We start from the raw sequence: 72,089 nt of genomic DNA on the forward strand, positions 1-72,089 counted from the left end.
TCCTGATTCTTAGTGCACGTTGTTATTCGATAACTTGTTATTACCCTTTGAACCTCGAAACTAACTTTTGGTTAGAACAAGGTAAGGTTTCCATTATCAATGACACGATTAGAATGGTTTTAATCCCATCTTAGTGGTGGTACTCTTAACCAAATCCCTTGACAAACCTTTTGTCAATGAATCTGCTAAATTATCAATTGACTTAACATAGGTAACAGTTATCACACCGTCTCTAATCAATTGTCTCACATACTTATGTCTCAAACTTATATGTCTAGACTTTCCATTATACACCTTATTTTATGCTCGATTCATGGTAGATTCACTATCACAATACACGAAAATGACGAACCTACGTTGTGGCCACAACTTTTTATCTAGCAATAGATCTCTTAGCCATTCCGCTTCCTTGTCAGTAGCTAAGGCTATAAATTTAACCTTCATAGTTGAATGTGATATGCAAGTTTGTTTCGTAGAGGCCCAACTAATGGCTCCACCTCTAATCATAAAAATCCATTATGATGTGCACTTATTGTCACTTAGACTTGTAATCCAACTTGCATCCGAGTAACATTCTAGTACTGCAAGACAATCACTATAGAATAATCTCAAATTTCCTATAAATTCCTTTCCAATGATCAGTACTGGGACAATTTGTATATCTCGTCAATTTGCACACAACAAATGCGATATCGGGTTTAGTGCAATGCATTGCATACATTAGACTTCCAATTGCGCTGGCGTACTTAAGTTGCGCTATAACCATGCCATTATTCTCACTTAACTTAAATTTCGAATCATATAGAGTGTTTGAATCCTTAATATTCAAGTTTTTGAACTTTTCCAATACTTTCTCGATGTAGTGAGATTGGCTTAGTGCAAAGCCCTTTTCATGCTTTTTCACCTTTATACCTAGAATTGTATCTACCTCGTTGAGATCCTTCATCTTAAAATCCGAGGCTAGATATTTTTTGGTCTCACGAACACCTTCCACGTTCGTACCAAAAATCAACAAATCGTCTACATAGAGACAAATAATTACACCATACCTATCGGTGAATTTAGTGTATATACATTTATCCACACCATTATGTAAAAAACCATATGACAAGATAACCGAGTCAAATTTCTCATGCCACTGTTTAGGCCCTTATTTTAAACCATATAATGACTTGATCAACTTACAAACATTATGTTCATTCCCAGGAAGCACAAAGCCTTCTCGTTGCTCCATGTAGACTTCTTCGTCGAGATTACCATTCAAAAAAGTTGTCTTAACATCCATTTGATGTACATGTAACTTATGAATAGATGCAAGTGCTATAAGAATTCAAATGGAGGTCATCTTATTCACTGGTGCATAAGTGTCAAAATAAACTAGGACTTCCTTTTGCCTAGATCTTTCAGCCACCAACCTAGCCTTAAAGGTTAGAGAACCCCCTGTTGGAGTATTATTCCTTTTAAACACTCATTTACACCTGATAGGCTTTGATCCTTGAGGAAGATAAACTAGAATCCAAGTATTGTTGGATAATATTAAGTCCATTTCATCATTGATCGCCTCTTTCTAAAATGTTGTATCCCTAGAAGTCATGGCTTCACCATAGGATTATAGATCACCATCGACATTAAACATTATAGGGATCTTCCTAATTATGGATTCTCTATTTCCCTCAACAAGGAATGCTAGAGATTGAAAGGAAATGAAATCAGGACCAAAGTCCTTTTTCTTTTCTCACTCTTTGACTTTTCCTCAGCTCCGTATCCTTATTGTCATAAAAACTTCTTTTGGTTTGATCACTTGAGATCATTGGTTGATATTCTTTTTCTAGATCTAATGAATCATTAAAAACCTTATTTTCAATGAATACAACATCTCTTGTTTCAATTATCGTATTTGACACTAAGTTAAGAACACGATAAGCCTTAGAGTGTTGGGCATATCCAACGAATGCACCCTTGACGGATCTTGGACCTAACTTTGTTCTCCATTTTTCGAGAACTCTATAGTAAGCCAAACACCCCCACACTTTCAAATAATCTAAGTTTGGCATCTGACCCTTCCATAACTCATATGGAGATACATTGAATTTTCTCGATAGTATTCTATTAAGAATACAACACACGGTCAATAATGCTTCACCCCATAGATTATATGGAAGTTTAGCTTTTAACAACATCAAGTTAACCATATCTACTAAAGTACAATTATTTCTTTCCACCAAACCATTTTGTTGCGAAAGATAAGGCATGAAACACTCGTGTACCACACCTTGTTCCTCACAAAATACATTAAATTCATTTGAAAAATATTCACCACCTCCATCACTACGAAGCACTTTGATTTTCTTACTAAACAAATTCTCAACCTCATTTTTAAAATGTTTAAACATATCAAATGCCTCGTCTTTACTTCTGATGAGATACACATAAGTTAATCCAGAGAAGTCTATAATGATAAAATATCATTTTCTACCCCTTGTTAAAGTTCCATTTAATTCACAAATATCTGAATGAATTAAATCTAAAACTTGCAAATTCCTTTCACACTTATTAGGAAACGACTTCTTGATAATTTTTGATTGAATACAAATTTCAAATTTATCCGTAATCTCGTTATTACTTAGACTTATATAACCATTCTTTTACATATATTGTAAAGTTTTAAAATTAAAATTGTGCTAAACGCGCATGCCACAAAGGATAAGATTTAACAATATAAGAAAAAGAATTAACTTTATTCATATCAATGCTCAACTTGAGCATAACCTCGTTAAAATATCCTTTTCCTACATATATATCATTCTTAAGCAAGACAAACTTATCGGATTCCAAGATAATCTTGAACCCCTTGTTACACAGAATACTCGCGGACACTAAATTCTTTCTCACAACGGGAACATGCAATACATTGGTCAAAGTCAATTTCTTCCCAAATGTGAAGTTCAGTTCCAATGTCCCTTGACCGAGCACCTTAACCAATTGGTAGTTGCCCATAAGCACTTCACGGTTTGCCACTAGTTCATAACTCTTGAATTGTTGTCGGTCATTACACACATGGAAAGTTCGAGCCACCTATTACAGGACTTATTAGCCATGGTAATGTTGAGTTCAATAATCATACCAATCTCCTAACTCTCGATCCTTTCCGTAACTATGGCCGCTAAGTCCATGTCCTCCACCATATTGTCTTTAGAAGTTGTAGCATATTGCTTCTGTTTGAGAAGTCTACAATCCTTAATATAGTGTTATTTCTTATTGCAATTGTAATAATTGCGAGATTTTTTCTTCTTGTCTTGCACGTTCTTCGTCTCAGATGTGGCCTTTCGCTTACCATTTTAAGAGTTCTTAGACTCGCCACATGGTTCACTTTAGAACTTTGGAGAAGATACACCGCATCACTCTTTTGAGTTTCCTCTTCTATAGGCAAATGCTTAAGTATTTTCTCCATAGTAAAGTCCTCTGCGATATGCATAAGTTTCTTTCGATAATTGTTCTAAAACGAGGCCAACTTCAAAATGATAGCCTCGACTTGTAACAATTATGGAATAACAAATTTCAAGTCATGAATCCTACTTAATAGGACTTGTAATTTATGGACATGATCTGTGATCAGGATATTATCGAGCATTTTGAATTTGAAATATTTCATCATTAAAAAATTATCAGTATATTGTCGCTCGGTGTTGTATTTCTCTTCAAGAGCTTTCCATATTTCCACCGGGGATTGCATCGACATGTAGAGATCGTACAATTGATCATACAAGGTGTTGAGAATGTGTCCTTGACATGTGAAATTGTCTTCTTCACTTTTCTTCTTGAGTTTAGCCACTTTCGTAGTTTCTTCGGGGTTTGCATTAAGGGCGGGATCCTCCATTGGTTGTAGGTTTGGATCCAAAACGTATTCCATATTTAAGATAGTAAGAAGGAACAATATCTTGTCCAACCATCAAATCAGTCAAGTTTCACAAACTATTGATTCAGTACTTTGAATGCAGTGGTAGCCTCCGTTGCCATTTCCAAGTTAGTTCTCTTTGATTGTTGGATAATTTGAATAGAGAAAATGGAACCAGAGACTTATATGAAAATAAACAATAGACTTTGAGGAACGGATGACGCTTTCCAAAGAGAACTATTTGCCCCCACACAAAGATGCTAGAAGGTTAAGACAAAGCTCTTCCCGGGATACAATGAATTTTTGAATTTCCTTTTATTAGCAAAATTAAAGAATTCCTTAACTCTTATTCTAATTTCTGAAATTAAATTGATTATAATTTAATTTGGGAGAACCATAGTCCCTCTACTTATTTGCACTCAATGAATACTATTTTGAAGAGCCACAACCCTTCATTTTGGACATACATCTTAGAAGAAACATGTCTAATGGAAATGTATCCATTGAATGATAAATCATCATTTTTAATTTGAATAGTGCTCGTGAATAATTAATTTCCAATCTATAAATTCCAACAAAAGGTACTGACAATATTATTGTTGATTATCGTAGTAGGCCTTATGGATAGAGGTAAGCAACCTTTAAAAAAGTTGGTGAACGGACTATAGTCAATAAAAAGTCCAATAAAGTAAACACCTTCAAATAAAAAAATCCTAATCAAAGATTTGTGACAATACCTTCTCAAGTACCATCTTATTCTAATCAAGGATATTATGATTCATATCCAATGGTAAGACAACTAGTTGGAATTTCAACTTAGTTATCATTTGCACCACAATTGGTAAGTCAACTACCTTTGTCACAAGATCCAAATTCAACGTACCAAGCTAATTATGATAAAATTATTCGAGAAGAAAAAAAATTTTGTGAGACAAAAAATTTGTTGAAACCACAACAAATTCAATAAATAAATGATTTTTATAATACAGGCTTACCATTAGAATTATACAATTTTATTAATGAAATATGGAAAAACCATATGAGTGAGCAAAGAGCAAATTTTAGAAGAGCTTTTACTATGCTTTCACAATTTTTAGTTGGAAAAATAACTAAAGAACAATAAAATTCATGATTTATTATTAAAATCTATTTTATATCGTGATTGGGAAGAACTAGAAATGAGTTTTTTAGATATTAAGGAGATAAACAATCTTCTTGATATTTCCAGTATTTTGTTAACATGGGAACAAGTAATCCTGTTATAAATAAAATATTTAGATTATGTTTATATATAATAAGGCTAGAATTATATTACCTATAGAAATATTTACTAAAATTGATGGAGCTATTTGCAACCAACAAGCTCAGTTTCAAAAAGCCTTTTCTGAATATTTTTTACAAGCTTATGTTTTTACAAATCATTTAGATGAAAAATTTCCTGCAATAAAATTTAGACTTGATCATGAACCATTTGATATAAGCTATATTGAATGGGGTTTTGTTAAAGAAATAACAGTTCAAACTTTTTCTTTTCATTTATTAAAAGATTTTTCAGCATTTATTAAATCTATGTTATTACGAATAGTATATGATGATGATTTATTTTACTACTTTCATCTTGAAATTAGTAGCCTTATTGATAAGGCTGAAAGAGAAATTTTTATCAACTATATCAAATTTGGACTATCTAAAAAATGCTCAAAGGAAGAAACCTATTTGCAACTACAAGAAAGAAAACTTGACAAAATATGTTGACAAGTGTTATAATAATCTTGGTTATTATCAAATCCAATCAGGAATAGATCTAATTGCCAAAGCCAAAAATCTACTTGAACAAAAAACTTATAGCTCTTAGACTGATGGGTGAAGAATACTGGAATTTGATGTTGGATATCACCAGGATGATATACAAAAAACTTATAGCTCTTAGACTGATGGTTGAAGAATACTAGAATTTGATGTTGGATATCACCATAATGATATAAATGAAGAATATGTTCAACTATTAAAAAAGATAGTTGAAATGAAGATTGAAGATTTTTCTTCCCATATAAATGAAGATATAAAAAATACATGGGAAAGTTGGAACTCACCAAGATTGTCAATGGATTCATCAAATTTAGATTAAATTGAAAAAATAAATCTGGATAATATCCAATAAGGATAGTGTAAAAGACAGAGGAAGCTGCGAGGAAAAAACCAATTAAGAAAAAGACAAAAAAAGAAGCAATGTGGAAGCAACCACAACTGAATCTAGACAACAAGGAAGCAACATGGAAGCAACCACAACTGGACAAAGATGTCATCAATCAAAGATGCGATATCGTCCTTATCAGAAAACTATGCGGGATTTAAATTCAATTAAATAGAGTTATGAATTTCTCCTATAAAAAGAGGTGGAAGAAGCCTAAAAAGGACATTCAAGTTTTGCATTGAATTTAGATTCAAGTTCTCCTTCAAGTTACTTCTCAAAGTTGTAAGTCATTTCTCTCTTTTGTAAATCTTTCATTTACTACTGGTTTCATTCTGTAACCTTAACCATCATTCGTCCTCCCTGTAAATGGTATCAGAGCTATAGTGTAACGATTTCTAGAGAAATAATATCGTAGTATTCATTGTATGTACTATCCTTTATTCTCACTTCTATTTATTTTATGGTTATTTATCTTAAAACACATATATCAATTATTTTCTTACTGTTGCTTGTTTTTGTCCTCGTTGAGACGATTGGCTTTTTAAGGTAAGAGAATTTAATAGATAATAAACAATCTTAGATACCTAAGATAAATTTCATGGAAGAAACTAATTGTCTATACAGGGATAAAATTTGCAATCATGCTATGCATATTGACTCTAAAAATGAAAATAACATTTCATCAATTAGTAAAGGTTTTAATACCTTATTATATATTACTTTTATATTTTTTCATAATTTAAATAGTAAAGTTAATAAAATAAAATAAATAATAAATAATTTAGGAGAAGTAACTGAATTAAATTTGAACAAGGAATCTAAAGATATTTTATCTGAAGTTAAATAATAAATTATAACAAGTTCTTATTAATAAAAATATAGAACAAGAAATAGATCATTTAGGTCTTTTATATTATGGTAGTAGTAATATAACATTAGCTTTGTCAAAAGAGGAAGGCACTTCATTTGAAGAATCATCTACTAAAAATAAAAGGCATAAAAAACCTAACAGAAAAGAAATTTTACTTATCAACAAAAATATAACTTCCAATCCTATAAACAGCTAGAACATTGGAAGAATAAATTTACTAAGACATCTGATAAAAATGAAAAAATAGAATATCTAAAACTTATAGAACAACTTGATGAAAAACATAAAGATCTCCTTGTATTATTTAATTATCATTATATGCTAAACTATGATTCTACTGATAGTAGTAGTTCTAATAATTATATAAACTTAGAAGATATAAAAGTTACAAGTTATAAATCTAATGAAGAAAATTCTTCAACAGATGAAGATGAAAATATAGATATACCTGAAGCAATGGAAACTAATCAAACAGATCAAGATCTTAATGGAAAAAGAAAATTAGATTCGGATCTTTTAAAACATGATTATTTAAGATCCTTTAATAAAAAAATATGAACAAATTGAAAATACAACTAGAATTTTTGGTAATCAAACCGAAAATATTGCTACTGGTGAAATAAAATCTAAAAAAATAGAAGAGTCGTCTACCCAACCTATTCCACATAGGATAGACGATCTAAAAAAAAGAAAATGTTGTTTATGGAGGAATATATTTAGATCTATTCCTGCTTGGATTTGATAATAACCAAGATATCATAACAATTGTCAACATATTTTGTCAAGTGTTCTTTCTCTTCTGTAGCTGCAGATAGGTACCTGAAATAGAATGAGGCTAGGTGAATGAGAAGTGTGTAGGACTTCATGTACTACACCTCTGATTGTTGCAAATGTTACAAACGTCAAATTTTGCCCATCCCTTACTTCCCGAAATGATTAACTCCACCCCAATCTGATTTTATCACTAAAACTGATTTTATCACTAAAAGAATTAGTAAATGTGATTCAACCCGATTTTATTATAAATAATTTAAATTCAAAACACTTTGAATTAGAATTATTTAATAAGTAATTTAGAATGATTCAATCTTAAAGTGAATAAAATTCATCATCACCCAACATAAAAAACTTAAGCCTTAAATTTAAATAACTTGAAATTAAAAACAAATTCAAACTTGAAAAAAATTTAAATCAATTCTGGAGTCATAAGAGATATTGCAAACCTGCATGGTGCCATACCTCCATAGAATTCCCAAACATAAGGCAAATGAGTTGTGTTTTCATGAAGTGCCTCATGAACTTGGGGCTTGTTAAGGTATCCTTGTCACACCCTAGTTTGGTGAACCGGTTCAATTTTGGAGACTATGCCAGAGGAGACCACTTAAGTTTTGAGACTTAGACTTGATAAGGTTGTTAACTTCATCGCGAAGCGCTACGAAGAACTTTGCCAACACTGTAAAGTTCCAGTTTGAGCGATAGCGAGATTATAGTTAAGGCGAGGACCTTATTAGGTGGACTTTCTCGCTAATAAGATCGTCATTTGTGTTTTATTATCATTACTTAAGTAAGTACGATGTCTTGTAGGATACTTTTAAGCCATCTAGCATCCTAGTGAAGGCAACATGTCAATAATTAGGACACTTGTAGAGCCTCATAGGATGTGATTAATTAGTGGAAACATGAGAGAACAAGTAATGATTAGAGATAATCTTGAATGTGATTTGGATGTAGGTTATCTTTAAATAGGATAGTGTGATAGTGGAAAGAAGATTTCTTATTTAGTGTAATAGTAGAGAGAAGATTTCTTATTCAGCTTCTCCACCAGACTTTGTTATTATCGAAAAAACCAGGAGAGTTCTTCTTTGCTAACAAGGGTGCTAACTGTAAAAGTTTAGGAGAACTTCTGTGCTAGTTGTCTGCTGGTAAATTCTTAAACTTTCCTTTAAGTTTTACCAAATAGGTAGAAACTAACTTAAGAACGGATTGGTAGGATTTCTTTAAATACGAGGTAGGAATGGATTCTTGTTGTTTAATTAGTCTTTGGTTATTTTCAATGATTAAAAAAGTTGTTTTATTGTTTACCTAAAGAAATGGGAGAATGTCCCAATACTAAAGGAAAAGAATCAGTAGAGTAGATAAAGCTCTGAGTAAAGTATCTTGGTAAGTTTTTCTATACTTTTTTTATGGTATGTATGTTAGTTTGCTTACCTCTAAACTCGCTATAGCCAGGTAAGTGGCTCAGTTATTTGTTTCTAAAGTTCATGCCTGATGAGTCCCATTCAAAGAGTCGGTATATGCATGTTTAAACTTGGCTAAACAAGCTCAAAAAACCTGGTATACATATACAGTATGAGTAATCCTTCATTGGTACACAAGCTTCGTTGGGTGTGAGGAGGTACATGAGGGTTGTTGTACAGAAGATAATGTGTTTTGCCTCCAGTATGACATTTAGATGCAAACCATGTAATGGCCTGAATTTTCAGTGGTGTCGGAATGGTGATTCCAGATCACTAAATCTAACAAATGAGTAGAAAAAATTATTAATTTAGTGAGTATAAGTTAAATGTGAAGTTAGAAAATTTTTGAAATAGTGAATAGTGTACTAGGAATAAATATTAAAATAATCAGAATCGAAAATGAGGTATCGAAACCTCAAACTCATAAATCGAGCCATAAATATTTTTATAAATATTTATAGAGTGTCATTGAGTTGTCATTAAAGTTTCGTTAGAAAATTCTAACGTTTGGGTGGTCAATTAATTAAAAAGGACTAAACTGAAAATAATGTAAAATTTGTTAAAAGTGATTAAATAGCTTAAGTGGTAAATAAGGAGGGGATTAAGGCATAAATATGCCAATATGGAATAGTTGAGATGGCATAAGAGAAGAAAAATCTGAAAAAGTGATGTAATAAGGGCAAAATTAGAAATTTTGTAAAAATTAAGAAATAAAAATCTTAATTAAAAGAGTTTCTAGGAAATTCTTCATATTTCTCAGCAAAAAACAACATTAAGTTTGGAATCGTGTAAGTTTAATTCTTGATTATTCCTTCTAATTTTTGTGATTTTGATACTTTTACAATTAGGTCCAACTAATTATTTCATTAGCTTTTAATTTCATGGTTGATTTTGAGAGTTACCATTGATGAGTGCTGAATTTTTATGATGATGAACATGGAATTAAAGCTTTAATTTTATTATATGATGATTTTATTAAGTAATTTTGATAGAAATTGATTTTAGGGACCTAATTGTGAAAAAGTTTGGAATTAGGGTTTGATGTTGCGGTTTTGAATATAAAAGGCTATATAGTAGTCTAAAATAGTTGTACAAGGTGTTAATTGAGAAAAATTAGATCAATTGAGAAGTTAATTGAGTAAGGACCAAATTGTAAAAAATGTAAAGTTTGGGGTAATAGTGTAATTTTGAAAATTAAAGGGTATAAATTGTGAAATGAATTAGAATTGAATTATATGCTGATGAATGAATAAATTTGTATTTTAGATCAAGAACCTGAAGATAAACGAGGAAAGGAGAAAACCGATTAGTTACTAAACTTCCGCAACTTTTCCAAAGTAGTCAAGTAAGTTCATATGGATGAAATTTAATGATTAAATTTTAATTTCATGAATTATATAGTGTATGATGATATATATTTGTTGATGGATTGAAAATAAAATAACAATGCGAAAACCAAATAAATGATCAAATTGAGCGGAATGTCGGATTTGAGTATTTCTAATCAGTGACAAGAGATAAGTGGTAGCTTTAGCTGCACTTATCTGATCAGTGACAAGTGATAAGTGGTAGCTTTAGCTACACTTATCTGATCAGTGACAAGTGACAAGCGATAAGTGATAAGTGGTAGCTTAGCTACACTTATCTGATCAGTGACAAGTGATAAGTGATAAGTGATAAGTGATAAGTGATAAATGATAAGTGATTCCATGTAAGACCATAGCTGGGCTATGGCATCAATATGTGTTATGTGATTATGTGTAAGACCATAGTTGGACTATGGCATCGCGGAAATGAAGTACTCAATTCCGTAAGAGGTTCACTAATTTGATAAGGTCGGTAAGTGTTACATAGACTCATATTCAAGTGGTAGATTTATCATAGTTGTTGAAATTGAGCTCAATTAAATGATTTCATCAATTGGATATTGTGTATGGTAGGAAGTGTAGTGAATAATAAGATGTGAATTATTATGATTAGTTCGGTAAGATTTATCTTAAATGCCTATGAACTTACTAAGCTTTCTATAAGATTACTTGTGTGTGTTTATTGTTTATTGTAGATTGACATATAAATACATTCAGAGGATCGGATCTACATCAAGAATCACACTATCCAGATTTACTCCGGTAGATTTTGTTAAACAACTTTTTCATTTATATGGCATGTATAGGGAATTGAAGTAAAAAGTAATAGTATGAATGATTAAGAATGCAAAGTAAATCTGAATGTGATGGTTGTGTTAGACAATGAAATATACATGTTTTTAGCTTGGAATGGTTGATTGGTTGAACTTTATTAGTATTTAAATGAATTAGTTGAATACTGAAATTGGTTGTAATTTGAAATTTGCAGGCGATGTTAAATAATTATAAAGGGGTTATATTGAATTTTTTTAAAAATAATAATAAAAAAATTTCAACGGAACAATTTTTGGACAGCAGCATTGTCGTAACGTTGAAAAATCACCAAAAATGGTGGAATTTGAATTAGAAGCTGAGTGAGATTTAAAGCTGAGCGAGTCTAATTTCACATGAAAGAAATAGAGTAAGCAGAAGAGTTATATATTTTTAGATATTTGAATGTTAGTGAGATAGGGTAAGAATGTTTTTTGAAGTCCCCTGTTCTGACTTTAGAAATTCATTAAAAATTGTACAGAAGTAATTATGAGTTGTAATTTATATTTTTAGATTCCTTAATGAGTCTATTTTAGGTATAAATAATTGGGAGCACCATATGAATTCTGTACAATGAGATAATTGAATTTTAGTGACGAGAGGTCAGGATAGTCGATCACTGAAACAGGGGAGACTTTAACTAATAAACTGTACTAATTGGCCAAACAAAAAATTCTGAAAAATTTATGGTAAAAAGATATATGAGTCTAGTTTCAGGGAAAATTTACGGATCTAAATTTCAAGTTTTTTATCTGTATTTATAATTAATTTAGTGACTGTTGCGTAGGTGGACAGCCTTATTATGAAAAGTGAAATAACTTTTAAAAGTAAATTTTTATTCCCTGAACTTTTAAGTTAAGTCAAGTAACGCCTCATGCTCGACTCCAGCAATGGTCTTGGGTAAGGGGTGTTACAAAACATGATTGCTGAAAACTCGACCTTGTGCGAGAACACTTATGTGTTCATACAAGGAGGGAGTTAGGAGGATACAGAGGTAATGTTGCTATATAGCTCAGATGAGCGGATTTGAAGATACAGGAAAAGTTGGGTTCTTCGGGAACTAGGATCAGAAGTTAGCACAAGAAAGGGAGTGCGCAGAAAAAAATGGTGCATGTGGTATTGCACGTTGCATGAAAGCATGAGCAATAAGCCTATCTGTCATAAATGTTAGTCCATACAAGTGGCGTATTCGTGGAGCAGATATATGCTCGTTGTAATACCCAATTATTGTCCGGGCCCAAAAATCCTAAAGCCCAATGACCCAATACACCTAGACCTAACCCTAATAGCCCAAACTCATAACAGTCAAAGAAACCCTAGGCAGATTGAAGCAAAATCAGTAGTCGCAGCAACTTCACCCACGCCTCAACATTGCCCCACGTTCAGCACTCCGCGCACATCCTCCATGACCTTCATACCTACGAAAAAACTGATCCAAACGACAATAGATGTAGAAAATAACAGAATAGATAGTTTTGATTTATTGATTTTTATTATTATTTGAGGGGGGTCGGATATAAAAGGGCGACTTCAATCTGTAAAGGGGGGAGACAAATTTTGTATTGAAAAAAAGAGAATACAAAAGAAAAATCAAAAACAATTTTGAAGGTAATTGGTTTGTTTCCGTTTTTCTTTTCTTTTTGGCAATTTTGTTCTTTTTACTTTCTTTCTTGTTTTTAAAACGAATAAACGAAGCAAAGAAGAAGGAGAGGGGTTCTTACCGGTGGTAGCACGCCGTCGAGGCGCCGTCATCGTTGTGGCCGATTGGGAACGGAATTGGAGCGGAAGAGAAAAAGGGATAACGACGCAACTTCAAATGGCAGAAGGAAAATGATTTTAGGGTTTTAAAATGGGATTTTATAGGGTTCAAAATGGGCCATTTACGCGATTGGTCCTTTGAGTTTTTGGGGGTGTTCAAATCAAAATTTTTTTTTATTTTCTAAATTGGGTCACATATTTTAATTCTATTTTAGTTCAATCCATGTTGCTGCGCAAAGCTTGGGCCACTTGGATAAATTTCTCTTCCGGTCCTCCTCCTGTTGCGCGTATTTTAATTTGCTCCAATTTTGTTTATTGTAATTGCGGATTTGCCCCAAATCACTGTTTTAAGTTTTAAATTGGCCCTTTTGTCATTATTATATTATATTATATTATTATTATATCTATATATATACACGCATATGTATGTTAATAGATATATGTACATATTTTAAATGGTTTTACAATATATATACATGTCTTATATATTTTATTATCACTTTATTTTTCTTAGTTTTATATACATATATATACGTACATATACTTATATTTTATAATTTTCATACACTTTTTCATATTTTTTAATCCAAATATATATATTTTAATATATGTATATACATACACTGTTCAAAATTGTTAAATATATTTTCCGCATTTTTTTGCATATACATATATATACGCATTTCTCATAATTTATTAATATATTTTACTTATATTTTTTATACCTATATATATTTTATACTTTATTTTCATAACTTTTATATACATGTTTCATATATGCATATGCATATTTTTAAAATTTACTTATATATCATATTTTATTTTGTAAATACATATACATTTAGAATTTAAATTAAAGTAATGGTTTCATGTTATGCATTAATATTTTATCATACTTTTAAAAATATATATTTTGGTTTTATCAAGTATTTAAATCATCATATTTTATAAATTTTTAAAATATTTGGCATTCATGATTCTCGAGAAAGATCGTGTCCTAACTTACTGGATTGTGATTATTTTTCGATGAATTTAGAAAACCAACTATTTATTTTGCAATAAGTTCACACAAATTTTCAAATAAAAGCTTATTCTTGGGAATCCAAAAATGTCGGGTCCTAACTTACTGGTCGTGACATTTTGTCATCTCGAAATAAGAATTTCTAAAACAAAAGGAAATATTCTGAATTTGGGAAATTCGAGTGATCGTGCCCTAACTTACTAGGTTTCGATTTTTCTCCATTAACCCAGATAATCGAATATCCTCTTAAAATTTAAATACACGAGTTTTAAAAATCAAAAGACAAACTTAATTTTGAAGATTTAAAAATATTGTGCCCTAACTCACTAGGTGTGATGTTTTATTTCTTTGGAATAAGAACGTTTTGTTATTTTGATTCATTCACGAGTTAAAGGTTTTCCTTTAAAATCTTTTTAAATTTTCCACATCAAGACATTAAATAATCAACTTGGTACCGATTTTGGGCGTTACGAGGGTGCTAATCCTTCCTTGTGCGTAACTGACTCCCGAACCTGTTTTCTCAAATTTCGCAGACTAAAATTATTTTTAAGGTGAGCCGATCACACCTCAATCAAGGATCGGTGGCGACTCTAATTTTTGTTTTTTTTTAAAGTCGACAATCAATTTTTGTTTTCAAAAAAAAAATGGTTTCGACAGCTTGGCGACTCCACTGGGGAACTTAGAGAGTCGAGCCATAAATTGATTATTTTGTGTCTTTTTATCGAAAATTAAAGTTGTTTTGAATCATGATTTCCCCCTTTGCATTCATTGGTTTTATCATATGCTTGCTTGATTGATCTAAGTCTGTTAGTTTATTTGCATTTTGCATTTCATGGTCAATTTTACCCCTTAAGTGGGAGTGAAAAGCTAGTCCTTCGTGAGGTTTTCACCTCCGTGCAGGGTAGTGGATCGCTTTCGGGATACATCCGTACCTATGTCTTCGTGAGATTTTCATCTCCGTGCAGCCATAGGGAAATGTATTCCCCTGAACCGAACACGGTCCATATGAGCCTATCATAGGTGAGGATGGAGGAATCTGCTGGTTCGGGTACCTTTGCCCTAGAAGCCAAAACCTCATATAGTGAACTTTAGGAACTTGCCCTAGGTAGAAATATACCCATAGTAGTCACCCGAGTAGGTATTTTATTGCTTTCGGTTTGTTCTTATATCTGATATTGACTTTTTGTGTTTTATTCTGATTGTATGGCATTACAATTACATGGCATTTCATTACAAAAGGCGTTGGTTCATTTTCGGTTGCTAGATAGAAAGTTTTATCATGGGAGATGGGTTTCTTGATAGAGTGGAGGATAATGCGGCTGTCCAAACTTGGGCTGAGATAAGGCAGCACAAAAAAGGTGATAGTTTGGTTGAGGGACACGTATCAGAGTTATGGAACTTCACCCGTGTTAGCGTAGCCTAGAACAACTTGCAAGAGTTGAAGGAGATTTGGGATCAGTGGAATAATAAGGTTAGACAGTTGTTCTATTCAAATTATGGGGATTTGCCTTATTTACTCGATATGAAGGTAGATAAGCGTCTGTTTCGAGCTCTTGCCTAGTTTTGGAATTCGGCCTACAGTTGCTTCACGTTCGGAAAGGTTGATTTGGTGCCTACAATAGAGGAGTACACGGCTTTACTTCGGTGTTCGAGGGTTCAAGTAGACAGAATCTATTCGAAAGCAGTAAATGTACCGACCTTCTTGAGGAAGTTGATGAATATAACGGGAATGAGTGAGCAGTGGGTTACGGCTCGGATCAAGCAAAAGGGGGATAGAAGGTGCATTCCTTGGAAAGATTTGAAGGACCCCATTTTAGCGCACCCAGATGTGGGGAAGAGGGTAGATGTCCTTACTTTAAGTATATATGGTTTGGTTGTGTTCCTTAAGACTTTGGGGCATGTTGACGAGGCGGTTACTGACTTATTCGATCGGCTTGATAAGAGAGTTTCACCAGTCCCGGTAATTTTGGCAAAAGCTTTCAGGTCACTGAATGCATGCCGGAAGGCAGGAAAGGGTAAATTCATTGGATGCACGCAGCTCCTACTTACATGGTTCCACAGTCACTTTTGGAAGGTTGATAAAGTTTCATATCGGGTTTTCTCTAAAAGTTATTCACCAATAAAAGAGATAGTGGCTACACCAAGGAGGGATAACATCTCGGAGGGGAAATGGATGGCAATTTTTCAGAATTTGCAAGAGGAGGATATCAAGAGGAGAGCTCCGTGGTTGCTTTCAGATGAAGTCCTATATCGGTGTGGCGATTTTGATTGGGTTCCTTTGCTTGGAATTTGGGGAGCTGTTGGTTATGCCCCATTGCTAGAGTTAAGGCAATACAGGTTAAGACAATTTGTGCCTGCAACTCAGGGACTGGCCGAGTGTGAATTCTCGTATAAGGATGATGGCTGCAAAAAGAAGGTTCGTGAGATGGCTAATACATGGAATCAGACTCGCCGAATGAAGAGATTAGTTGTGGGTCCAATGACAATTCCCGAGTATAGTGAATGGAGGGTTAAGAGGATCAACGATAACATTCCTGAGCCGAGTTTAGAAAATAGTCAGTCAATAGAAGAACATTTGCGGGTTGTCCCTACTGAGTTGGAAATTATAAAGCAGGATTTTGAAAGAAAAAGTGCGGAATTAGAGAAGAAAATAGAGCAAATGGAGGAGGAAAAAGTGGGTTTGAGACTGGATGTAGATGTTCAAAAGCTCGAGGCTGATAAATTAAGGAAGGGAAAGAATAAGGCCGAGGAGGAGCTAGATAGCTTGAAGACAGATTACAAGAAGCTGCGTCTGTCAATAAGAACTGCTGGGCTTGGAAAAACTTCAGAGCAGTGGCGTGAAGAGGTTCGAGAAGAAAGAAACAAGTCAGACTGGTGAGAAAGAAAATTTCAAGAAATGCAAGCACGGAATGAAGCATTAGAAAGAAGCTTGTTGGAGAGCCAAAAGGAAAAAGAAGAACTAAAAGACAGAGTAGTTGAGTTAGAAGGGTCTCTCCGTCAACATCGAAGTCGAAATTCTGTAATAGAGCTGAAAGCAAGTCTGAGCAAGATCGAAGAAATGAAGGGTAAAATAGAAGAGTTAGAAGTAGCACTGCGAAGTTGTGAGGTTCGGATTGAGCATTTAGAGGTAAAAGAAGGTCGTCAGAATGAGTAACTTCATTATTTCCAGGATCAAGTCAGAAGTCAGGATCGCGTTATGGGAGAAGCTGTGATGCAGATTCGAGAAGTGGCAGATCACTTGCAAACTTTGGCAGTACAAGCCGGCACGTTGAGTGTGAAGTACGAGCTAGAGTCAGATCAGGGACAAGAGTTGGCCTCGTTGCTTAAAAAGATCAATGTCTTAAGTATTAGGGCAAAGCCATATTTGTAGCCAATTCTATGTAAAGAGATTTATTTTCTAATAAAGTTTTCTGAAAGTAATTGAAATTAGAATCAACGTCTCTTTATGCATTCATTTCATGCATTCGCATTACATGACATCATATGCATTAAAATCCATTGAAAGAGCCTAATTGAGTAAAATTATTTCAGTTAAATTGGAAAACCAACACCCTCACGGCACTCAAACAAAGACTAGAGAAATGGACCAAAGTTTGGAGAAATTAGAGCAAATGCAAGTGCAGATGCAGGAGCACTTGACCAAATTTCAGCAAGATATGAGGAATCAGTTGTTAGAATTCCAAAGAAATATAATGTGCCAGTTAACCCAGTTATTGGCTAGAGGGTTAGAAAGAGGAAAGACCCCAGCGGTCCACTTTGGGGATAATAATGAGGACTCTACATATCCTTCAGGCTTCACCCCAACAAATACCCAAGCACAACCAAATGCATATCCACAAAGGGTAATTGTTAACATCCGACCCTAATATCAGACCAGCACCTCGACACTGGTGAATTTCCAGATTGGCTCAGGTTCCAACTCGATAGGCAATTCAACTAATCCTGTTGTCATTGATGATCAAGCAGAAACAGAACAGGCGAGGGTGGAGTTCCTAAAACAGTTTGAAGATCGTTACAAACGGAAAGGGCGAGAGTGGAACTCTCAAATCAATACTTTAAAGGCCCCAAGGAAGAAGGGGAATAAGGGGGATAATATAGGTAGATATAAAACATGTAACTCAAAACCAATCATTGTGGGCTGACTAAAGACAGAAATCACTAGCCGTCAGAGCCCTTTAAAGCGAGAATCTTACACGAAAACAAATACAGAAGGACTTCAGTTCACGCCTATACCGATGTCTTATAGTGAGCTATATCAAAGCCTATTTAATGTACATATGGTGTCTCCCTTCTATTTGAAACCGATGTTGCCCCCATTTCCTAAATGGTATAATGCAAATGCTTAGTGTGAATACCACGCAGGAATTGCGGGGCATTCGATAGAAAATTGCACCGCTTTCAAGAAATTGGTTGAAAGGCTAACCAATATGGACATTGTCAGATTTAAGGATTCATCGAGTGAAGAAAATCCGCTACCCAATCATATTGATAATGGGGTGAATGCAATGTATGAAAAAGTGTAAGGGAATGTTCACATCAATGCCATACATGAAGACACAATTGAAAAGGGACCTTATTAGATATCCATCCTTATAAACTTGGGAGTGTCCTAAATAATTAGACTGCAAAAGAAATCTCTGTAGTATTTATGACTTATTTAGAGTAATGTTCAAAACACACTTGTTGCTTTTTAGCCTAGAGGCAATAAGAATTCCTTTGTGAAATAGGCTTATGTCTGAATGTCGTTATTTTAATGAAATGCATCCTTGTGACTATTTTTGAACCAATATTCTTTCGGTCTTTTTGAATAATTATTCTTTCATTCCTTTGGATTTTCTTCCACATCATTCATTCATTCATAATCATATGGTATAAATAGTTATTCGTAATTTATACATTATTTTGTATATTCTTTGGTATTTATTATGGGTCCCCAGATATCAATAACATGAGTGACGCTGCTACAGATTTAGAATCCTCTTTTGAGTAAAACATGTGTTTAGAAGGATTTCATGACTTTGGAAATGACATAGATTGTAGCCTATCTCCAGACTTGTTGAGGATGGTAGAATAAGAAGAGAACAAATTTACTTCATGAGGAGACAGTAGAGATCGTGACCTCGACGGAATATGCATAATTAGAGAAACGAAGCAAGACCTTATTAATTTACTTCAAGAGTTCAAAGATGTCTTCGTATGATTATACCAGGATATGCCCAGGTTAAGCACGGATATTGCAATCTGAGCAACAACATAACGTAAAAAATTTGCAGTATGTTCAAGATTAACATCATGAACAATGCAGTTAGAATTCTTTGCCGGGGGTAAACCTTCTTCTCTGGTTTATCCCGTTAAAGTCGAATTGTCATTTCTTCGTATTTTTGTTAGATTTCATCCTAATTGAAGAGGAAGATCCAAAGTTTTATCGTCATAGCTAAATTTCACCCCAAAAGGCTCTATGAGAGAAACCTGATACCAAAGAAGATCTTTCGTATGAAAGTGGAAGATCTTATGGGGAAGGCCTTATTTGGAATAACATTGATTTTGATCGAATGGGATGACCAGGACTTGTCTAATCCTATGAGTGTAGATTAAATCAAAAAAAAAACAAAAACAAAAAACAACAAAAAAACAAAAAAAGAAGAAAAAAAACCCCGCTAGGGCAATGCCTTTCTCTTTAGTTTATCACGGTTTTTCCATTAAAGTTGAAATTCTTTTTCTCTGGGTATTGGCTGAGCTAAAGTACGATAAAGATCCAATCTCGATACGATCAGTTAAACTTAATTGAAGGAAAAAGGTTAAAAGCTATTCGTCACGGTCAGATGTACCGAAAACGGATAGTGCGAGCTTACAACAAAAAGGTTCGTCCTAGAGAATTCCACGAGGGAGACCTGGTATTGAAAAAGATCTTTCCTCTACAAAAGGATTTTAGAGAAAAATGAGTGTCAAATTAGGAGTGTCCTTATGTTGTAAAGAAGACCTTTTTCAGAAGGAGCACTGATCTTGAGTGAGATGGATAGTAAAAAACTTGTCTAATCCTGTAAACTCAGATTCAGTCAAGAAATACTTCGCTTAAAGAATGAGAAGGCCTAGGTAAAAACCCGCAAAGGGCACTTTGAGTAACAAAAAAAAAGAGATGATGTGAAAAAATGAAAATGAAAAATAAAAAAATGGAAAAAATAAAAATGGAGAGGCTAAGGTGAAAACCCGCAAAAGGCGCCTTAGACCAAAGGGGTTTTGAGTTGAAGACCCAAAAAGGGCTGCTCAAATTTTGATCAGAATAGGGCAGGAAGTAATCAGAGTAGCTCAAAATGTTGATCAGAATGGGCATGTGTTGGTCTTGTTATACCTGAATCAGCAGGAAAGGGTATGCGACATCTCGGGGCATCGACAAAGTACTGTAGATCTCCTAAACACATGTCAAACTCAAAATGGTCTTCAGCAAGTTTGTACAGAAAAGTTCAAGCTGCGATATCTGGAGCACCTGTTTTTCATACTATTCATATTGAATTGCTTGTTCTTGGAATACTTCATTCTTTTTCAAGATGCAAGTCAATTCCTCTTTTATTCTCAATATTCTTGATAATTTATTCATTGCAAGTTATGCTTTCAAATTAATTTCATTTTATTTATAGTTTTGTTCTTTTTTGCAAGTGTGTTGCATTAGAATAATGATTAATGGACTAATAAAACTTTCACAAGAAAAGTTTTTCATATTACTCTAGAAGTTTCTAAATAATAGGATAACCTGAAATAGGACTATTGTTTAGAACGCACCAAGTTTAAAGGTTGGAAATCTGATAAGGAAAGGTCTAAATTAAGACTCTCTTTGGATTTTGTTGTCAAAAACATTGATTGAACAAAATGACAAGATGTCAGGTTGGTGACGTGGCTTAAATAAACAAGCAAGTAATGATCACCAAGCAATAAAAAGGGGTTTCTTTGGAGAAGAGAATCCTTCATCATGCATGGGCATTTGGTATGATACCTTGAGATTGGTATAAAAGACCAAAGAGCTTCACATTCTGCATCCTTGAATTGCGATGGATGAGGATTGAGAAAAGGCCAGATTTCTCTACCCTTAGGTTTTAACGGGAGAAAGATGGTATAAATGTTGCATCCCAATGGATTGAACTTTGAAATTCACAGTGGGGGGCAATCTGATCAAGCGTTTCTTTGGAGATGCTAGCCAAGCAAGAGGATGTTGTAATGCGTCAGTGATACGACTTTAATAAACTTTGAGTAATGACAACCTAAGCTTTAAAGAGTGATCATTCTCGAAAAATGACATTCGGCACTCATTCAAATGTCATTCATACATGTCTAGTTAGGAGAATTTGATTCATTCTGATTATGACATCCTAATCACTAGGCATAATTAGGTTCATAAATTGAATTATACAGGTCCTCTCCAGAGAACAAACCGGTGAAACTTTTAGCTTTGTCTCCTTGGGTAGTAGTGGAGTAGGTTGAAAATAGAAGATTTTGTCTTCCTATGCTAATAGCAAAGCAGATCGAAGACACCAGTCTTATCGCCTCAGCGGAGCGGATTGAAGCCACAACGGCAGATCTGGTTTCCCCGACAGCGCAATTAAAAAGATTGAAGCCACAACGGCAGATCTTACTTCCCTAGCGGTGCAGTTGAACAGATTTGAAGCTACGACGGCAGATCTGGTTTCCCCGACATTTCAATTAAGAAGATTGAAGCCACAACGGCGGATCTTACCTCCTTAGCGGTGTAGTGGAACAGATTGAAGCTACGACGGCAGATCTGGTTTCCCCGACATTGTAATTTTTAAGATTGAAGCCACAACGGCGGATCTTACCTCCCTGGCAGTACAGCGAAACAGATTGAAGCTACGACGGCGGATCTGGTTTCCCCGACATTTCGATTTTAAAGATTGAAGCCACAACGGTGGATCTTACTTCCCTGGCGGTGCAGTGGAACAGATTGAAGCTACGACGGTTGATCTGGTTTCCCCGACATTACAATTAAAAATATTGAAGCCACAACGGCGGATCTTACTTCCTTAGCGGTGTAGTGGAATATATTGAAGTCACGGCGATGAATCTTGTTCCCCGACATTGCAGTTAAACAAATTGAAGAAATCAATCCTATCTCCCTGAGGTTGCATTGGAGCGGATTAAAATCACAGATCTTATCTCTCTGAGGTTGCAGTAGAGCAGATCATGTCCAGTCTTATCTCCTTGAAGATGCAGCGGAGCAGACAGAAGAAATCAATCTTATCTCCCTAAAGTTGCAGTGGAGCGGATTAAAACCACAGATCTTATCTCTCTGAAGTTGCAGTAGAGCAGATCACATTAGACTTATCTCTAAAGTTGCAGCAGAATAAGTAGAAGTTACAAGTCTTCTCTCCCTGAAGTTGCAGTGGAGCAGACTAAAGATAGCAAATTTTGTTCTTTCGAGAAGCAAGTGGAGTGGATTGAAGCACCAATTCCTATACCTCTAAAGATGTAGTAGGATGGAATGAGGCTACTTGAAGAAGAGGAGCACCAAGGTCTAGCATGTCTGGGCAAAATTGGTTATTTTTAGAGTCTTTGCAATGTTCCTATTACATGACAACGAGCAAAGAGGGGTAGCTGTAATACCCAATTATTGCCCGGGCCCAAAAATCCTAAAGCCCAATGACCCAATACACCTAGACCTAACCCTAATAGCCCAAACTCATAACAGTCAAAGAAACCCTAGGCAGATTGAAGCAAAATCAGTAGTCGCGGCAACTTCACCCACGCCTCAACATTGCCCCACGTTCAGCACTCCGCGCACATCCTCCATAACCTTCATACCTGCGAAAAAACTGATCCAAACGACAGTAGATGTAGAAAATAACAGAATAGATAGTTTTGATTTATTGATTTTTATTATTATTTGAAGGGGGTCGGATATAAAAGGGCGACTTCAATCTGTAAAGGGGGGAGATAAATTTTGTATTGAAAAAAAAGAGAATACAAAAGAAAAATCAAAAACAATTTTGAAGGTAATTGGTTGGTTTCCGTTTTTCTTTTCTTTTTGGCAGTTTTGTTCTTTTCATTTTCTTTCTTGTTTTTAAAACGAATAAACGAAGCAAAGAAGAAGGAGAGGGGTTCTTACCGGTGGTAGCGCGCTGTCGAGGCGCTGTCGTCGTTGTGGCCGATTGGGAACGGATTTGGAGCGGAAGAGAAAGGGGGATAACGACGCAACTTCAAATGACAGAAGGGAAATGATTTTAGGGTTTTAAAATGGGATTTTATAGGGTTCAAAATGGGCCATTTGCGCGATTGGTCCTTTGAGTTTTTGGGGGTGTTCAAATCAAAATTTTTTATTTTATTTTATTTTTATTTTCTAAATTGGGTCACATATTTTAATTCTATTTTAGTTCAATCCATGTTGCTGCGCAAAGCTTGGGTGACTTGGATAAATTTCCCTTCCGGTCCTCCTCCTGTTGCGCGTATTTTAATTTGCTCCAATTTTGTTTATTGTAATTGCGGATTTGCCCCAAATCACTGTTTTAAGTTTTAAATTGGCCCTTTTTTCATTATTATATTATATTATGTTATTATATCTATATATATATATACGCATATGTATGTTAATAGATATATGTACATATTTTAAATGGTTTTACAATATATATACATGTCTTATATATTTTATTATCACTTTATTTTTCTTAGTTTTATATACATATATATACGTACATATACTTATATTTTATAATTTTCATACACTTTTTCATATTTTTTAATCCGAATATATATATTTTAATATATGTATATACATACACTATTCAAAATTGTTAAATATATTTTCCGCATTTTTTTGCATATACATATATATACGCATTTCTCATGATTTATTAATATATTTTACTTATATTTTTTATACCTATACATATTTTATACTTTATTTTCATAACTTTTATATACATGTTTCATATATGCATATGCATATTTTTAAAATTTACTTATATATCATATTTTATTTTGTAAATACATATACATGTAGAATTTAAATTAAAGTAATGATTTCATGTTATGCATTAATATTTTATCATACTTTTAAAAATATCTATTTTGGTTTTATCAAAGTATTTAAATCATCATATTTTATAAATTTTTAAAATATTTGGCATTCATGATTCTCGAGAAAGATCGTGTCCTAACTTACTGGATTGTGATTATTTTTCGATGAATTTAGAAAACCAACTATTTATTTTGCAATAAGTTCACACAAATTTTCAAATAAAAGCTTATTCTCGGGAATCCAAAAATGTCGGGTCCTAACTTACTGGTCGTGACATTTTGTCATCTCGAAATAAGAATTTCTAAAACAAAAGGCAATATTCTGAATTTGGGAAATTCGAGTGATCGTGCCCTAACTTACTGGGTTTCGATTTTTCTCCATTAACCCAGATAATCGAATATCCTCTTAAAATTTAAATACATGAGTTTTAAAAATCAAAAGACAAACTTAATTTTGAAGATTTAAAAATATTGTGCCCGAACTCACTAGGTGTGATGTTTTATTTCTTTGGAATAAGAACATTTTGTTATTTTGATTCATTCAGGAGTTAAAGGTTTTCTTTTAAAATCTTTTTAAATTTTCGACATCAAGACATTAAATAATCAACTTGGTACCGATTTTGGGCGTTACGAGGGTGCTAATTCTTCCTCGTGCGTAACTAACTCCCGAACCTGTTTTCTCAAATTTCGCAGACCAAAATTATTTTTAAGGTGAGTCGATCACACCTCAATCAATGATCGGTGGCGACTCCAATTTTTGTTTTTTTAAAAAGTCGACAATCAATTTTTGTTTTCAAAAAAAAAAGGTTTCGACACTCGTGATTGTCATATATGATTTTAAAAACTAGTGTTTTTCGCCAATAAGCTAAGTTGATTTTCGTGCATCCTTAATGTTGCGGGTTTTTATTTAAATTACACTTCCAAATAAAAATGATCTTAAACTAAGGGAATACCGCTCAGATAAAAGGGGTACCCACCATAAAGATAATTTCCACTTCTATAAAGAAAAGTAAATATGGATGTTTTTTAATCGGGTCAACCTGTGACTCCCCATACCCAGATCCGACGACTGGGTCGAGCATGGGGTGTTACAATCCTTGTATGCGATCTTTGAAAAATGGATCACCTAGGGTGATCGATCTCATTAGAAGACCTCATTATTTCCGACAACTGTCCAAGATTAACATTTGCAGCATATAATTTTACTGAGACACAATGCACAACTTACCTCTGTATGCAATGCCTCGAATTTTTGCAGGTAAAGAGACTGTCCAAACTGACTTGTCGGTGTGCAAGGCAAAATCAAATCACTTGAGTAAGTATACTCTCCTATTTCTTTAGCTTCTTTGTTCCTCGTGTCATTGCATTTTTTCAATAAGGTCTGGTGAATAAACTCTTTTTCGTACCTCCAACAATTGCATATCGTTTTTCGTAGCTCCAACAATTCATCTGAGATGACTCCGTGCGACCAAAAAACTTTTGGTGTTGTCGATACTAATTTCCCAATCCAAAAGAGGATGTCCCAACTGTATGAATTAGGGGAAAAAGCAAAAGAAATGTTGGACATTGTATGAATTAGGGGAAAAAGCAAAAGAAATGTTGGACATTGGCATAAAAGCTGAGGAACAATTTTTAAGTAACGAGAGACTAACTGTAAATTGGTCTGCCATTGGAATTAACTGCAAGAGCTTTGAGCCTAATTGGACTGCCATTGGAATGTTTATTGTAGTCCAGCACAAAAGCAGCAAGTTGTGGTACATAATGACCTGCAAATTAAAAGTTAATAAGCAAAACATAGATTTAAAAAAGATTTCAAGTAATGAATTTTTTTTTTCCTACATAGCTTTCCCTGATGAGAAACAAATTAGAGTTTTTGTATTATGGGAATTGCTTGAACCAGTTAACAAGGAAATTTAGATTATTCTCAGCTGAAGAAAAGGCTCTAAATCAGTGCTCTAAGTTCAACACTTAACCAATGTGGGGCTTATTCCATGGTAAATTATTTTTTACCTGTAAAAGTGTCATTGAAGCTTGTGTAATTCGAGCTAGTATTTGAGTACGAAAATGCAACTCCAATTGGACTCCCAACATACAAGATGTTTGATTCTGTTCGTTATGAAAATGAAAAAAAGTGCATTGATGGTAACTTAATTTAAGTATGGGTTAACTCCTCTAAACATCACTAAATTATGGTCCGTATTTTAAATTGATTCCTAAACTTAAAACATTTTAATTGAGTTAATTTAACCATTAGCTTAAGCGTTAAATGACTGCTCAAAACTGGCATGAAGCATATTTAAAACACGTGTGTACCTATTGTTTAAACAATTTGGATCCGTAAAATAGTTATACTCATGTTTATAATTTGATCCACGTGTTAAATTTGAGTTTGCATTTAATCTCTAAGCTAGCAGAAGGATTAGGGGTGAAGGTAAAAAAATAAAAATAAAAATAAAGGAGATCAATGGAATTTTAAATTTTAGAGGAGTCAAAATATAATTTTTGCCATTATACTAACTTATAATGGATAATTTTTAAAGGGACTTAAACACAATTTCACCTTTCTTTGGGGTAAGGGGCAAGGCCCTTGCTTGGTCCCTTGTATTTGCTCCTTAGAAAGAACTAATTGATTCGACACTAATACTTTAAAGACTCAATTATAATATTTTGATGTTAGAGACTAATTTAAAAATTATACCTTAGTTCGAGAACTTCTAGTGGAATTAACCCTTTTCGTTGCAAGATGCAACATTTATTATCCATCCTAGAAAAGTTTGATAAAACAGGATGCAATTTTCACCTTGTTTCACTGCTATTTCTTGCCTATTCTTTTTAATATCCAAGATTTCTGCAGATCTGATAACTAGACTGCCATCTCAACCTAACCATGTCTCGTTCAAGCAACACTCTGGTTACGTTGTTATAGATGCCAAGCATGGTCAAGCTTTGTTGTACTACTTTGTGGAAGTGGATGCTACTACACATCCACTGTTGCATCCCTTAACTTTATGGTTTCGTGGAAGTATAAGTAGGAGCGAATTCAGAAAATTTTTTAGTGGGACGAAATTAAATTATAATTTTTATGATATTAAAAATATAATTTTATCAGTTTAATAATTTATATCTTTATAATTTTAAAGGATTAAATTAAATTTTTATCATTTTTAAGAGGTAAAGTACAATTTTACATTTACTAGTTTAAATTTTAAAAAGTCTAAATAAAAAAATTTTCATTTTAAGAAAGATCATACCGCTGGATATATGATTAAAACATATTTGCAGGTTTTCTTAATATGTTTTCTTGAGGGGACTGTGAACTAAAATTCTTACGGGTCCTAGATGTTCATCACTTAATTTGGGGGCATTTCTGCATTGTTAATTAATACCATTAAATCATTAACCTAAAATCAATAATTTATATGAGAAGAAATTAGTAAAAACATACCAATTCAATCATTTATAGGAAAAAAAAATTAATAAAAGTAAACAATTCAAGTTTACAAATTACTATTTTTTTTTTCAAAAACTAACAACGAGATTAAATTAGTAAAATCAAATTCTCAATTCTTATAAGGTGTAGACTTGTAACTAAACCTAATATAAAAGTATATTTCAATATTTCAATAAAACAGAATTTTCGAATCAAACGGATAAAATCAAGTCAGGCATAAATAATTTTTTCCTTTTTACTATTTGAACTTGGCCAGACCCATTTTACTCCTTGAACCACTCTAATAAATAGTATGCAACTTATAATATCCACAAAATTGATGTTCATAAGGAATGTATTTAGGCTCCAATTTTTGTGGACGGTCTGATGACTTGGTCTTCCTTCAAGTATATATATACACATACATATACATATAAGAAGAACATAACTCTGAAACTTCTATTGAACAGATTTTGCCCATTTTTGGGTCTAAAGAAATTTCGAATAAACAATTATTTTGTGTCAAGTGAATTGATTTTTTCATTTATTTCTTTTTTATTCATTATCTAATTCGAAATACTTGAAATATATTACTAACACTAATAAAAAAAATCTACAAAAAAGTTAACCCGTAATGTTTAAATTTTTATATCTTGGATTTAAACTTTGGACAACGGATTGAAAGAACTCTTAAAATGAATATTTATTAAAGGAGGCTCGTGGATTTGATTTAGACTAAAAGCTCAGCCCAAAACAAGGCCCAACTCTGTCTTACTTAATCTCGACGACGCAGTTTTACTTCCTAATCAATCCTCATATATTCAAATATTCGGAACAAGACGAAACTTTATGTATGTATTATATACGCTGTCAGCTAAGCAATCGTGAACTTTAAACTCAATCCCCCAAAACTTTTCTCAGCTTCAGCCATAACCACAGCCAAATTCTTTTTGGCAAGCTATCGAAAACACTGTCATGGCTATGCAAACCGGAGTAGGTTTGTCGAAGATCTTGATCTTAGCCGGCGCCGGTACCGTCCCAACTGAATTTCTTACTTCAATTCTTCTTTTTTATTTTTCTTACTGTTTTAATTTTGACTTCAAGTTGTTAATTTCGTTTTCAGGTTATACGGGTACTGTCCTCCTGAAAAACGGTAAATTATCGGACATATTAGGCGAATTGCAGGTTAGTTTTGATCGTTTTGTTTGTTTTGATTTGCTAGTTTCTCCCTGCCGTATGATTCAAATATTTGTCCTTTGATTTTGTGTTGATTGACTAGGTTTCTACTTTTCATTCTTTTTCGTCTATTAATTTTAGCTTTTAACTCCTTTTTTCCTGATTTGGCAGTCGCTGGTGAAGGGACTCGAAAAATCGGGGGAGCAAGCTGATGATTCAGATGCACTTCTAGCTCAGGTATATGAGGAAATAGAGCTTAAAGTTTAAGTCTTTTGGTTGTAATATTTATCTTTTTCTATTAATTTGTAGGTGCGTCGTTTGTCAACGGAGATCAGGCAACTGGCATCAGCACGGCAGATAACTGTTCTGAATGGGGATTCTGGCGGTATTTTCTTAATTATATTTGCTTAAATAGTAGTTCTTTTAGGCGCATATATGTGAAACCAGTTTATAATTGCATTAACGGGATTAGATGAAGCATTTTCTAAGTGGATTTGCTTTGGTTGTTTGCTTTTTTCTTGATTTGGCAGGTAAGTTAACCTCTCTTGTAGTGCCAGCCGCAACATTGGGGGCATTGGGTTATGGTTACATGTGGTGGAAGGTATGTCATGATTTAATTGATTACTGATATGGTTTCTTTTTTACATAGTAGAATTAACTATCATTTTTATGCAAAATATATCCGCTGACGCCTGCCCTGTTTGTCAATGTTTCATTATTTATTGATATGGTTTCTTTTTCACTATTCTGTGGCTCAGTAGAATTAGTTATCTTGTCCTATACAAAATAAAATCCCCCAATGCTTGCCCTGTCACTTTTGATTATTTGCATCTGCATTATTGAACAAAATCGATAATTTTACATATTGATATTAACTTCTACAATTAGCTCTATTACTCTTCATTCATGCTGTCTGCTTTGTAATTTGACTAACATATTTTTTTTCTTTCCTTTTCTAATTACTAGGGTATTTCATTCTCTGATCTTTTCTGGGTCACCAAACGCAATATGGCGATGGCTGTGGAGAACTTAACAAAACATCTGGATTCTGTCTCAGATGCTCTCTCTGTAAGTTTATGCTCTCTTCGTTGCATTTTCTATCATGTTTTAGGGTTAAATGCTTCACTGAAGCATTTTTCTGTAAAAATGTATTATTTGCCACGGAATTTATTTATTTTACTAAAAGAGAATTTGGCCAGTCAAAGTAATGGTGATTCATGTTAATGGAAAATTGCCTTTTAATTAATTCCATATACAGTGAGATCGAGTAGAAACCAAAGAACTTTGGTTATAGTCTTTCCAAAAGCAAAAGATTCCTTTTGTACTTACTCCTCCAGTGCATCTTCCAATATGTGTTTTCCTAATTAGTTTTGAAATCAGCTTTTATATTAAAAGCATGCTATGAGATGTTCATAGAGCCTTTGATTAGTTCATAAATCCTACATTGGCAGGCTGCGAAGAAGCATTTGACTCAACGCATTCAGAACCTGGATGATAAAATGGAAACACAGAAGGAAATCTCGAAGAGCATTCAAACAAGTGTAAGTGCACATGTTTATCCATCTTTGAAGTCAGAATGAGGCCCACTTCCCCATCATCTATCTTCATTTCCTCTTCTTGCATTTTTATGTTTTTAGCTTTAAGTATGGAGTTAAAAGAGTGCAATTGGTTACAACTTACACATTATTGTTTCAAATGTTTTTAACTGCGGAGATAATCTGGCTATGATTTCAAAGATAATATGTAGGCCCAAAATTTTTTGAAACATTTGAACTTTGATGTTAGAATATCAAGGTTATGATGCTTTTTGTTGCACGTTGATTCTAAGCGTTGCAGTAATGAACTTGGTTTTGGGGTTGTAATGCACCAATATATCAAGTGAATTATTGTTTTACCATCACTAATGGTGCTCATATTTGTGGAGCAGGTAGAAGAGGCTCATATGAATCTGTCTAATATTGAATATGATTTGGATGCACTGCAGAGAATGATCTCTGGTTTGGTGAGAATTCTTTCTTTTTTTCCTTCTAATAATTGTTGCACTTGTTGAGAACTGGTTGTTAATTGGTGGTGCAGTTGTGATTCTCTTCTTTCCCTCTTTCAGTTTCTCCCCCACTTCTGTAGATGTTAAACTTGTTAATGAAGTCAACTGGTTCCTCTAGTAAGACTGAAGAGGAGAATCACTGATTCTTTCTTTTCATGTCTCTATTTCTCCTCTTCTTAGGAAGTTCAAATTAAAATCTCATACAGGAATTGCATATTGATAAGACTTGATGAAATTAGATATAAATACTCTAATGTATTGAGGAAAAACTCTCTCAAAAGTATGTATTTCTTAGAAATATGTACAACTATATATACATGAAGCATTGAATCAATTAAGGAAAGAAAATCTCTAATTAGTATATCTAAAAATCAGCTGTAATATCTAAAGATATGCTATTCAATGCAATCAAATAAAAAATTCTCAACAAGACTTGAAAGTCTATCTGTTCATATACTTTTAGTTGAATTGTTTTGCTTCTGTAATAATTGTTTTTTTTTTCAAATTTTCACCCTTGCAGGATGGCAAAATTGGTTCATTGGAATATAAGCAGGTAGTTAGTTTTTACCTTTTTTTGTACTTTGCAACACTGAAGTTAAATGTGTAATACCGGTAGGAAAATACACCAAGTGTAGTTGTAATTCTTAATACTATTTTTTAATATTGGGATCTTTTTTGTGGCAGGATCTTGCTAATGCTGGTGTGTGGTACCTTTGTAATATGGTTGGTGGAAAGAAAGCAAACATGCCTGAAGCTCTGCAGGTTTGTATCAGTGGAAAGAAAGAAAATATGATATTATTCATTCTGTCGTACTTGGTCATATTTAAAAGGGAAAAATGAAAAATAATGAGTGGGTTGGAATTTGTCATTATAATTTCCATTAGTCTATGTATTTTGGATCATTTCTTCTTTTAAACCTGTGGTAATCCCTACTAGTTTCTGAAAGATAATATGATACGTGTTTCTGCACTCAAGTATGACTTCAATAATTCCATCTGTAAATCATTTTACGACTATAATCTAATTGTCTGATTTGACATTTGCTTGTAGGAGCAACTTAAACTTTCTGGGAAATCTCGTGCTTTACTTGCATCAGGAACTCCAGCTCTGAAGGTATCTTTCTGAATGTGTAGAAAAAGTTCAAAAATCGAATTCTCTGTAGGAAAATACTCATGCACATTTGCTATTATACTTAAATTTGTTGTGCTCAAATGAAGTGTGCATTGACACAGGTATCGATATTAGTTGAATGTGGTAGCCCAAAGTTTCATGTATGTTACACAAGTTAATTGAATGAGCTGTAAATTTTCATTTGTTAAATTTGTAATGTTGGCTTGTTTATTTCAGGGTCTGAAAGATGTTGCAGATATTTCATCTGGAAATATGAATGATTCAGGAAGAGATGGTTTTGTGAAAGATGGCTTTGATAATTTGGATGAAGAGCCAAGAAGCCTGCAAAGGTTTGATTCTTTTTAAAACCCTAATGCTCTATCAGTTCACGTAAGTTAAACTTAGTGTGCCCAGTAGAAAAATTTTTTGGACGACAATGTTTTTATCAATATTGGGTTGTCATTGTGGCACTTCAAGGCTTCATTGATGTTATCTTTGGTAGAAAAGGTAGAAAAATTGAAAGAAATAATAATTTGTTTCATTGTTCAGTAGAGTTGATAAATGAAAAGAAAATAAAATTATTGAAAAATGCATAATTTTGAACAAACTTACATATCTCATTTTCTCTCGTATCATTTTAATTTGTTTTTATCTGTTAAGATAGAAAATGACGATGCCTCGTCTTTTTTTCTCACGTTTCTTTTCTACCATGTACTGAATTTATGTTCCTTTTTTGGGTATGAGGTACGAAAAGGAAAGTAATATTTTGCGGCTGTCAAGCAATGATGGAGATTATGATATTTTGCAGGAGCGTTTCAGCTAGGTGTTGATGGCATTGTGTTCAATTCATAGCTATCATTTTGCAGTGTGGCAGTTGATAGAAGTTACCTATGCCTATAAATAACAGAATCCACCTCATAGATTACGAGAATGAAAACTTGGCGGTACGCCGTGTACAAGAAATGGTGGAGGCCTTCAATGAGAGGCAAATATATACACATTTCAGTTTGCAGATACCCTTTTGTATTTTGATACCTATAGGTAGTTGATCACGTTACTCGTTATCATGTATTCATGGTTTTAAAACATGTAGTTTGCAGCATATATTTCTGTTTTTTATTTGCCTTCTGTTAAAAAAGAAAGAATAAGGGCCGTTCGATATATGACCATTACATCGGCTTAAACCATTCACTAGAGAGCCTGAGCCTACATGATCAATGAATACTCTTGTCTAAATTGGAAAACCTAATTGATACAGCTCACATCACAGTTTCCAATATTTACTCTCGAGTCCGGACAGATTATAATACCATATGATAGGATAGCCAAGAGAGCAATCTACATCGCTTCAAAACACAAGGCAGAGATAATTTTATCTAAGCTAAAATTCAGAATAATCTGGAAAGCATAACGAAAATTAGAAACCTCCTCATCCTATGACAAAATTTTGAACTACCTACTCCATTCGTAGTCTCCTCCATATCTAGGATTGGCATTATTTGCACGACTTGTATCGTCCGGTTTGGTTGAATTGGCAAAGGCGTGCCAACCTAAAAGATATGGCAAAATGAACTGCAGAGATAGGCAAACCAAAAATTCCAAGTCAATTAGGATATGGTTAATGATATGCTAACATCTATAGACCATACACAAAATATTCTCAAAGCATATAAGAAATTAACATTTTCAATCATCAACCCTATGTATGCTGTTGTGCTAGTAGTATTTGTTGAACAATCTGCAGAAGATAAAAGAAAAGACAATTCAATCCCCCACCCTCAACTATACGTCTTTAGTACTTGTTACGACAGCAATTTTTGGATACATCCTAAAACCATAGTCCATTGACAGGAAGTCCAAAATGAAAATCAAAACAAAAGGAGAGGATTATCATACGCTGAATGCAGATTTGAGGACAGTGAACTCTCCCCGTGTAATGGGGATATAAACATTTTCGTCCACGTTTAGAAGTTTGTTTTGAACACCTTCAACAAAAAGTCACTAGAAATGTTAGGTCTCAATCTGTCACACGTCGATTATGATCACATCACACATAGCTTGACAAGAAATAAGAGAAAAAATGGGGGTCGGAGGTGCATAAATATGTGCCCACCATTCCCATTCGAACTTTGATTAAAGGAGTTTTGGTTAGAAGATATCACATCAACGTGAGTTTGATCCACCGACAACGGCATCCTCTAACACATAATTAACATTATAGGACAATGAATCATCTCTATACCAAAAAAAAAAAAAAAATATGCACATTTTTCTAGGGCTACAGTGATAAATGCATCAAATCGAAAATGATTTACAAGTGATGTGTAAATGAACTTGAAAAATTATCATTAGACATGGAACTAGGAAAATTATTAATGGTGCTGCATTAAAATTAGATGTTATGGCATCACCAAAGCAAATAATATTCTTAGTTCCTGGAAAGGATTCAACAGAATTGAGCATTACCAAGATTAAAAAAGTGACCAGACCCATCCGGGAGTGGCTCTACCTTCAACACCTTCCTAACCTTTCCTTCATCACTGAAAAATACTACAATGTCATTAGAATTCATCTCAATTAAAAACAATAGTCACAACTTTGCCTTCTTTTTTTTCTTTTTTTCAACATTTACATATGACAGTCAACTGCAAAATATACTTCATTATAAAAATTTAAACTAATTGTACTGTCGAGAAGTACATGAAGTAAAAAGCTTTACAAGCATGACACTAGCAGTTATGAATAAATGTGTGGTTCTTGCTTCCTCCACCCAAATGTTAAGCATTTTCATGATTAACAGAAATAACAAGTTATAAGCATTTCTAGGCTTCTAGTCCATTCAGAAAGAAAATCTGATTTTACTCAAGGCGTTGCTTCATAAAACCAACATAACATCCTGCACATGGAACGATTCCTCCTCTATTGAAGAAAAATCTTCTTATCATAAATATATATATTTCTTGCCTTAATAAACATCTACTTTCGTATAGCATATGAATATATGAGAAGCCACAAAACTGAAATGGGATGGGAGATATGCGTATATATATATAGGGGTGAGTATTCGATCAAGTCGAGTCAAATTGAGTCAAAAAATTTCGAGTTAGTCGAGTTGACGAATCCTATTTTAGCAACTGAACTCAATTGGAATTTTTTTTGAATCGAGTCAAATCGAGTCAAAAAATTTCGAATCAAGTCAAGTCGAGTTAATAAATCTTATTATGTATACTTAATGTGCATTTACATGGACCGATTATTTAACTAGTAGACGAAGTACAAGCTTTTAGATTAATTTTGAGTAAAGCAAAAAGGGAAAGTGGGGCTATTCGGGAAGGAAAGTAAGATTACTAGGTAAACATTTACCAAAAACAACGTAATTTTGCCTTTTAACTTGATAGTTTTGACTTTTAACTTTAGATAAGGTAAACATTTATTAAAACGACGTAGTTGTCTTTTCTTATTTGAATTTTCGAATAACTCGAATTAAGTGTGAGCGTTCGGTCGAATCGAGTGAAATTATTCGAGTTAAATTAGAAAAATTAATAATATCAAATTAAAATCTTGTTACAATATAACTATTTCCATGTTAGAGCACATTAATTTAAAACCATATATATTTGAAAACTTTTTAAAAGCATAACAACAACAACAACAACAATAATAATAATAAGAAGAAGAAGATATTTTAGACTTATTTAGATTTCAAAATTATTATTTTATAAAATTTTTAAATTTCAACTTTTTTATATATTTTTTAGATTTTTTTTAAAAAATTATAATATTTTTAAAAATACAAGTTTTAGAATTTTTATAAATATTTTGAATTTTAAAAATTATTTTCAATTTTTGAAAATTATTTTATAATTTTTGTTAAGAGAGACCAATTTGCTCATTTTCAAAATTGATAGGGACCAAAAGGATATTTATACTAATCTATTATTTGAATTATTCGAGTTATTCAAATTGTAAAAATTCAACTCGACTCGAACTCGAAATCCGAAATTTCTTATTCGAGTTGACTCGAATAATTCGAATAACTCGAAATTTGAATTCTTTTTCGATTTTTTCGAATCGAATTTTGCTCACCCCTATATATATATACATGAAATTACAACTATATCAACAGATCCAATCATAATCAAACATTATAAGCACTGAACTGACTAACTAGGTAACCAATTAACCAAAATAAATCAGGAAGAGAACCCACACATTTACACAAGTTGGGACTCGAACCTATAATCTCAAAGTTTCTAAAGCGTCAATCTTGCCATTAAGCCAAGGCCTCATTGCAGGGATATAAAATATTTAAGCAGTTGCCAGCACAAACATAATGCAAGAGGAAGAGTTCAATTAGCAACTCTAGTATTCAATACACAGAGGGGTGTTTGAGGGTGAGTGGAAGAAAGGGAAGGATAGTACCTTTTTCCTTTAAAAGGATCATGGAAAAATTCACACGATTCCCTCAAGCCAAGGCTAATCAGAGTTCCAATTTCAGTAACTGACAATGAGAACACCTGGAGAGAAGCAAGCCAGTAATGGATGTATATCATGTCTCTAGAACGTATTCATCCTTCACAACAAAGATTTTACATTTGATCTACAGTAAACACAGAATGTGGAGACCAAAATTATGAATGTCCACATACATGCAAATCTGTGAAGTCTTTTTAACAAGATTTCGGAACAAAGATTCCTTTGTTCTATCTTAAAATTTGAACCATGCATTTCTCCAAATATTAGAAACACCATTATCTAAAATGTTAAATGCTTAGTTAGTTTCTTTTTTAAAACAGCATTAAATCAAAGCTTATTTAGCATAAGATAACCTGCTTCCTACTCCAATCATATTGTCTAACACCAGCTGCAGGTGCAAACTGTAGCAGCACAAAACCTTCCCTGGATATTTTAAATGCCCCAGACTGTAGATAAAACACATCCAAAGAAAATGAGCATACAAAACAAAGAAAGACCATCAAAATTTGCAAAATGAACTAAAAAAAGAAGAAGAGGAAACTATGAATGAAACGTACATCTAAAGGCACAAACTCAGGTGCCCTTGGCTCCACAGTCAGAGCAGCCTTCCCTTTGTAAATGGAATGACCTACATAAAACCTAGCCGGCAACCCTGCTGTCAAATAAAACACTTTCAACACTTGAAAAGAAAACACTGATAAAAAAGGGTACAAACACAAGGCTTTAGCTTTACCTAAGGATGATGGCGAAGTAGAAGAAGAAGAGTCATCAAACCTTTGTTTCTGATCGAAGTATTCAGATTGGCGGCATTTGAGAGAAAACTTGGAGGGTTTAGAGAGGGGATTAAATTTAAAGGAACGGGTTTGGGAGGAGTTGAGTGAAGAGAAAGATGGGAAAAGCTTGGGGTTGGAGATGGAGTTGAGGTTTAAGGTTTGGGGAGTGAGTGGAGGAGAAGATAAGAGTTGAAGTTGCAGCATTCTTTTCGGTTGGGTATTTTCTTTCCTTGGTTCTCTCTCTTCCCACCTATATTTGATTTAATATTTTCTTTTTAAGGTTGAAGATAAGAGTTGAAGTTTTCTTTTGAGTATTTTATCAAAAGAATCCTTTTCAAATGCTAAAAAATTTGATTTGTTTTGAGGTTTTAAATTTAAGTTTTGTGAGAATTTAGGTTTAAATCTTAAAAGATAAATATATGGGAAATTCTAAAACTTACTTGAAAATAACTTAATTGAGATGTCCTAGGATGGGAGGGTCTTACAAGTTCTTGCTTTAGAAAAAAAATTCTGTTTGGTTTTTTTTAAGGTAAATATACTATTAATCACTAAATTATGTTTAAATTTTTGTTTTGGTCACTTAATTAAAAATAGTTATAATTTAATCACTGAATTATTAAAAAATTTATTTAAGTCATTAGGGTGTTAAAATTGATCTTATATGACTTTTTCTATTTCATGAAATAGTTTTGAACATTATGAATTAACAAATCAAAATTTAAAGAACTTTTTTTTATTTTCGACCCTACCATTAAATTAACTTCTGAGATATATTTTTTTACTTGTTTATGAGTACTGATCAACAGTATTGATAGTTGAATCATCACTTAAAATTTACTGATATAATTTTTTTTAAAATTTAACAATTCAATAGCCTAAATTAAAATTATTAAATAATTTAGTGATTTAAATATTTTTAAATAATTTAATTATCAAATTATAATTTTTTTATATTGTTTTAAAACATACATATATAAAGTGTTGTGGGGTCGGGAGCTAGAGGCTTATCCTATGCCACACATCGTCTCATTTAGCCAACCACATGGTCTTCTTCAACATCACTTCTAAGTTGGGAAGCCCATTTTAACTTGATAGCTTTATTTCATCTTCTCTTTGGTATTCATACGCTCTCTCGAATCAACTTTTACATATGTAAATGTCTTCACTTTCTCCCTTCTTTCGACCTCTCCTTCCTCAATGGAGTTTCTTGGTTATTCTCAACTCCAACCCAAAGATTAGCCTCAAACCTTGTGTCTTTTCATCTTCATCTTCATCTTCATCTTCCTACAATAATGATTCAGTTCCTCTGCCTAAACAAATCCAAGTACTCTCTTCTTCTTTTTTCTACGGGGTTGCTCTTTTTGGTGCTTTTCCCTTCTTTTTTTTTTAATGTTATATTTTTCCTCTGTGGGTGGCAGACACAGTTGGGTTATGATCCTTCAGAGGAGCTATTTGGACTCTCGCCTGTTCCAAAACCAAGGTTTTTAGCACTCCTGCCTGCTCTAATGCTTTCAGTCTACATGCATTGCTTCTTTTGATTTGCTTTGAGAATCTTGATTTAGTATGTTGTCAATTGTAGCTTTTACATGCTTATTATTCTGCTTTACAATGGTGAGTAGGTTGAGTATGTTTTTTTGGAACTATTGCTCAAATGGCAGCTCCCTCCTGAATTCCCATTATATCTTGTTAAAAAAAAACTTTAACATTTTGCTGCTTTCACATTTCAGCTGACCTGTGAATGTTAGATTGAACTGACATCTTCAGTAACTTACTACTGAATTGATTTCACTTCAGCAGTGCCCTTCCAAAACCAAGATCCTGGTTCGGTCCCAATGGACAATACATCAGAGAGCTTCCTTGTCCAAGTTGCAGGGGGAGAGGTTATACTCCATGTTCCGAGTGCGGTATCGAAAGATCAAGATCAGATTGTTCCCAATGTAATGGAAAGGTACATGTTTGCATTCTTCAATGGACATAGGAACATGACATGTTATCATTATCATTATTATTATTAATATTATTATTATTAAGTACTTGATGGCACCCATCCTAGCCATTCACTTACTCATAATGGCAGGGTATAATGACTTGCCGTCAGTGCTTGGGAGATCGTGTGATATGGGAAGAGTCAATAGATGAGCAGCCATGGGAGAAAGCTCGTTCAATGTAATCTCCTTATTCTACTTTCTCTTTTATTCAACATTTAAGTCATTTTTCTCTACTTGATCCACATTTCTGCCTTTTCTCATGTGTATTCTCTTTGGTTTCCTTTTAGGGTGAATCTTATATAATGTCAAGTTGTTAAGTTAATTGCAGTATAGATGAAACTGTATGAGCCTTTTTGTATTAAAGATCATGGGAGTGCTTATCTAAAAATGTTCCTTTAATCTTGTCCAGTTCTCCACTCCGAGTAAAAGAGGATGATGAGGTAGACAATCTAGATTTGCAACTGGATGTGAAGAAAAAATCAAAGCGCGTTTACCAATCACCATCTCCTGAAGTTGGATTGAAGATCAGCCGATCACTAAAAGTTAGTTGGATGCTTGAATCTTGACTTCATCTTATTGTAATGATTTTAGGCCTTCGTTTTAGTCATTCATTTGTTTTAAAGGGATTTCCTCTTCAAGCTGCCATTATCTGTTGCCTTACGTATGAAGGCATTAGTGGGGCTTGATGGCAATGTAGGTGCCTTGGTGAACTTATCTGAAAGCTGCTTATTGCTTTCTTCTGAATATATATTTGAAGTTGGAGAAAGATGTACATTTTCATGAATTTAATCTTCTTTGTTTAGTTGGATGATTGCAGAGTCTAAATGCCAAAACAGGACTATTTAGTAAAAGAATGAAGATCATTCATCGTGATCCTATGCTTCAAGCTCAAAGGGTGGCTGCCATCAAGGTATATTTGAAAGTAGAAGAAGCATATACCAGTTTTTGAACTTGTGTTTTTCTTTTCTTAGAAGCAAAGTGATGCTTTTTGGTAGTAATATTATATGTAATGCAGAAAGCAAAAGGAACAGCTGCAGCAAGGAAGCGTGTTTCTGAAGCTTTGAAAGACTTTTTTAGTGATCCAGAGAACCGACGTAAGCGGAGCATTTCTATGAAAGGTTGCTTACATTTTCCATTAAAAGTTTGCTGTTTATATATATCATACTTGCATCAACTGGGGCAGTATAGGCAGCCCCTTTTAAGGTTGGCTTTCTTCTTGTGATGCAGGAGTCAAATTTTTCTGCAGAAATTGTGGCCGTGAAGGGCATAGAAGACACTACTGCCCCGAAATTAGAGATAGTTCAATAGACAAGCGGTTCAAGTGTCGAGTATGTGGAGAAAAAGGTCATAACAGAAGAACTTGTCCAAGGTCAAGGTTGAGCAATGAAGGAAGGTCAAGTAGAAGGCGTCACCGTTGCAAAGTTTGTCGCAGAAGTGGTCATAATCGTCGCACATGCCCTCAAGTGATAGGGGTGAGAGACATTTTGACCGCTGGAAGTAGAATATACACCTGCAGGTTATGCCGAAAAGAGGGGCACAATGCAAGGACATGCCCTAGTAACAGTTAATAACACAACAGTTTGATTTTGGGAGGTTATGTGAAGTTACAAACTCAGTGTTTATGTTGTATGATGGATGGATGGTAAATATTGAGAATGCAGAACAAGTTATATATTTATATATATATTACAATATTTCACTATAATAGTAAAGATTTTAGTAGAATCTAATTTTTAGGTTTTATTTTAATCTTCTATAAAATCTTTTCACTTAAGTAGTGTTTGGTGCTTTCTCAAGTTATGATTAAATACAGTGTGATTCTTTGGAATCCGATTGCCAGGAATGTAATTTAGAGTTGCTCATGGAAAGGCTCAACCAAAATTTTAGGCCCAACTTAGAAAATGGGTCAAAAATTTTGTCCAAGCCCAGCCTAGCCCAGCTTATATTAATTTTTATTATTATTATTTTATATAAAATTTTTATAAAAAATATAATACATAAAAATACAAGAAACATTAAAATAAATGTTTCACAACAAATTAGAAATAAATTTAAAAAAAGTAAGTATATTTAAATAACACCAAGATATGTGCTACTTAACAAGAAAAAACCTTTAAAATAGTAACAAAATTAACAACAAAACAATAGTTATACAATAACGACATAATAGTAGCAACATAATAGTGAAATGGTAGCAACATAGTGAAAAAAACAATAAGAAAATAGCAAAAAAAAAAGTAAAAAAAAGCAAAAAAAGACCATTTGGGTCGAGTCAGGCTGGGCCTGGACCAAAAAAGCCTTACCTGAGGCTTGGCCCGCTTTCAAAACAGGCCTTATTTTTTTGCCTAAGCCCATTTTTCGGGCCTATATTTTTACCCATATACTCCCACTTTTCGGGTAGGCCCGACCCATGAGCAGGTCTAATGTAATTGTTAATAAAGTCATTTTACAATGTTTAATATAGATGAGGAGGTATTGATTAAAATATATTAAAGTTAAATTATTACCTTTGATTCACTAAATACTTTCCTAGAAATCTAATGATAATTTATGAATCTACCCTTATTAAATAAAATATAATATTCATGTGTTTATTTTTTATAATAAATTTTATTCTTAACAAATACTTGGATTAAATGTTTAATATTAAATTTTAATTGATAATTTGTACTTTTTTTTCAAAGTCTCAATGTAACATAATTTACACATAATTTACTTGAATGTAATATATAACTACTTTGAAATTTGACACATTTGTTTTATCTGTTCTACTTCTAAATGGTTCATTTTTACTTCAATGTAATACATAGCTTCTTTGAAATTTGACACACTTGTCTTATCTATTCTACTTTTAAATGGGCTTCCAATCATTTTCTCATTATAAAAAATTATTCCTATAAAATTTTGAATCACATACAACAAACCGTAATTCAAAAGTAAACCAGGCAAAAAGGTTATGATCAAATCAATCTTAGAGCTAAACCTAAACCTTAATTTGTTTTTCCTTTTGCTCACAAAGAGTCATAAATACTATAATTGAATTTTTAATTAATATACCGAAAAGAAAAGAGAAAAAAAAAACTGTTGCTATTTTAAGTTTCTTGATTGCTTGCAATGGAGGTGCTAGCCACTATAACTTGGCACTACCAAAACTGTGCAAATAAATACTCAAAGAACACCAATGTTTGTTTACGCAGTTCAAGTTCCCTATGTATGCAAATCCTAGCTCAGTAAGTAATCTCACTACCTTTAATCCACAATACAACAAGTGATTCACACTCTATCATTCTCTCTAGAGATTAGAACACTCATCTCTAGATCCTTCCCCTTAGAACTTGGGCAATAACACTTAAACAATGTTTACAATAACAGTTTGCACTCTCTCACAAAACAATTTCTCAAATGTACATATTAGAATGCATTCAGTAAGCTCTCATTACATAACCTAGACAAGCCTAAATTCATATATCAATTTCGGCTTGCTAACATATAATATAAGTGGCTACAAAGTAACTCATTGAAAATAGTTATTATAATATCAATAATCAAAATACAATGGATCGAAGATATGCTCTCCAAAATTAACAATAGTATCTCGATGAATCTCCATATTCTAAGGACTTAATTGATTCACATGAATCTAATCCAATATTCAAATGTCAAGAATTGGTGTCCATAGACGGACCAAAGCATCTTCAAGAACACAACACATTAATAGGTCCAAAGATTTTCTTCATTAAATTGCCAAACCGAATTAGACAAGTATTTAACCACCTCAGTGGCAGCCTACAGTTGGCACTACCTAGTGCCATTCAACAAATCTCTACTCATTTTGCCTCAACAATCTCCCCATTTGGCAATTTATTGAACATAACCAAACAATGTAGGAAGCTGAACATCACAATCATTAATAGCTGCCCTTCAACACAAACCTCACTCTACTTAACTCAACTCAGTACATAATATAGTAGCTTTAACTACCATTGCTATGTTTAGAACTTACACCAATAATTAAAATACTAAATTATAACTAAGTAGACAATAGATAAGGTAAAATGTAACAAAGTAAACATACACTATAACGTAATATCATAGTTCCATATTAGTACCACAATGCCACAACATCATCAATATAAGAATAAGTATCACCATCTCAATTATGCAGACCAAATCGAGTAAAAATTCAAAAGAAAAAGATATCATCACCACATCAAGGTTTGATTCATCTTCAATATCAACATCTTCTGAAAATGTAAGCAGCTTCATCAAACAACAACAGGACATATACTTCTTATATAGCAAGCAAAACATACTCAACACCAGTAACTTCATTAATCTACTCCCCTTTTTTATTCAACAAACTTGCTAATTAGAACGCTAAAGATCCTTACTCTCTTGATTGGACCAAGGCAGAACGAATGTTGAAGAATATCAAGATTAAAACAATATAATCTAATCAAGAGTACAAGATCACTAGATTGAGCAAACAATTGTGTAATGATCACCTGCTCTACAGATCATTCTTTAGTACAACCTCCATGTTTCTAATCTACTATATGATCTTGACTCAGCATGCATCTTGGCACTCACAATTATGAGATCCAATATAGATTTTAGATGATCAATCATCATTTTTTGAATCCTTCATTATTGTATGAAGGGCCAATGTGAGTGGGCACTTTAGCTTCCCCTACAGTAGCTCTTGCTTCATGTTTTGCTTGTTTTATCTGCTCAACATCTTCTTCATCTGCCTGCTCTGCACTAACATGTTTACCCTTCAACCACTTAAGAGAGAACTTCAACTCGGGAACTATCCTCTTACATCTTTCAGTGATCTTCACACTCTTTAGATTTTGCAGTGTTAGTACTAGGAAAATCAAAGATGGAAATGGTAAGAGGTTTCTAGCGTAGCTACAAATTTTGTCACATCTCTTTTCAATCTAGATCACTAGTACATTTCCTTTACATGTCGATACATCTTATTTCCTCTGGGATGCATGGCATAAGGGCTAGCATGTGCTTCTTGAAATATGGTTTGTTTTAGACCTTTGTTGTTTGGCACACAATACCTCCATCGGAAGCACAAAATACCCTTGTCATTAAACCCAAAATCTTCAGTTTTATCGTCCTCCACCTACTTAATCCGTGGGAATAAGGATACATCTAGGGGTTGTTTGGCCTTGATCTCATTGGCTAAGGTGGGTTTCACTTGTGAATCGGCTAGAAAGCCTCCATCATCCACTAGACTTAACCTAAAAAATATTACTCTTAGATCGGTCATTTGTTTTTTTACTTAGAGCATCTGCCATGACCTTAGCTTTTCCGGAGTGATATTTAGTTACACAATCATAATCCTTTAGCAATTCTATCCACCTCTATTGCCTTAGGTTCAATTCTTTTTGGGTGAGAAGGTACTTGAGACTATTATGATCGGTATAGATGTAGCACTTTTCACAATAAAATTAGTGCTTTCGAATTTTGAGTGTAAAAACCATTCTTGCCAACTTTAGGTATTGAGTCGGATAGTTGCACTCATGTTGTTTCAACTGTCTTAACGTATAGGCAACAACTTATCCGCCTTACATCAACACACATCGAAGGCCAGTGTAAGACATATCACTGTACACCACATACTCTTTTCCCAATTCGGGTTGAATTAACATGGGAGCTTGGGTTAACACATTTTTTAACTTTTCAAAGCTCGCCTTTTAATGCTCCATCCATTTAAAAGGAACATTTTTCCTCAACAACTTAGTGGTGCGACTATCAAGGGGAACCCTTTGATGAATCTATGATAGTACTCGGCTAAACAAAGGAAACTTTGGATTACGAAAACATTTTTGGGTTGTCTCTATTCTAGAATGACCTCTATCATTTTTGAATCTACACGAATACCCTCTACGGATACCACATGTCCTAGAAACATAACCTCAAACTAGAATTGGCATTTGCTTAGTTTGGCGTACAATTTCTTTCCTCGGAGAATTTGTAGGACCTTTCTAAGGTGTTCATCATGTTCGATTTTAGTTCTTGAATAGAATAAGATGTCAACAACGAATACAATAAGAAATTGATCAAGGAAAGGTTGAAACACTTAGTTCATTAAGTCCATGAAGGTGGCAAGAGTGTTGGTTAAACTGAAAGGCATTACAAGGAATTCATAGTGGCCATATCTAGTTCTAAAAGTGGTTTTAGGCACATCTGCCTCCTTTACCTTTAGTTAATAGTACCCCCGACCTTAGATCTATCTTAGAAAACATCGTTGCATCTCAAAATTGATCGAACAAGTCATCAATTCTAAACAGAGGATAGTTATTCTTAACAGTCAATTTATTCAATTGTTAATTGTCTATGAAAAGCCTTAGGGAGCCATCTTTCTTTTTAAGAAACATGACCAGAGCTTACCATGGAGAAACACTGGGTCTAATAAACCCACGGTCTAAAAGTTCCTGAAGTTGGGTTTTCAATTCTTGTAACTTTTTATGTTCCATTCTGTAGAGAGTAATGGACACCGGAATGGTTCTTGGCAACAGTTTGATTCCAAATTCTACCTTACTATCTGAAGGTAACTCTGGAAACTCCTGGGAAACACATCTGTAAATTCCCTAACAGTTTGGATGCTATCTAAGAAAAAGTTATTGGTATTCTCATCCATTACATAAGCTAGATAAGCCTCGTACCCTTTCTAAATTAACTTCTCGACAACCATAATAGAGATTACATTGGATAAATAGTTCTGTCGCTCCCCAACCATAACAATCTCACTACCCTCAACCGTTTTTAAGGTTACTCTCTTAGAGGCGCAGTATAGGCTATCTTGGTGTTCCATTAACCAATCCATACCTAGAATCAAATCAAACTCCCCAAAAGGTAACTCTATAAGATATGCTAGAAACACAACCCCTTGAACCTATCCTATAGACCTTATTTACAGTAACCAATTGTCCTAAGGGGGTTACTACAGTAACATCAATTGTGGTTTCCTCTACCCCATCCAATTTATTAGACATATTACATGCAACATATGAATGGGTGAATCCTATATCAGTTAGGGTAAAGTTGTAACGACCCGAAAGTTAGTGGAGTCGGAAACGATAGTTTTGAAATACTGTTTTTGATGATAAGATCAGTGAATATTATTTATTAGTATTTACGAGGATATTACAGTATTATATTGAAGTTTGGTCTAATAACTTTGGTTATTTGGAAGTTAGATAAGGTACAAGTGTATCGGTCTTAAAGTTAGTGGTTTCAAAGATTAAGGAATCGAGACCTCATTTTCGTAAACCAGACTTGTATTAAATATTTACGAGAGTTATTTTAGAAATGAATTGAATTTTGGTTAGATAATTTCATTGGATTAGTGTGTAATTTGAGTACAGGGACTAAATCGCGTAAGGGTTAAAAGTTGGATTATAGATTGAAATAAATTAAAGGGGCTAAAATAGTAAATATGCATTTAATTAATAGTAGTGGATGACATTAATGATATGTGTTATATATATGATAACTTAATATATATATGTTATAATAAATAACATGAAATGTATATATATTATATAATAATAAATAAAATGAAACATAAATGAAAGAAATAAAAATAAAAGTGGAAAGTGAGAGAAGAATGCATGCAAATTAAAAAGGAAAGAAAAGAAAGAAAAGAAGAGAAGAGAAAGAACGTACAACTAAGGGACCTAAAGGTTCAAATCCAATTTGGTTAGTGCAATTTAGTCCGTTTTCTTGTAAATTTTACGTTTTTGAAATCCTGGTACTTAGAGCTACCTAGCCCATGTCATAATTTTTAGTATTTTTTAATAATTTAGATGTTTTTATTGTTGAGTAGTTTAAGTGTTAGGTGTTGATTTAATGATTTTAAAGTTAGAAGTGAAAAAGGACTAAATAGTGAAGTTAATTATTGATTTTGAGCAATAGGGACTAAATTGTGAAAATTTTGAAATTTAAGGGGTAGAATTAAAAATAGTGAGCTAAATTTAGCTTAGAGTGAAATTAGTATAAAATTTGAGGTTAAATATCAAGATAAACATTAGTCCCGATTTAAGGACTAAAATTGAGGATTAAGCAAAATATGGTGTAAAATTTGAAATTAAATGAAATTTTAGTTGTGTATTATTAATCTATTAAAATTATTATATCCCGTAGCAAACGTCGTCCGGAATCCTCGAGTAAGAAGGGGAAAGACAAGGTCGACGTCGAGTAGGTCGAGATATAAGATTTGTGTTTCTATAATTCTGAACTATTTAAAAATGTTGCTTTTATACATTGCATTATTTGGTAAGTATATATATAAGGTGAGTTATTCCTTTAAAACAATTTCGTGAGATGTGAATTTGAGTTGAATGATTATTAGTGACAAGGTATTAAATTGCATAGTTATAAAATAAAATATTGTATATTGTACATTGTATGAGATATTGGATTTGATATGAAAATGAGATAGTTGGAATCCACGTGTTTGAATCCGAGTCACGTTAGTAAAGGAAGTAAACAGTAAACTCGAGATAATGCCTTGAGGTGGTAATGATTTGAAAATGGTAGTGCTATTGAATAGCAAGTGTGATAGAATGAAGTGAAATATAGAATGAAATGTGAATTGGGAACTAAAGTGGTGAATGGATATGTATTTAAGGAATGATGTTTAATTACGTATGAAATTAATTGAACTATGATTGAGATAATATTGCATAACATCATTTTTTATAACTTGAGCATGTAATTATATTGTATTTTACTTTTATGTTCGGATTATAGAAATACCACTGAGTTATACTCAGCATGCGATTTTGTTTCCCGTGCGTAGGTTAGGAACTTTCAGCTTATTGTCAACACAGCATCCAATAACGAATCCCAAGCTCAAGTGTGGTGATGTTTAAATTGTAATGGCATGTACCTAGGAAGTTTTTGTTTAAGGTTGTTTATAATGTGATAATATTTTGGTTTTCTAGTGAAATGATGATTATGTGTATATATGGTAGTGATTGAGGCTATGTTGGTATAATAACTTATCTTTATGTTTTTGTATGTGTTACTTTAAAGTTTAGTAGCTTAAGTAGCTAAAAGTTAGTCCAATTATGGAAAAATTTTGTATGAACGAAAGCTTTGAATGGTTGATGCTTGGCTAGTATGTTTGATGATATAGAATGCGGTACCAATGAGGGTACATTGGTTAGGCATATTAGATGATTGGTTTGGCTTATTTTGAGCATGTTAATTGTGTTTTGAATAGGTCAAATGGTTGGTAATTGAGTTTCTTAGTGTCCAAGTAAGTATGAATTGGTAAACTTGAGTTTTAAGGTACATTTAGGTACACATGGCCTGGGACACGGTCTATCACATGCCTATGTGTCACACATGGGTGTGTGCCCTGGACGTGTTGTAAAACAATATAAGTGTAGTTCCCACACGAGCCAACACACGTGCTGGGACACGACCGTGTATCTTAAATCAGTGAGTTACACGGGTAGAGATAAGGCTGGGACACGGTCGTGTGTTCCAACTTCGAAAGTCACACAGTCTGGGGCATTTCACACGACCATATGACCACTGTTTTTTGGTATTTTTGAAATTTACCCTAAACTTCCAGAATTGTTTCAAATTAGCCCCTGTTTGTTTTTAAACTATTTTTATGGTCCTGCAAACTTGTATTAAAGACTATAAGAGTATTTTTACTCTGATTTGGAATGAAATAGTTAACCTAAATTAGGTGAAGTAGGTCATTCTACTAATATTACCTAAAGTAAATTGGCAGAGTATAGACCAATACTCTGATGCTAATAATTGGAATAGTTTTGTTATTTATCCAAGTTCTAGCTTTCAAGAAGGAATAAATAGTGGTAAGTGTAACACCCTTAACCCGAATCCATCGCTGAATTAGGGTTACGAGGCATTACCGAACAAACACAACCATTTTTAAAACCAAACTGATCACAAACATGGAAATTAAACCGTTTTCGCATGGCTATTTATATATATACAATCCAAATCTAACCAAAATCATACTCAAACCTATACATGCCATAAGATCGAGTTCAAACTGTTAACAAAATACCAAAAGAAGTCGATAGTGTGATAGACTATGCTAATGATCCCCGAGCTCGTAACGAGTCTCCAAAATCTATAAAACAAATAAACAAAAACAATCAAAGTAAGCTTCTATAGCTCAGTAAGTTTATAGCATATCCAAAATACATATAAACGATCATATGTATTATCATTATATACCTAAAAATCAAATTATATACATAATCATTAATTGCATATATAAATTCCAAATATACTTATCATTGTATTTCATTGAATGCATGTTTATGATCTTTCAAATACATATGTCAAAAGCAAATAATTATACTTATCAACCACATGTGCCGAATGCACACATATATATACTTTAGTTCACATATACCGAACGCATAGATATATATACTCACCAAACACAAAGATTCGAGCTTTTATATGCTCATAAAAAACATAGCAACAGATGTTCATATATTTATCCAAAACAATAACCAAATCATAAACATATATACCCAATGTATATAATCACTTAATTAAAACAGATTCAACGGCACTTAGCCTGCTAGGCTTATAGCCTGATTCAGATCACCGGCACGTAGCTTGCTAGGTTTATAACCTGATTCAGATCACCGGCAATTAGCCTGCTAGACTTAAAGTCTGAAAAATTCACCGACATTTAGCCTGCTAGGCGCTTAGCCTGAAAATTTCAATTTCACAGCCACAAGGATGATTTCTCGTATATTTCTCAATAGCAACACACGTTCATAACATTTATGTATAATTCACATCCTCAACTCTATCCCAAGAAAATTTATAATCCCTGCTCGAATCATACAAGCATTTACAATTTATACTTTTAATCCAATGCAAATCTTAAACATATATATATACATATACATTTGACCATATATATATATCAATATATAATTCCATACCTAATTTCAATACAAGAAATTATACCTGTATGTAAATATATATATGCATAACTATATATCCGAACCTCACACATATGCATATATATATAACACTCATACTTAAAATTCATTACAAGAACATATACATATATGTAAGCATGCTTATTCAAATATAGCATATACATATAAATTACAATTCACATATACATTTCTATTCGAAACTTCTCATACAATCATGGGTTACATAACTTTAAATAAATCCAAGAGTTTATACATGTATATACCTATATATATATTCGCACCATATATATATATTATGCATACCTTTGATTAAAATCAAGAATTTATACCTATGCAACATTCATACTTTAACCAATTTCAATAACTTTTATATATATGTATATATATTCTAGCATTATATACATATATATATACATACTCATACCTTTATCTAATTTCAAGATTTGTTCAGGTATTTACATATTTATATATATATTCGAATCTAACATATACATATATATCTTTCTTACCTAAATTCAATACAAGCGATTTACATATATATATATGCATGCTTATTCGAATATTAACTATACTTTTATACATTTCTTATCTTTATTTCAACCCATAAATCTATACAAGATTTTACTTGTATATTCGAACATGCTATATATATAAATATCATCCATACTTCAAAATTTATTCAATCAATATACTTTTAATTATAGCTCAACACATAATACAATTAGTATACATGTATAAATATTAATTTAATAACTTTTAATTGCTAATAGACTTACCTCGGACGATGGAAAATCGAAGTCGGATGATTATTCGACTAATTTGGCTTTTCCCCGATCTAACTCCAATTTCTTTGGTTCTCGATCTAAATATATTCAAAATAAGATAATTTATTTATTAACACATTCAATTTAGTCCAAAAACACATAATTTGGCAAATTACTATTTTGCCCCTAATATTTACACTTTTTGCAATTTACTCCTTATTGCATAAAACACAATTTACACAAAATTTGCCCATACCACACAAGGGCCGAATATTCATGGTTCTCATACAAGTCCACACATTGCATTTATTTCAAATTTTAGTCCCCAAAAATTTAATTTCACAATTTAGCCCTATTTACTCAATTTCACTAAAAATTCCAATACAAAACATATTAATCTATCACATATCTTTCATTTTTCATCATCAACTATCACAAAGTCCAAGCATTCATCAATGACACATTTCAAAATCATCAACAATTCACAAAATTAAAACATGGGTTTTGAAGAACACAAAGCAACGATCTCAAAAACATAAAAATTATCAAAAATCGAACAAACAACTAACCTTAAATCAAGCTCATAAATGGCCGAACCTAACTAAGTTTTCTTCTTTTTCTTTTGTTTACATTCGGCTAAGAAGAAGATGATAATGGCTTTATTTTTTTTTGTTTTATTTAACATATATTTTTAGTTTACTAATTTAACCTTATATAAATAATAAACAAAACATATATAATAAGGACATATTAGTCCTTTGCCGCCCACTATATATATATTGGTCTTATTGCATTATAAATCTTCCACTTTATAAAGACAACAACAATTAAGTGCTTTTGTAATTAACCCCTAAATTTTCATTTTACGCGATTAAGCCCTTTTATTAAATTAAACATTTAAACAATTAAATTTCCACACGAATTTTTCACACCTATAACTTAACATATAATAGACACTAAAAATAATATTAAAATATTTTTCTGATTCGGATTTGTGGTCCTGAAACCACTATTTCGATTAGGGTCAAAACCGGGTTGTTACAACTCTCCCCCCTTTAGGGATTTTCGTCCCCGAAAATTCTTACCGGTGAATAGGTTTGGATAACGCTCTTTCATCGTATCTTCTGACTCCCAAGTTGCTTCTTCAACTCCGTGTTTATGCCACAATACTTTAACTAACGGAATTTTCTTATTTCATAATTCTTTGATCTCACGAGCCAGAATGCTAATCGGTTCTTCTTCATATGACATATCAGAGTTAATTTCAATCTCCGTCGGACTAATCACATGTGAAGGATCAGATCGGTATCTACAGAGCATCGAAACATGGAATACATTATGAATCTTTTCTAACTCAGGCGGTAACATCAATCTATAAGCAACCGGTCCAACACGCTCTTTAATCTCATACGGTCCAATGAATCTCGGACTCAATTTGCCTTTACGACTGAATCTGAGTATTTTCTTCCACGGCGAGACTTTCAAAAACACTTTATCTCCGATCTGAAATTCTGTATCCTTTCTTTTCAAATCCGCATAAGATTTCTGACGATCCGGTGCTGATTTCAGACAATCCCGAATCACTTTCACTTTCTGTTCAGTCTCTTTAATCAAATCAACCCCGTGTATCTTATTTTCACTGAGCTCGGTTCAATACAATGGTGTACGACATTTACGACCGTATAAAGCCTCGTAAGGTGCCATTTTGATACTAGATTGAAAGCTATTATTATAAGAAAATTCAATCAAAGGTAAGTATCGTTCCCACGTACCTTCAAACTCGAGAATGCAACATCTCAACATATCCTCAAGTATCTGAATGATTCGTTCGGATTGACCATCTGTCTGCGGATGGAAAGCTGTGCTAAACTGTAGTTTCGTACCTAAAGCATCTTGTAGTTTCTTCCAAAATTGCGATGTGAATCTCGGATCTCTGTCTGAAACAATAGAAATAGGCACACCATGCAATCTCACAATTTGAGAAACATACAATTCAGTAAGTTTATCGAGTGGGAAATCCGTGCGAATCGGAATAAAGTGTGCGATTTTGTCAACCTATCAACAATAACCCAAATTGCATCTTTCTTGCTCGGTGTCAACGGTAAACCGGATACAAAATCCATCGTAACTCGATCCCATTTCCATTCAGGTATCATGATCGGCTGAAGCAATCCAGAAGGTACCTGATGCTCGGCTTTTACTTGCTGACATATTAAACATTTCGAAACAAAGTTAGAAATGTCTCGTTTCATACCACGCCACCAATAGTGTTGTTTCAGATCGTTATACATTTTCGTGCTACCCGGATGAACAGAAAATCGACTATTATGGGCTTCATTCAAAATCATCTGAATTAACTCTGAATTTTTCGAAACACATAATCGGTTTCTGAATCTCAAACAATTCTCAGCATCAACTAGAAACTCTGAATCAACATTTAAGTCACACCGAACTCGTTTTGCAATTAAATCATTATCGACTTTTTGAGCTTCACAAATCTGTTGAACAAATAACTGTTTTGCTTTCAACTCAGCTACTATCTCACCATCATCAGACATAGCCATATGCGCATTCATTGCACGCAAAGCAAACAGTGATTTTCGACTTAGGGCATCAGCAACAACATTAGCCTTTCCCGGATGATAGTCAATCACGAGCTCGTAATCTTTTAGCAATTCTAACCATCGGTGCTGTCTCAAATTCAGATCCTTCTGAGTCATCAAATACTTCAGGCTTTTGTGATCGGAATAAACATGACATTTTTCACCAAACAGATAGTGGCGCCATATTTTCAATGCAAATACAATAGCGGCCAATTCCAGATCGTGAGTCGGATAATTCTTTTCGTGCGAATTTAACTGTCTCGAGGCATAGGCTACAACTTTGCCTTCTTGCATCAAAACACAGCCCAAACCATTTAAGGATGAATCACTATAAATAACAAACTCTTTACCCGATTCTGGCTGAACTAAAACTGGAGCTTCGGTCAAAAGAACTTTCAACTGATCAAAACTTTTCTGACACTTTTTTGACCACTCGAACTTAACGTCTTTTTGTAGTAACTTTGTCATCGGGGTCGCAATCATAGAGAACCCTTTCACGAACCGTCTATAATAATCAGCGAGCCCTAGAAAGCTTCAAACTTCTAAGACATTTCTTGGAGGTTTCCAATCAAGTATAGCTAAAATTTTACTCAGATCAACCCGAATACCCGATGCTGATACAACATGGCCCAGAAAACTGACTTCACGTAACCAGAACTCACATTTACTAAACTTTGCATACAACTGCTTATCTCGTAAAGTTTGTAACACCAGTCTCAGATGTTCGGCATGCTCAGTTTCGTCACGAGAGTAGATCAAAATGTCATATATAAATACTACCACAAACCGATCCAGATACTTTCTAAAGATCCGATTCATCAAATCCATGAAAATAGCAGGTGCATTAGTAAGTCCGAAAGGCATAACCAGGAACTCGTAATGTCCGTACCTCATTTGGAAAGCTGTTTTTGGCACATCAGAGTCTTTAACCCGTAATTGATAGTAGTCTGATCTCAAATCTATCTTCGAAAACACAGTAGCCTCTTTTAACTGATCAAACAAATCATCAATCTGGGGTAACAGATACTTATTCTTTATAGTCACCTTATTGAGTTGCCGATAATCAATGCACATTCTCATCGTTCCATCTTTCTTTCTCACAAATAGAACTGGTGCCCCCCAAGGAGAGAAACTCGGTCGTGCAAAACCTTTATCAGTCAACTCCTGCAACTGTGCTTTCAATTCTTTTAATTCGGTCGGTGCCATACGGTACGGAGCTATCGAAATTGGAGTCGTCCTCGGTACTAACTCAATACCAAACTCTACTTCTCGTATAGGTGGTAAACTCAGTAATTCTTCAGGGAACACATTTTGATACTCACATACAACAGGTACTGATTCAATCTTCTTTTCTATCACTCTACTATCAAGAACATATGCAAGATAAGCTTCACAACCTTTTCTCACATACTTTTGAGCCAACATAGAGGATATCACTGCCGATAAACCATTCAGATCATTAGATTCAATCCGAATAATCTCCTCATTCAGGCATCTTAAATCAATAGTCTTCCTTTTGCAGTTAACCACAACATCGTGTAAAGTCAACCAGTCCATACCCAAAATTATGTCGAACTCGTCAAATGGCAACAACATCAAATCAGCCATAGAACGCAAATCTCGAATCATCAATGGACAATTCTTACACACTTTGTCAACTAACACACACCGGCCCAGGGGGTTTGATACTTTAATTACAAACTCAGTAGACTCAACAGGTAGAGTCTTACTGAATACTAAGGTCTCACACACATAAGAATGAGTCGAACCAAGATCAATCAACGCAATAACATTAGTATCATAAAGAGTGAAAGTACCAGTAATAACATCTGGAGAAAAAGCCTCTTCTCGAGCTCAGATGGCATATGCTCTGGCAGGTGCACGAGCCTTAGATCGAACTGCTGTGTCCTTTGTCCCTCTCTGACTACCACTTACATTACCCAAATGCCTTGGCAGTCTACCCCGTACTGACACATTACTCGGTCTGGTATTCTGCACAGTATTTTGATCAGCTACCATCGGACACTCTCGAATGAAATGATCCTTTGAACCACACTTAAAGCAAGACCGATCATGTAATCTGCAATCTCCAGGATGCCATTTCCCACAATGCTTGCATTCTGATCTATTTTGTCGAACACTACCAACACTAGCAACTGAAGTAGCTCGCGAACTCACAGGGGGTTAATCTCAATCATGCTTAGGAAACCCTGCAGTAGCTTTAGATCGACTATGATCCTCTCTGGATTTCCTTGAGGCCGACTGGAACGATTTACTAAATGATCTTTTACGGGAATCTCGAGCTTTATAGTCAGCTTTTCTCTTCTCTTTCCCGAGCTCCTCAGCTTTACAAGCTCGTTCAACAAGTACTACGAACTCCTTTATCTCAAGTATGCCAACTAACAGTTTAATATCTTCATTCAGCCCATCTTCAAATCTTTTACACATAATAGCTTCAGTCGAAACACACTCTCGAGCATATCTACTGAGTCTCACAAATTTCCGCTCATATTCTGTCACTGTCATCCGACCCTGTTTCAATTCAAGAAATTCCTTACATTTCTGATCAATGAATCTCTGGCTAATATATTTCTTACGGAATTCAGTCTGAAAGAATTCCCAGGTCACTGCTCTTTCGAAACCACCGATACTAGTGTATTCCACCAGTGATATGCAGTGTCCCGTAGCAAGGATATGGCATATTTCAAGCACTCATCAGGGGTGCAAGATAACTCATCAAATACTCGAATAGTATTATCTAGCCAGAATTCAGCTCGCTCAGCGTCATCATCATCAGTAGCTCTGAACTCTTCGGCCCCGTGTTTTCGAATTTTATCAGCAGGAGGTTTAAGTAATCTCATCGGATCACTTACTTGAGGTATAACAGGAACCGAAGATGGATTAGTCGGGGGTGGAGTTCGTTGTACAACCGGATTTGTTCGGACATATTGAGTAAACCAGTCATTAATCATTTGGTAAAAGGCTTGTTTAGCCTCTCCTTCCTGGTTACTCGAGGTCGGTCGAGAATCTACCGGCTCTATCCCTTGCGCGGGAACAGGCGCTATACTCTCAACATCATCGGCTACGGCTCGTTTGGGATCCATTACTATACGAAAACACATTTTTAGATGTCAACAGTCATCACACTATCTCAGTATAAAAATTATGGCATGTATAGCTAGACTCATACACACTATGTTAGTCCGAGAATCGACTAAACCGTAGCTCTGATACCAATAAAATGTAACACCCCTAACCCGAATTCGTCGCTGAATTAGGGTTACGAGGCATTACCGAACAAACACAACCATTTTTAAAACCAAACTGATCACAAACATGGAAATTAAACCATTTTCGCATGGCTATTTATATATATACAATCCAAATCTAACCAAAATCATACTTAAAACTATACGTGCCATAAGATCGAGTTCAATCTGTTAACAAAATACCAAAAGAAGTCGATAGTGTGATAGACTATGCTGATGATCCCCGAGCTCGTAACGCGTCTCCAAAATCTATAAAACAAATAAACAAAAACAATCAAAGTAAGCTTCTATAGCTCAGTAAGTTTATAGCATATCCAAAATACATATAAACGATCATATGTATTATCATTATATACCTAAAAATCAAATTATATACATAATCATTAATTGCATATATAAATTCCAAATATACTTATCATTGCATTTCATTGAATGCATGTTTATGATCTTTCAAATACATATGTCAAAAGCAAATAATTATACTTATCAACCACATGTACCGAATGCACACATATATATATACTTTAGTTCACATATGCCGAACGCATAGATATATATACTCACCAAACACAAAGATTCGAGCTTTTATATGCTCATCAAAAACATAGCAACAGATGTTCATATATTTATCCAAAACAAATAACCAAATCATAAACATATATACCTAATGTATATAATCACTTAATTAAAACAGATTCAACGGCACTTAGCCTGCTACGCTTATAGCCTGATTCAGATCACCGGCACGTAGCCTGCTAGGTTTATAACCTGATTCAGATCACCGGCAATTAGCTTGCTAGACTTAAAGCCTGAAAAATTCACCGACATTTAGCCTGCTAGGCGCTTAGCCTGAAAATTTCAATTTCACAGACACAAGGATGATTTCTCGTATATTTCTCAATAGAAACACACGTTCATAACATTTATGTATAATTCACATCCTCAACTCTATCCCAAGAAAATTTATAATCCCTGCTCGAATCATACAAGCATTTACAATTTATACTTTTAATCCAATGCAAATCTTAAACATATATATATACATATACATTCGACCATATATATATATATCAATATATAATTCCATACCTAATTTCAATACAAGAAATTATACTTGTACGTAAATATATATATGCATAACTATATATCCGAACCTCACACATATGCATATATATATAACACTCATACTTAAAATTCATTACAAGAACATATACATATATGTAAGCATGCTTATTGAAATATAACATATACATATAAATTACAATTCACATATACATATCTATTCGAAACTTCTCATACAATCATGGGTTACATAACTTTAAATAAATCCAAGAGTTTATACATGTATATACCTATATATATATTCGCACCATATATATATATTATGCATACCTTTGATTAAAATCAAGAATTTATACCTATGCAACATTCATACTTTAACCAATTTCAATAACTTTTTTATATATGTATATATATTCTAGCATTATATACATATATATATACATACTCATACCTTTATCTAATTTCAAGATTTGTTCAGGTATTTACATATTTATATATATATTCGAATCTAACATATACATATATATCTTTCTTACCTAAATTCAATACAAGCGATTTACATATATATATATGCATGCTTATTCGAATATTAACTATACTTTTATACATTTCTTATCTTTATTTCAACCCATAAATCTATACAAGATTTTACTTGTATATTCGAACATGCTATATATATAAATATCATCCATACTTCAAAATTTATTCAATCAATATACTTTTAATTATAGCTCAACACATAATACAATTAGTATACATGTATAAATATTAATTTAATAACTTTTAATTGCTAATAGACTTACCTCGGACGATGGAAAATCGAAGTCGGATGATTATTCGACTAATTTGGCTTTTCCCCGATCTAACTCCGATTTCTTTGGTTCTCGATCTAAATATATTCAAAATAAGATAATTTATTTATTAACACATTCAATTTAGTCCAAAAACACATAATTTGGCAAATTACTATTTTGCCCCTAATATTTACACTTTTTGCAATTTACTCCTTATTGCATAAAACACAATTTACACAAAATTTGCCCATATCACACAAGGGCCGAATATTCATGGTTCTCATACAAGTCCACACATTGCATTTATTTCAAATTTTAGTCCCCCAAAAATTTAATTTCACAATTTAGCCCTATTTACTCAATTTCACTAAAAATTCCAATACAAAACATATTAATCTATCACATATCTTTCATTTTTCATCATCAACTATCACAAAGTCCAAGCATTCATCAATGGCACATTTCAAAATCATCAACAATTCACAAAATTAAAACATGGGTTTTGAAGAACACAAAGTAACGATCTCAAAAACATAAATATTATCAAAAATCGAACAAACAACTAACCTTAAATCAAGCTCATAAATGGCCGAACCTAACTAAGTTTTCTTCTTTTTCTTTTGTTTACATCCGGCTAAGAAGAAGATGATAATGGCTTTATTTTTTTTGTTTTATTTAACATATATTAGCATATATTTTTAGTTTACTAATTTAACCTTATATAAATAATAAACAAAACATATATAATAAGGACATATTAGTCCTTTGCCGCCCACTATATATATATTGGTCTTATTGCATTATAAATCCTCCACTTTATAAAGACAACAACAATTAGGTGCTTTTATAATTAACCCCTAAATTTTCATTTTACGCGATTAAGCCCTTTTATTAAATTAAACATTCAAACAATTAAATTTCCACACGAATTTTTCACACCTATAACTTAACATATAATAGACACTAAAAATAATATTAAAATATTTTTCTAATTCAAATTTGTGGTCCCAAAACCACTATTCCAATTAGGGTCAAAACCGGGTTGTTACAGTAAGAGTGTAGACAGTGGAAGACCAAGTCTAGCTTTGCATAGCATGATTCATTATTCTATTGTATAAAACACTATTATGAAAATATTTGATTGGCATGATCTTCCCCTATATAATATATTGTTGTTAATAGTTAGCTTACACCATGGATTATGTTGTTAATAAATGTTGTCATTGGTTAGTAACGCCCGTGAACCTAATCTGACGACGGAGAGGGGTTAGGGGTGTTACAAAAGTATGGAACTGAATGGATGATAAAAATACTAGTGATAACATTGGATGCATCTCTAGAGTCACATCCTCTAACGACATAAACAAGGGTAGGTTGTCTAACCTCAGTTCAGTTTGCGCTAGTTACTATAGTATTTGTGGCCCTATTTTGACCTCAGCCCCTCAGAGGCAACTGACCCGTTCTCTAATTTTTGGTCAGAGTTTGTTCTAGCTCGCCTCGATGAGGATAATCTTTCACCATATTTTCTATCGTCCCACACATCAGGAAAACACCCAACTTTTTCCAGTACTTGCCTATATGGCACTTATTAAAGTATGAATAGTTGGGAGTCCTACCCCCAGAATTAGTCATAGCAACCCCTTGTTGCGATCTACCATTTCTAGCTCATTTTATGGGATAAGTATTCGAGCTAGTGGAACCCAAATCTCTCTTAACAGAGACCATATTCTTTTCCCATTGTCCGCGTTCCACCTATTTTATTTCCTCTAAGGTTTTTGGCTTTCTCCACTAGAATCTCAAACATCCGTTCCTAGTGTGGAGCAACCTGTATTTTGAGGTCGAATCACAACCCATTTTTGAACCTCACACACTTGTCTTGTTCTGGGTAACCATTCATTGGGCATAACAACTGAGCCTCATAAATTTAACCTCATATTTTGACACGGTCTTTTCTGTTTGCTTTAGCTCAATAAACTCGAGTCTGGGGGCGTCTATATACTTAGTGCCCATATATTTCATTTGAAAGGCCTCTTGGAAGTATTCGGAGGTTATACGTTCAGCCTACGTGCCCCCTACCACATGCTACCACCAACAATAGGCATTTTCCCTTAGCAAGGACATAATGCCCTTCAACTTTTTCTTTGGTGTAACACCCCTAACCCTTATCCATCGTTGGAATAGGATTACGGAGCATTACCGGAGTTTACATTTCAGAACTATAAATTTTTTTAAAACATTTAATTCATATAATCAATCACAACAAAACCAATCAATAGCATACATATTGTCCCTTGTACGAGCCCTCGTGGCCCTAAAAACACATTAGAAACGAATCAGGACTAAATTAGAAACATATAGAAATTTTAGGGAAAAGATGAAAATTTACAAACTGCAGGGGTCACATAGCCGTGTGGCCCGCCATGTGACTCACACGGCCAAAAGACACGTCCGTGTCTTAGGCCGTGTAGGCATTCAAAATAGAGACACTCGGTAGTGTCCGTGCCCATGTAACTCACTGACTTGGGTCACACGGCCAAGGTACACGCCTGTGTACCAGGCCGTGTACCCTTCAAAACAACCTCACACACCCGTGTGCCAAGCTGTATGATAGGCCGTGTAAAACCTGGCTTAAAACCTTTTGAAAACTACAGGGGACACACGGCTAAGACAAACGCTCGTGTCTTTGCCTGTGTTGACGAAAATTGGCCATTTTACAAGCCATTTTTCTCACCCTTTTCAACATGTACCTATAATCCCTTTTGCACATATACATAAGCCCTCAAAAGGCACCAAAATCATGCATAATCAAGCCAAACACAAATGATATAATAACATCCAACAAATATGCCCAAAGGCACCTCAAATGACAACATTAAAACATGTATAACCATGTACTCAATTTGGCCCAAATAATTAATTAACTTCTAACTAAGTTTGCATCATTACATACCATTGAATTTACTTACCAAACATACCAAATTGTAATAGGTATACCATTCAACCACTAGCATCAATAGTAATATAATTCATTCATAACAAAGTACCAATTCACCATATTTACATATGCCACAAGACATTTACAATATGTATATTTAGACTTTCTTTTCATCTTCCATCATTCAAACATAGCAAACCAAACATTCACCATTTTAAGGCTAATATTTACGTGCCAAAACTAAATTCATTACACTACCAAAATGCCATAAGTCAAGCAAAACCAAACGACCATATCAACAACCAAAACAAATATGTCAACATTAGCCAAAATACATATACATGCCATTATAACCTTAACCAAGACATCAAAATCTACAGATATAATCGCTGGGTAGTGTGATAAATCTCTGACGAGCTTCTAACCCTATCGAGCTTCCGATAGTCTAAAAATTAAAGAACAAAATAACTACTTAAGCAATGAATGCTTAGTAAGCTCGTATAAACTGTAATTAAATCAATCCATTTCCAACATGAAATTTATACATATCAAGAATAATCATATACCGATACCACACGATTCATGAAACCAAATTCAACAACTCACAAATTGAATAATTCCACAGCATCACTTATACCTATCATCCTTAACAAAGTAGGATTTTATAAAGGCTTTAAATCTCTTTCAATTTTCTTCCTTTTGTTTGCATGTCATTACTTTCCATTACATTTACTTTCTTTATCTTAAATAACATCATCAATTAAACTCATCATTCCCTTTTTCATCACTCATTTCATATGTATAATACATAAGACACAAGTATATCATCAACCATAGCCACAAGCTAGTGCATTCAACATAGCCCTTTTCGAATTAATCACATGATAAGCCATTTCATAAGAAATTGCATAATTTAAACCTTACCACTTTTTCATGAGTACAAACATATTTTTATTTATGCACTTACCATTCCAATGCAACTTATAAGTAAACAGAATACCATTCAACCAATAGCTTGACACTTGCCTAAGCACCAAACAACAACACATGTTATCATACTTGAACACCTTTCATATAAATTCAACTTTGATAACATTATTTTCTCAACATGTCACACTTGAGTTTATTACTCATCTCAGCTTACATAATTACCATGTATCAACACATCAAAGATATTCATATGTATACATGTCATGATACATATCATTATCTTACCATTTCATCTTATATGTATATCATCCATTTCAATATATCATGTCCATAATTTCCATATATTTCATGTATATACCTGTATTGGTTCGTATCGAACTTATATCATCTCGTAACAGAACATTTCCCGTTGAACCACTGGAATAATATCAGATACATGGAAATCTCGCACACTAAGTGCCAACATGTGGTCGAAGCCACTACTATCACATATATCATATCAATGCTCTCTTTCGAGCCATATATGGGTCTACTCACATAAGATGTCAGTCAGGACGTAGCTACACGGTGCTGCTCACACAAGCTATCAAGTAACCGCAACACATGTTAGAAACTCAGCCACCGGTAGGACGTACAAGACCAAAACCTAAAACACGATAACTCCAAAAGACATGTCATTTGTATCCTAAATATTCTTAAGGTTCAAACGGGACTCGACAGTCGTCGTGCGTCGTTGAATTTTTCTCGTGTCATTATAAGCTAAATTGTATAATAACATATATATATATATCAATTAATTTTCAATAAAATTCATATAATAACATTAAATTTAATCAATGCTATACATATTATAGTTCATACGAACTTATCTAGCTAAACTGTAAAAATACCAAAGTTGAAGGGCATTTTGGTAATTTTTCCATTTCCCTCGATTTTCCACCCGATCTTAATCTAAATTAATAATTTCATTCAATATATTAATTTAGACAATAAAAAAAATTCTTTTCATATAATTGGGTCATTTTTGAAATTTTTTCAAAATTGCCCCTAAAGTTTTACTTTTATTCAATTTAGTCCCTAAGACCAAAACATGCAAATTAATCATTTTTACCCAGAATTGAGCTTGGCTAAATGTTTTTAGTATCAAAAATATCCCATTTACGCAACAATTTCACATTAAATCTTTGTACTTTTATTAATTTAACAAATTAATCCCTAATAAAAAATTCATCAAAATCACTTAACAAAATACTTTTAAATATAAATCAACATTCCAAATTCATCATCTAACATCAAAACTCACAAAATTCATCAATGGAAACATTAAAAATCTTTAACAGTTTCAAAATTGAAGGTACAAGCTACCTGGACCTAGTTGCAACGATCTCAAAAACATAAAAATCATTAAAAATGGGACGAAAAATACTCACATGCAAGAAAAAATAGGGATGGCCAAACAAAGCTTCATCCATGACTTCTTTTTGTTTGAAATTTCGATTAAGGAAGAAAAAATAAAGATGAAAGCCCTATGTTTTCTTTATTTATTCATTTAATACCTATTTACCAAATTAACCTTACCTAACCTTAAAAATTACACTAATGCCAAGCCAGACACATCCACTATCTCATTTAATGGTCTAATTACCATGTAAGGGCTTCCACTTTAAAGTTCTATAGCTATTTAATACCTTTAGCTATTAGAACTCAACTTTTGCACTTTACGCGATTTAGTCTTTTTTATCAAATTGAGCAAGTAATCAGTAAAATTTCTTAACAAAATTATTATGCGGTAATACTATCATGCTGTAGAGCATAAAATAATAAGAAAATAAATCTTTTTACCTCATATTTGTGATCCCAAAACCACTATTTTGATTTCACTAAAAAACGGGTTGTTACATTTGGAGTACAATGTAAATCCTCAAGAATCCTTTCCGTTGAATTCATGCAGTGTTCAACCACAATAGGAGTCGTTTCAACAACATCTTTGAATGTTTCCACCTCATTTGATCAGAGCCTCTCCGTAACAGATCCACGACTCCTTAAACCAGTTTGGGTTCCAGCAACCCTTTGCAGAACCCTCAGCATTGCCTATGTCACTGTGTCGTCCTCATTCTTATAGCTTCCACCATCATTTGTGGTAGAATTCTCAATGTACACCTCCTTAGTGATCAGGTTTTCTTCCTAAACAATTGGTGGCGGATCTGCCATAAATCGACATGGAAAATTAGGTTTTTTCAACACACTTAAGGAACTTTTCTTAAGAAAAATAGAGATTTTAGCATAGTTTTTCATTATTTTAGTATTTTTGGATAATAAGTGAAAATGTCTTAAGTTTTCTACTTTTTACCCAAATTGGCCCTAGTGATATTTGGAGGCCTAACATGTGTTTGAGTGCTATAGGGACATGTCGGAGGTTGAAAATGAATGAGAATGGCATTGAGGGCAGGGGTTTCAAGATATCCAACCCTTTGAATTGCGACATCCTAGACAGTATAGAAGACCAAGGATTCCCTTCAATGGTATCACGATATCCCCTTAGGTATCGCGATGTCCACCCTCGAGGAAAACCCTAGGTTTCAACACTACTTGAGATATTGCAATATCCTCTTCGGGGAATCACAATATCACCTTCGTCAATAGGACAAACTTGTACAAAAAGGGCAACATTTGTCTACTTGACCCACCAATCATACAAGGCACATGTAGATGAATTTTTGGCATCCAAAAGTCATAGAATACACTTTAAAATAACCAAAAATTGCTGAGGAGAGACACACACACACATTAGCTTAGTTTAGGTTTAGTTTTCTCTACACCTTTTCTAGGGTTTTTATTTTTCTCTTTTTCTACCTTAGATTAGAGTTTATTTTTCTGCAGTTACTTCTTGTTCTTCTTGTTGTTTATGTTAGTTAAGTTAGTTAACACTGTAACTAAGGTTTATTTACATTTCTAGTCTTTGTTTTTTGCTTTCAAGACTATCTAAGCTTTAGTTTAATGTATTTTAATTTATTTTACTTTAAACCTGTCAAAGCTTGTTCCTTTTATGTTTCTTGCTTTAGATTTCTTTGTTAAATGCTTTTGGTTCCATGATCTTTAAGTTTTCTTACATAAAAATATCAATTTTTATATTTTTCTCAAGTTTTACTTTCATGACTGCCTTGTTTTCCATTACTATGTTTATTTTCTTTACTTTGACCATGTGTAGCTAAACCTTTAAGGGGATTGGATGACGGAGACGTGTATAAACTAAAATCTATGGACAGAAGACTAAATCGTAACAAATTGGACTAATTTGAATAGAACTAAGAACTTAGGTAGTGACGCCCCTAAGGGAGTATTAAGATAGAGTGATACCGAAAGGCAATCTTGCTGTGCACCTGTTCGTTAGTTCTGGATTAATTGGTGAGGTCGGAAGATAAGCCAGACCTAATTTGTCTAAATCGATAAAATTGAGATCGGAAGATAAAATATAACAACTTAGTAATTTAAGTGATTTATGTTCCAAGTCTAAAATTTTGTAAACCACATCAAAGTCAACCAACCCCTATTAGTTATTTGCTAGATAGTGCCTTTAGTTTTCATTTCTTGCAATTTAGTCCTTATGGTAGAATATTTAATTTTCTTGCAAAAATCATCTTCTATGGGCTGTCGTAGTATAAAATCTATTAGTAGCCACTTAAACTCTATTGTGTATCCTAGTTATTGCTCAATCGCCTATCCCTTTGGGTTCATTTCTTGGAATACTTTGGTGTTTCATTGTAACACTATAAAAAATACAACTGACCTATAGGCTTGCAGTAAAAATGGGCTTTAAAAATTAGTATATAAATTTTAGTGTTTTAATACGTATGCACCCAGCTAGTCAGTGGCTCTATAGGTGCATCCTTGCGCGGCCAACCCCTACCACGTCTATCTTGGGTGTTCATAATGTTCTGACAGAAGTTTTAAATCTAAAGTATATCTACAGTTTTCAAAAAAAAGTTCAAACGTTGGCTATTTCCTAAATGTTTACAGTCTATAGTTCATCTAAAGTCTCAAAAGTAACAGTAACTACAATAGGACTGACATCAGAGTCTCAAATTCAATTTCCTGCAAAAAATTAATTTTTTTTCAAAAGCTTGTGGCATGGTTTTACCCAAAGTACCCATTTAATGCATTCACGCAGATTCACTCAAATTTCCATAGTTCGAGCTTAAAAAAACCTACGCTTTGATACCACCAAATGTAACCTCCCCAACCTGGCTTAGATGTTAGGCCTAAATTTAGAAGAGTACATCGGCCACCAAAATGGCCCAGTAAGCTATCGCGGTTATAATAGCTCACCCAGCAGAGACTTAGTATTATGTTACTATTTGGCGTATAGTTGGTAAATTTAAGAGTAAATTTGAGTAAGTAAAGTATTTTTTTGGCTAAGTAGAGTACTCTGTGTGATTCGCCATTTGGCAAAGTCCTAGTTTTGGCAAAGACTGAGGTTTGGTGGACTCTTTTGTTAAGTATCTGCCCACCCCAAATGTTTGGGCAAACTCATTATGTTCGCAATTGTTATAAGTTTGTTTTATTTAATGCCTTATGATTTAATTAGCTATGTTGTATTTTAGTTGAGACTTAGTTAGAACCAAACTAGAATATTGTAGATAATTTGACCTAAAACTTGTTAAGTGTGTTTAATCATGAAAATCAAGGGTGTTAATAGAATTATCTAATTTTTTCCACTAAACCTTGTCTCCAATGCATGAATATATAATGATAGTGTTGGCCATCATGAATTACCTTTACATCTTCTTCTTCCTTGAATTTCGTTGTAATTTTCTGAGAAAAACTTAGTGTAGAGAGTTTCATCAAAGAGGGTTTACAGAGTTTAGATAACACCTACATTTGTACCAACTTATTGGTAATTTTTTAGGAACCCTTAGATTATTATCGAAGTAATTCACGTGTTTAACAAACTGTATGCATAGACATTAGAATTGTTTGTGAGGAAAGAAACTTCTCAATTCTAGATTATGTGACACTGATTCTTGTATCCACAATAATTTTTAATAGATTAATGATCTGATAAGAATAATTATCTTTCTTTTAGCTTAAGACACTAACAAGGGTCTCAATGACAAGGGTAAAGGACCTGTTATGTAGATCTATACTAGAGTTTTTGGTGAGTTCCTTTTGAATTCCATGTGTTGTAGATTCCACTATATATAAATTATGTAAGGTAAGTAATCTCTCTCACTAATGTACAAATGGTATATGTATGAGTAATAATAATCCAGTGTCACCAGTATGAGTTTAGGGTTTAGAATTTAGGGATATACTACCGATTTTGGAAGGATGGGTAGCCATCCTCGAAGAGTCCATAAGGGACATCAAGGAAAGGCTCGAGGAAGTCGAAGGGGGACTCATCGATGGGTTGCAATCAATGAAAAAGCAGCCCAGGGACTATGCGTAGGAGTCTCTCAGTTTCGTTCAAAATAAGATGACTAGAATAGATGATGCACTAGAGGCTATGATGGCGTCCTTGAAAGAGGAGATTGTTGAGCTAAAGGGTGAACTTATAATCTACAAGGCTTATTTAGGTAATGGAGGGTTAATTGCAGCACCTAAACCTAGTGTGGATGTTCCCAAGCCCAAAAAATTTAAGGGGACAAGTTTGGCAAGAGATGTGGATAATTTTCTGTGGGGAATAGAGCAATACTTCCATGCCAAAGGCATCATGGATGATACTACTAAGGTAAATACTACTGCTATGTATTTTACTGACATTGCTTTGTTGTGGTGGCACCGTAGGTCTATAGATGTGAGACATGGTGGGACTGAAATTAGGACTTGGGAGGAGTTCCAAAGGGAGTTCAAAGCAAAATTTTACCCAGAGTATGTCGAGGACGAGTCTTGGAAAAAGTTACATCGACTTACGTAACAAGGCGCAGTTAGGGAGTATATACTGGAGTTTAGTGAACTCATGCTTCATATATCAGATATGGGCAAATAAAGGCATTTTTTCCTTTTTGGATAGATTGAAACCACGGGTGAAGCAAGAGTTTCAACATCAAGGGGTTCAAAAGCTTACAAAAGACATGACTGTAACAGAATCTTTTGTCGAGCAATGGTGGGGGACATAAAGACAGGTTTGCTAAGAGTGGTGATGGTAAGTGTAAAAATCTGGGGGAGAGGAAGAAGAGTCAGCGTTTAGCTTGCTTCCATTGTGATAGTCCACATATGGTGAGGGACTGTTCGAAAGAGGCCGCACTTTCTGCCATGAAAGGTGATGATAAGGCAACCAAGAATCTTAGTTCGATATTGGGTGGTGTCCAAGACAAGTCGAGCCATGGGCTGATGTTCGTATACATCAATGTGGCAGAAAATTGAATGCACTTGTTGACACAAGTGCGTTAGATTTTTTCATGTCCAAAGAGACTGCTCATGATCTTGGGCTCAAAATTGAGAAGGAATCGGGTTGGATCAATGCATCAATTTGAAAAACTTTGAGATAAAGGGTGTAAAGAAAGGAGTGGAACTCTAACTTGGCGGTTGGACCGATAAAGACACCATTAAGGTAATACCACTTGATGACTTTGACTTTGTGGTAAAGTTTTTTTTACCAGATTAACGTGGATATTTTTCCTTCTAGCAATTACATGGTGATCTTGAAACCGAACCATCAAAGTATAGTACAAATAAAAAAATAAGGTATGGAAGGAAAGGCCCTATCTACAATCCAATTTTCTAAAGGAGTACGTAGAGATGAAGTCTCATATTTAGCCATCTTGAAGGCCGATGAAGTCCTTAAGTCAATTGGTGAGATTCCAAAAGAGGTAGGACAGTTGTTGCAGTCTTTTTGAGATGTGATATTTGTCGAGTTGCCCAAGAAACTACCACCAAGAGAGAGGTGGATCATAGGGTTAAGCTACTGCCCAACATAAAGCTGTAGGTTAGATCTCTATATCGTATGTCTTCGTCAAAATTAGAAGAGTTACAAAAATAACTAAAGGAGCTTTTAGAGGTGGGATTTATTAGGCCATCTAAATTTCCATTCAGTGTGCCAGTGTTGTTTCAAAAGAAGCATGGTGGGTCGTTGAGGATGTGTGCCGATTATCGGGCCTTAAAAAAATCATTGTGAAGAACATGTACCAATTCCTCTTATTGTAGATTTGTTTGATCATCTTGGTAGTGCAAGATGGTTTACTAAGTTAGATTTGAGATTGAGGTACCATCAAATTCGAATAGCCGAGGGGACAAGCCAAAGACAACTTGTGTCCATGGGAGAGCGTATTTATGGACTTTATTATTGGTTTGCCTAAGTCTGATAGGTTTGCGAGTATTTTTGTTGTGGTGGATAGGTTTTCCAATCATGGAACATTCATTCCAACAACCAAGAAGTGTCTTGTTGATGAGGCAACTCGTTTGTTCGTTAGACATGTGGTGAAATCTTGGGGAGTGCCACAGTCTATCACCACTGATCGAGATAGGCGATTTACAGGTCGATTCTGGACGGAGTTGTTCAAGTTGATAGACTCAGGCTTAAACTTTTCCACTAGCATACATTTGTAAATCAATGGGCAAATTGAAAGAATATTTGGAGACGTATCTTCGGTACTATGTGGGTGCCACATAAAAGAATTGGCCAAAATTATTGGATGTGGCCCAATTTTTATACAACTTGCAACGAAGTGGGGCTACGAATGAAAGTCCCTTTGAAATAGTGATAGGGTAGTAGCCACTCACACCCAATGTTGTTGTGACCCATTATATAGGACCAAATCCAACAACTTATCATTTTGCGAAGGATTGACAAGAGTAGAATGACTTAGTGAAAGCTTATCTGCACAAGGCAAGTAAGCGAAACAAGAAGTGGGCTAATCATAATCATAAGGCTATGGAATTTCAGGTTGGTGATTTAGTGCTTGTGAAGTTATATTTGATTTTACGCAATAATGGCTTGCACAAGGGGCTTGTGTGGCAGTATAAGGGCGCATTCCAAGTTGTAAAGAAGGTAGGCAAGGTGGCCTACAAACTTGAGTTGCCACCAAAACTTAAGGCTCACCCGGTATTCCATGTCAGTATGCTTAAGCCATTTAATGAGGATCCAAATCGAGGCAAGTCTGAAAGAGCACCAATGGGGGTGAAGGTCTTCTATAATCGTGAATTTGAAAGCATCGAGGCAGATTGTGTGATTAGACAAAACTACTATAGGCCACGACATTAATACTTAGTTTCGTGGAAGGGACCTCCCAACAATGGAGCAAGTTGGGAACCTGCTGAGGCCTTATGGCAGTTCAAATACAAGTTAGACTAGTTCAATGCAAAGGAAACGACGAGAGTGTTGCTAGAATAAGTGAGGGAGAATGTCATAGGTTCCGTGTGAAAGCCCACAACCATTACATAATTATACGATCCTATTGATTTATGTGTTTTAACCTGTATCGTTGATTTTGGGGGTGCTCCACTATAAATAGAGGTCTCTCCTCCTCATTGTAATTCATTCATTGAGTAATAGAATTCCTTAGAGCATTCACTCAAACATTATCTCTTGTGTTCTTGCTTTTTTGTGGCTTTATTCATCTTTCGAGTTCCTTCAGCTTTTGTGTTGCTTCCGTCTTACTCTTCGTTGGTGCCTTGGAGGAATTCTATTTGAATCCTCAATTGTTGAGAGTTAGGCTGACTTAGGTGTTTCTGTAACGAAAAATTGCCTAAGCCCACACAGATTGTGAAGCTAAAGTTCTAGCCCCGTGACATCAGTACCGTTAGTTTGTGATATTTGAGATCTGATTTATGGTGATGGAGAAAAAGTGATGTTTGTGATACCTCTAGTAGGACAATGATATTGCAAATTGGACTGGAAAATCACGAGAAAACATGTTATTCTGATTAAAAATGATATTAGGAGTTAAAAGGGAGTATTTATATGAATAAAACTATGTGATATTCTTTTGATTCCAAATTCTGGGTACAAGGCTGGCATGAGGATGGGTTGTACATGTCGTTTTTAGTTGGCGAATAGTAATTGCGCTTGTGTTGTGTAAATAGGCATATTAAGCCCACCTGTGTCTTATGAACGCCATTGGGTGTATTATGATATTACCATGTAAACCCTTCTGAAAGGTTTGGTATTATATTAAGCATTAATTGTAAGATTTATATTACACTCATTTAAGTTTGGGAACTCACTAAGTTCATATGAACTTACTCTGTTATCTTTTCCCTCTCTAGCGTGCTGACTAAAGGAAGGGCTTTTTGTTGAAGGGACTACGCCAGAGAATTGTTGTTATTGTTAGCCATCTGTTTAGTTTTGCATTATGCATGACCGTTTGGGGTGGCGTGTAATTGTATTTTGGAACCAACGTATATAATGATCTACTATTTTGTCAAGATCCGTTTCATAAGAATCTTTATAATTTTTAATCTTTAGATTTAATCTAATATATTTTGTTCCATGAGATTTCCTGTTTTCACCTATACGCCCAACAGATTGAATATTATTTTAACTAACAATAATGTACATCCAAACTTTTGTAAAGTGATAGTCTATCATACCTTTTATACTCATAACCTATAAAGTTTTACAAAGTTTCTATAGAATGATTTGTCCCAAATTTCT

General features: G+C 33.8%; 4 protein-coding genes across 14 annotated transcripts; 3 read left to right on the top strand and 1 right to left on the bottom strand.

Annotated features, from left to right (window-relative positions):
• Window positions 1-15,882: 15,882 nt before the first annotated feature.
• Window positions 15,883-17,031, top strand: LOC107919394 (uncharacterized). The gene has a single exon (XM_016848865.1). It carries the CDS (start codon window positions 15,883-15,885, stop codon window positions 17,029-17,031), a length of 1,149 nt encoding a protein of 382 aa, XP_016704354.1.
• An 11,283-nt stretch (window positions 17,032-28,314) lies between these two features.
• Window positions 28,315-33,038, top strand: LOC107920215 (uncharacterized). Of its 2 annotated transcripts, XM_016849791.2 has the most exons (14): window positions 28,315-28,636; window positions 28,730-28,791; window positions 28,954-29,019; window positions 29,092-29,167; window positions 29,313-29,383; window positions 29,749-29,850; window positions 30,234-30,323; window positions 30,710-30,784; window positions 31,347-31,379; window positions 31,511-31,588; window positions 31,877-31,939; window positions 32,059-32,097; window positions 32,174-32,286; window positions 32,745-33,038. In XM_016849791.2, the coding sequence occupies exons 1-14, from the start codon at window positions 28,582-28,584 to the stop codon at window positions 32,764-32,766; spliced, it is 945 nt and encodes a 314-aa protein (XP_016705280.2). In that variant the 5' UTR covers window positions 28,315-28,581; the 3' UTR covers window positions 32,767-33,038. The 2 variants fall into 2 exon arrangements, with proteins under 2 accessions (XP_016705280.2, XP_016705281.2); XM_016849792.2 differs by lacking the exon at window positions 32,059-32,097 and having other exon boundaries at window positions 28,354-28,636.
• LOC107920217 (single-stranded DNA-binding protein WHY1, chloroplastic) lies at window positions 33,030-37,652 on the bottom strand. 6 transcript variants are annotated; one of them, XM_016849793.2, is made up of 7 exons: window positions 37,146-37,652; window positions 36,970-37,067; window positions 36,766-36,858; window positions 36,359-36,453; window positions 34,403-34,476; window positions 33,833-33,921; window positions 33,030-33,508 (listed from the first exon to the last, which is right to left on the bottom strand). In XM_016849793.2, exons 1-7 carry the CDS (start codon window positions 37,387-37,389, stop codon window positions 33,389-33,391), a joined length of 813 nt encoding a protein of 270 aa, XP_016705282.1. In that variant the 5' UTR covers window positions 37,390-37,652; the 3' UTR covers window positions 33,030-33,388. The 6 variants fall into 6 exon arrangements, with proteins under 6 accessions (XP_016705282.1, XP_016705284.1, XP_016705286.1 ...); XM_016849795.2 differs by having other exon boundaries at window positions 33,151-33,508; window positions 36,970-37,064; window positions 37,146-37,601; XM_016849796.2 differs by lacking the exon at window positions 33,030-33,508 and adding an exon at window positions 33,615-33,674 and having other exon boundaries at window positions 37,146-37,563.
• Window positions 37,653-38,184: 532 nt separating this feature from the next.
• Window positions 38,185-40,916, top strand: LOC107918477 (zinc finger CCHC domain-containing protein 9). Of its 5 annotated transcripts, none has more exons than XM_016848049.2 (8): window positions 38,185-38,509; window positions 38,604-38,665; window positions 38,980-39,133; window positions 39,263-39,351; window positions 39,583-39,715; window positions 39,991-40,083; window positions 40,189-40,291; window positions 40,401-40,916. In XM_016848049.2, the coding sequence occupies exons 1-8, from the start codon at window positions 38,342-38,344 to the stop codon at window positions 40,739-40,741; spliced, it is 1,143 nt and encodes a 380-aa protein (XP_016703538.2). In that variant the 5' UTR covers window positions 38,185-38,341; the 3' UTR covers window positions 40,742-40,916. The 5 variants fall into 5 exon arrangements, with proteins under 5 accessions (XP_016703538.2, XP_040966170.1, XP_016703539.2 ...); XM_041110236.1 differs by having other exon boundaries at window positions 38,192-38,509; window positions 38,983-39,133; XM_016848050.2 differs by having other exon boundaries at window positions 38,226-38,509; window positions 40,189-40,267.
• Window positions 40,917-72,089: the final 31,173 nt, after the last annotated feature.

This window comes from Gossypium hirsutum, chromosome D13 (genome assembly GCF_007990345.1).
Source record: "Gossypium hirsutum isolate 1008001.06 chromosome D13, Gossypium_hirsutum_v2.1, whole genome shotgun sequence".
NCBI lineage: Eukaryota > Viridiplantae > Streptophyta > Magnoliopsida > Malvales > Malvaceae > Gossypium > Gossypium hirsutum.

Bases quoted from the DNA above. Each gene is read 5' to 3' on its own strand.
- LOC107920215 (XM_016849791.2), top strand. From the start codon at position 28,582: ATGGCTATGCAAACCGGAGTAGGTTTGTCGAAGATCTTGATCTTAGCC. The intron at 28,637-28,729 runs GTACCGTCCCAA...TTTCGTTTTCAG, and splicing joins CTTGATCTTAGCCGGCGCCG to GTTATACGGGTACTGTCCTC. The intron at 32,098-32,173 runs GTATGTTACACA...TGTTTATTTCAG, and splicing joins GTGGTAGCCCAAAGTTTCAT to GGTCTGAAAGATGTTGCAGA.
- LOC107918477 (XM_016848049.2), top strand. From the start codon at position 38,342: ATGTCTTCACTTTCTCCCTTCTTTCGACCTCTCCTTCCTCAATGGAGT. The intron at 39,134-39,262 runs GTACATGTTTGC...TCATAATGGCAG, and splicing joins GTTCCCAATGTAATGGAAAG to GGTATAATGACTTGCCGTCA. The intron at 40,292-40,400 runs GTTGCTTACATT...CTTGTGATGCAG, and splicing joins GCGGAGCATTTCTATGAAAG to GAGTCAAATTTTTCTGCAGA.
- LOC107919394 (XM_016848865.1), top strand. From the start codon at position 15,883: ATGAGTGAGCAGTGGGTTACGGCTCGGATCAAGCAAAAGGGGGATAGA.
- LOC107920217 (XM_016849793.2), bottom strand. From the start codon at position 37,389: ATGCTGCAACTTCAACTCTTATCTTCTCCTCCACTCACTCCCCAAACC. The intron at 37,068-37,145 runs GTAAAGCTAAAG...TTTATTTGACAG, and splicing joins TACTTCGCCATCATCCTTAG to CAGGGTTGCCGGCTAGGTTT. The intron at 33,509-33,832 runs GTATGATAATCC...CTATCTCTGCAG, and splicing joins TCCTCAAATCTGCATTCAGC to TTCATTTTGCCATATCTTTT.